General features: G+C 45.1%; 1 protein-coding gene across 2 annotated transcripts; it reads right to left on the bottom strand.

Moving 5' to 3' along the window:
* Window positions 1–14,916: 14,916 nt before the first annotated feature.
* Window positions 14,917–24,292, bottom strand: LOC105046738 (bZIP transcription factor 29). Of its 2 annotated transcripts, none has more exons than XM_010925429.4 (5): window positions 24,131–24,292; window positions 22,704–24,032; window positions 22,472–22,604; window positions 22,296–22,380; window positions 14,917–15,500 (listed from the first exon to the last, which is right to left on the bottom strand). In XM_010925429.4, exons 2-5 carry the CDS (start codon window positions 23,963–23,965, stop codon window positions 15,262–15,264), a joined length of 1,719 nt encoding a protein of 572 aa, XP_010923731.1. In that variant the 5' UTR covers window positions 23,966–24,032; window positions 24,131–24,292; the 3' UTR covers window positions 14,917–15,261. The 2 variants fall into 2 exon arrangements, with proteins under 2 accessions (XP_010923731.1, XP_010923732.1); XM_010925430.4 differs by having other exon boundaries at window positions 22,704–24,029.
* Between the last annotated feature and the right edge of the window lie 47,797 nt (window positions 24,293–72,089).

Genomic DNA, 72,089 nt, shown 5'->3' with positions numbered 1-72,089 from the left:
TTTAGATTAGATCTAATTTATAATCTGATTATTAAATCTAAAATTAAAATTTTAGATCAATCACAAACTGTAAGGTTATCTTGCTGTAAGGTTTACCCCTTACAGTGCAAAGGTTGTCCTAGTTTGTGTAGATCTATCTTTAATCATAAATTTGTTAGATATGATCTAGATTAAATTTATGATTTATTAGATTTAAAATATATTTAAATTTGAAATAAAATCTCTTTGTTAAATAATTTTTGTGCATAGAAATTGTTTAAAGTTGAAACTGTTTCAATTACATGAACCTGTTTAGATTAGATCTAAAGTAGTTTCATGTTTATTTCACTTGTATCTTGATTATGAATCAAACATGCAATATGGTTGGTAGAATCATATTGTAAAATTATTTTACAAATATAAAAATTATTTTTTGAAAAGCCGAACCCAACCCTGAGCCCAAAACTTAATTAAAAATTAAGAAGTTGTTTGATTAGGTTCTAAGATTGTGAATTGAAGAACCTAAGACACAAACCATAACACATTGGGTTAATGGGTTAGCGGAAATTAGGTCCATTAATTGGGTTAGACCTATGGTTAGATTGAAGATGGACTTAATTAGAGAATTGACTAAATCTAATCAATTATTGTCTTAGATTAGGTCAAGGATTCTCTAGATCAATTACAATAGTTGTAGTTGGTCAAGTCCATGTCTTTAACGAGAACCAAATGGACTTGATTTTTGGCTAAGCGGTCTAGCACGAACTGTTAGGTTGATCTAATCGAAACTAATTAAACCAGTTGGTGTCTAAGGTAAACCAGACCGGTGGTTTTTAATTGGGAGCCCGCTTACCTGGCCATTTCTGATGGTGTCTAAGGCAAGCTTTGACAGACCCTCCCACTGATCGAACTTACCTGGCCTCTTGGTAAAATTATATTTTGATCGGATCACTTGACTATTCGAGCTGACCCATGTCAGCTAGGTAAATCAGTGTGACTGATTTAGGTGCTCCTAGACCAGCCCTGGTCTCCCTTAAGCTGACTTGGTGAAGCCAGTGGGAGGATCATGATAAGCTGGTTCATCTGACTTCATCCTCTATATTATTTAAATCTTCTAAAATTATTAGGTCCTTAAAATGATAAAGTTATGGAGATAACTGAGTCATAGCCTCCCATTAAGGTGTTTGATAATGAGTCCATTAACTCAATAATCATTGCAGACCCAAAGGCCTGGTGCTTGTTGACTAATAGAATTATCACTCATCATATGACGACGGAAGTGTCTCTCTAATGGTGGTTAGGTGAGCCAACCAAAGTTGGGCTTAATCATTCGTTGGTTAGATACACCAAGTATGATCATGTTAATGGTTGGACCTAACTGGATCCTTACAGTGGAGGCCAAAGCCTACTGATTAAGTTTCTGGGGCAAAATTAAAATTACTAGAAATTGTTTAGAGAAATAATTGGTTATGAACCTACCCTTAGATGTACATGGGTTGGCCAACCAAAGTTGGGCTTGTGTGCAGTCTAAGTGGATTCTAGTACCCGCTAAGGAATTAGGGTAATTCCTCGAATTGGAGGTAGAGGCTACCAATTCGAATAAAATAGTGGGAGAAACCTTTTGGTTAAAGTCCAAATCTTTAGGTTTAATGAATCAATTACTAATTAGGTTATGGTTCTCCTTTGTGTAAATATGGCCACTTTCCTATCGCTCCGATCATTGTTAGACAATGATAAGTTGGTGGGATCCAACTTCGGTAGCTGGTACTGAAAGTTGAAGATAGTCCTGGAGCATGAATGGATCCTATATGTGATAATAGATCCTGCACCTGAGGAGCCAGCTGCCAAAGCACGTGGAACAGTCAGAGACACTTACCAGAAGTGGCTCAGTGACCGGATCATGGTGCGCTGTATCATGCTGGCTATCATGAGTGACGAGTTCAGTCGCAGATTCGAGACGGCTCAGCCAAAGGACATGCTTCAAGTGTTGGAGGATGCCTTTGGCACACCCGATGACGTAGAGAGGCACAAGATTAGTTATGCCATCTTCAACGCCAAAATGCGGGATGGTGCCTCTGTCACTGATCATGTATTGTACATGATCGAGCTGATGGAACGATTGAGCAAGCTCGACTTTCCCTTGCATGAGCAGCTTGGGAAAGATGCAATACTGAACTCGCTGCCCAAGTCTTATCTCCCATTCCTCACTCATTATAGAATGACAAAGCCTGAAGAGAACTACCACGGATTACTGGGGTTGCTTCAGAACTTTGAGAAGGATCACCAACTTTACAAGGAGTCGGTGAACTTAGTGGGAGGTTCGTCTTCTGGTTCTCGACCTTTTGAGAAAGGGAAGAAGAACAAGAAGAAGAAAGTCAAGAAGGTGCAAGTTCAGGCTGGGACATCAGTGCAAAGCCAGACCAAAAAGATCAAGCTTGATAAGAGTCTATTCTACTGGCAAGCACCCTAGATTAGATAGTGTGTCAAATATCTACTTTTGGCACTGTAGGCTAGGTCATATAAACAAGAACAGAATAAATAGGTTGACTCAAGAGGGAATCCTCGAAGTCAGTGATTGTGAATCACTTCTAACCTGTGAGTCCTGTCTTCTTGATAAAATGACCAAGTCACCTTTTACTGGAAAAGGTGAGAGAGCTACTGAGCTCTTGGGCCTAGTACATACTGATGTATGCGGGCCCATGAGCACCAATGCTAGAGGTGGATATTTCTACTTCATAACTTTCACGGATGACCTATCCCGATATGGATATGTCTATCTGATGAAATATAAGTCAGATTCATTTGAAATGTTCAAACGATTTCAAAGTGAAGTAGAAAAATAAACTGAGAAGAGTATTAAAACTCTTCGATCTGATCGAGGAGGAGAATACCTTTCTAGTGAATTTCTCACATATCTAGGAGAGAATGGGATTCTCTTCCAATGGACTCCTCCAGGAACACCACAGCATAATGGTGTGTCTGAAAGGAGGAATCGGACTCTGTTAGACATGATCCGATCCATGATAGGTTTTGCTAGCTTGCCGATATCCTTCTGGGGATATGCACTCGAATTGGCCTGTTATCTGTTAAATAGGGTTTCAAGTAAGTCTGTAATTAAGACTCCATATGAGATATGGACAGGGTGTAAGCCAGTACTTTCATACCTTAGGGTTTGGGGGTGTCCGGCCTATGTCAAACGATTAGTCACAGACAAACTTGGACCTAGGTCTGACAAATGCTCATTCATAGGGTACCCCAAAGAGACAAAAGGATATTTTTTCTACCATACTGATGAACAAAAGGTGTTCGTCAGCCTTAAGGCAATCTTTTTAGAAAAGGAGTTCCTTGATGAAGGAACCATTGCCTCTAAGGTTGAACTTGATGAAGTTCAACAGGTAGAAGGACCGACACCAATAGCTGAACCTGAGTCGGATATGATTAGATCAGATCCGGAATCCAATGTACCTGCACCATTAAGGCGATCCGATAGAGTACCGCGTCAGCCGGACAAATACTACGATTTCTTAGTCCGGGACAGAGATCCCATCGAACTTGATGAGAATAATGAGGATCCGATCACCTATATGGATGCAATGCAGAGATCTGATTTCAAGAAATGGCTTGAAGCCATGAAATCCGAAATGGAGTCCATGAAGGTCAACGATGTATGGACATTGGTTGACCCACCTGAAGGGGTTAAACCCATTGGGTGTAAATGGGTCTTCAAAAGGAAGAGGGGCGCAGACGGAAAGGTGGAGACCTATAAAGCCCATCTGGTAGCCAAGGGGTATCGTCAATGTTATGGTATTGACTATGACGAGATATTTTCTCCTGTGGCAATGCTCAAATCTATTCGGATAATGCTTGCAATAGCTGCCCATCTAGATTATGAGATCTGGCAGATGGATGTAAAGATAGCTTTTCTGAATGGAGAGCTGACCGAAGAGGTGTATATGATACAACCTGAGGGGTTTACATCCACAGATGAGTCCAAGGTGTGCAAGCTTCAGAGATCCATTTATGGATTAAAGCAAGCTTCTCGGAGTTGGAACATGCGTTTTGATAAGGTGATCAAAACGTATGGCTTCATTAAGAATGGAGAAGAGCCCTGCATCTATAAATGGGCAAATGGTCCAGTTGTGGTATTCTTTATCTTGTACGTGGATGACATTCTCTTAATCGAAAATGACATCCCCGCACTACAGGGAATAAAAGTTTGGTTGTCATCACAGTTCTCCATGAAGGACTTGGGTGAAGCATCCTACATCCTAGGGATGAAGATCTATAGGGATAGATCTAAAAGGATGCTTGGGTTATCCCAGTCCATGTACATAGACACTGTGCTGAAGAGGTTCAGCATGGAGAATTTCAAGAAGGGCTATCTACCGATAGGCCAAGGAATTTCTCTCTCTAAGAAGGATTGTTCGACAACTCCTGAAGAGAGAGAGCGTATGAGTAGAGTCCCATATGCTTCAGCCGTGGGATCTATCATGTACGCCATGACTGTACAAGATCAGATGTGGCATACTCACTAGGAGTAGTGAGTAGATACCAATCTGATCCTGGAGAAAGCCACTGGAAAGTGGTTAAAGCCATCCTTAAGTATTTGAGAAATACTAAGGACCAATGGTTAGTTTATGGCGAGTCAGATCTGAAACTTGTGGGGTTCACAGACTCCAGCTTCCAATCTGACCATGATGACAGCAGGAGTGTGTCGGGTTATATCTTTACTCTGAATGGTGGAGCCATCTGCTGGAAGAGTTCCAAGAAGCATACTGTGGCAGACTCTGTTTGTGAAGCGGAGTACATCGCAGCATCAGATGCTGCGAAGGAAGCTGTGTGGCTGAGAAAATTCGTCAACGAGCTCGGAGTAGCACCCTCCCTCGATGGTCCGATCCTGCTCTACTGCGACAGCACTGGTGCCATAGCTCAGGCGAAGGAACCCAAAGCACATCAGCGGACGAAGCACATCTTGCGCCGCTTCCACCTGGTCTGAGAGATCGTGGATCGAGGTGACGTCGACCTTCAGAAGATCGACGGAAAGGAGAACCTAACCGACCCCTTCACTAAAGCCCTGGCAATAAAGGAGTTCGACAACCACAAGTCGAAGATGGGTATTAGATACTGTGCTGAGTGGCTTTAGGACAAGTGAGAGTTGTTGGGAAATGTGTCCCAAAAAGCCAATCGTCAAGCTGTTGACGGTTGAGCAACCAAGTATTGTAATTGATTTGTTAATAAATAAAATATATTTGGCATCTTCATCATAAGCTTTCATCTTCTAATGAACTCCGTTGTTATGATAAAGTCCTTAGGACTATTTAAGTTCGATAAAGAGAAGATTTATCGATTAGTCTTTAAAATTGTTCACGACCAAATGATAAGCTGTTAATAAGGACGACAGCTTCTATCGAGCATAGGTCGCTGTAGGTCATATGGGTTGGTTGTCCTCTTAACCAAAGAGTGTGGAGACACTGGTATGGCATACAGGTGAGATGTAAGGGTACATCATCATTGAACGTGACCAACTCCAGAGTATTCTGCTGTCGAGAATATCTCTGATGGGATATAGGTATAAGTATCCCTTAGACTTGAGATCGCCTCAGTGACTTGCAAGCAACTCACTGTGCTTTGGTACTGGACTAACTGAATTTCTAATTCAGGGACGGAAGGCTTCTGGGCACAGTCAAGTACTTGCAAAGTTAGAGTGTGATCGAGATGGGATTGACCACTCCACGAGTTGGAGAAGAATGAGTCGCTGTATTTCAATTTAGCAAAACCTTGGCCAGGGTAATCCATCAGATGGATTTGATATTTTGAAATATAATATGGACAACCTGATCAGAGTTGACAGTTAAACTCTGGGGTGTCCTATGATCATTTTGGTCAAGGAGATGAATTATATGAAAACTATATCCGCATGGGTTCTAAGGATGTTGTTCTACACATTCGACCTATCCGGTCGTCAGGTACCATTGCTAGATGATCACTTCGATTGGTATAGAAATTTATTTCTATGCTACCGGCTTAGGTTCGGACCTATGAGGTCACACACATTAGAGTTCATGATCCAATCAGATGGTTGATCAACGATTAAGAATCGTTCTAGGGTTAAATGATCAATACGATTGACATTTAACCCAGTACAAGTGTTGCAGGAGGATCTATTAGCAATTCGATTGCTGATTGGCTTAATTTGATTAAGCCAATGGGCTGAGATTAAGTCTAATTAAATATAATTTAATTAGATTTGGTTTGGGCTTGATTGGATCAAGTCCAATTGGTTTATTGGATAAGCCAAGTGCAAGGAAAAACTAGTCCTAGTTCAACTAGGACTTGGGTCAATCTAATTTCTAATTTGATTAAAAAATTAAATTAGATTTAAATCTAATTTAATCTGATTAAATTAGATTCTTAATTAGGTTAAGACCTATTTTAATTGGGTTAATCTAATTTTGATTTGATTTGGTTTGGAAAACCAAATTAAAACAAGTCATAAGACAGAATCCTAGTAAGACTAGGATTCCACCTTGCGCCACATAAGCCTTCTCCACGCCCTCTCTCTTATTCAATGCCAATCTCCACTTATTTTGTGTAACAAAAGCCCTCTCCCAGTTCTCTCCCATGTTCACAAAAGGTCTCCTCTCTTCTTTCTTACATGGAAGGTGGTTTGGATCAAATCTAAAAGGAATAAGTTTGGATTTCGAATTCTATGAGATAGAGTTTTAGAAATTCAAAACTCTTTCAATTTTGCACCGAATTTATCCAAATTTTTTTTAAAATTTTTGTGGCTTTTAGGGTATACATTGTGCACCCTTTTCTGATGATCCATGTACAAAAATATGAAGGAGGTGCTCAAGAGTTGGGCGTCCCTTAACTTGCCATGTTTGGATAAGCCTTGACTAGGTGTTTGACCTAGACAAGGACTCTATCATATCTCTCTATATAAGATGAGTTTCTTTGTAAAATTTGAAGAAAAGTCATAGATTTGAGAGACCTTTGTGCCATCCAAAAATTAGAGAGAAATACCTTTGGGTCATGGAGATATAAAAGATGCAAGTTTGGGTGTCTAGAGAGAAAAACGTGAAGAAGAAGAGGGTCTTCTTCTAGGGTTTTTGTTTTCATATCTTTCCTCCCTCCATCTTGAGTTTCCTGAGAGCGTCTCAGATCTGAAACTCCTCTTTCTACTTTCCATCTTTGGAAGAGTCCAAATCAAGAAGAAGGAGGCACTTGATCAACCATCAAAGAAGGATCAGCGTAGTACTAGCATACTGTGCTGATTTTCTGAAGCAGGACTTCTGATCGAGATTCGTGGACTCGTGTGGACGACTCCTAGAGGCCGGACGCGTGTGCGACTTGCAACATCATCCTCAAACCTAGATCAACAAGGTTAGAATGTCTAACTTGCAAGGTAATAGATCTGATCTATTGTTTAATACATACATTAGATGTAGTATAGAAATATGTTGATATGATCAACATGTAGTTCATGCTATATTTATATATTTTAATTTTTGATTTAATGCTATGTAATAATCATGTAACAGGATCTTAGATTTAGAAATTTTTTGATTTTAGAAAATAAATTTTGATTTATTTTAGTCTTCCGCTGTATGATCTTGAAAAAGTTTCAAGATCTAACCCTGAAACCCTAGATCTGGTTCCTACAAAACCCTACTGAAAAATTCTTTTCTATTATTTCACTCTGCCATGGCCATGGACTTAAGGACTCGATCTTTCGATCATCATAGGACTACTCCTCTCATCTATCGAGGTTGATAGATCCCATCTTAGTACAATCTGGTTCCTACAATGAATATGCTACAGCCAACATACATCTCAGGGTTTCGAATGGCTAGGAGATCTAGTTATGGTGTAGTCAAACTATAACACACTCAAGGTGAACTATCGATGCACCTCAGGTCAAAGAACTAGACACACAGCTACAGTATCGAGCTAGTCATCGACAAGAAGGTAGACTTCCTTATGACTATTCGAGTTGGTCACACTCAATACTCTCATTCTCAATGAATACCTGTACTCTCACTCTGGTGTCTCTACACCATAGACTCAAGACACATCTACCCTAAGGAAGCGATCGTACACTAACCTTCCGGATCGATCACCATCCTCGTGATGATCCTATGGTCAAGAGCTGTTTATGAGTTAGTTATGTAAATTCATGCCTTAAATTTTTAACTTTTAAAAATATGAATTAATATTTCTACTAACTCAAAGGATGTATCACAGACATAATGTACACAATGTGATAGTAGAATAACCCTTTTATTCATTTATAGTCAAAATTATAAATTTGCCTTTATATTTGTATAGGAATGTGTCAGCCAATCTGGCATCTAGGACACACATCAAACATGTCAGGCTGAGGATTTACTCAAGGAGAGAGCTCATACTCAGCTCCTTCTACTAACTACTCTATGGTTTCTTATATCACCATAATAGTTTCTAGTATGGGTATTAGGCTGGAGCATTTTGAGAGGGAGATAACTCAAATAGTTTCCAATCTTTATACCAGAGTTTCAGACTTAGAGAGAGAGGTCAGGAGCATGTCGCTTCCCACCAGTCGAGATCTTGCATATCCCTTTACATTTCAGATTTTTCTGTTGAGATAGGGAGGCTTCGTGGCTTGCTCAGTTTGGTGCTTGATAGTTTATCTGAGATATCAGTGTTTCATGCTGTGGTATAGCTCCTGGGTTTACCTCTCTTCAGCAGTCCATCGCGAGAGCTCTGAGTCAGCTTGATTCTATCAAACTCATTCTTTTGGCTCAACCCTATCTTCCCTGCCTGTCAAACCTTCTCATGGTCGTGCTAGTTTTTCTCATTCTCCTACTCATGGTCGTGCCAGTTCTACCATTAGGGGTCGAGGCCGATGTGGTCATGCCTCATCTCATCATGGCACATCCTTCTTTCCTCATGATATTTCTGATTCAGATCGTTCCTCAGGAGAGCCTATTTGGTAGATATGTCTCTAGTGATTGATTGTTGGATGATTGTATTGTTTTTATTATGATAACTCTATGTATTTTGGCTGGGTGTATGTGAACTCTATGCCAATTTTGGTTGTGATGATGGCTGACTATATATTATATATAACATGATATATTTTAGTCTAGATCTAAAACCATACATTCTGAATGTGATATAAAATCCGCATGACTTTTATATTTATTGGCACCTTTTTCATTCTGAATGTGATTATCCTTTTATTTTGGATATAGAAATTATATGGTGTTGGGCAGCAGGCTGTTGTGAACAGTAGGCTGTTATAATATTTTTTTAAAAAAATATCTTAACTGGATGCACCTTTATATATCTAGAATGTGCTTTTCTCTTATATTTGTTGTTAGACAGCAGGTTCTTCATTGTATCAAATAGAGGGAGTGAGTTCTTATTAAACAGGTTGGTATCAGATTGGTACATTGGTAGCATACTTGAAATTTTACTGCATGCTGAATTCTGCTGTTGAATAGCAATGTTTCATACTTGAATAGCAATATTTCATACTTGAACAGCAAAGCTTCATACTTGACTAAGAAGTTTTCTATTTGCTGCTGGATTCTGTTGAATTCTGCTGAACTCTGCTGAATTATCTAAATAACAAAGTTTCATTATTTCATAGCAAGTTTCATACTTAAATATTGAAGTTTCATACTTGACAGATCGATTGCATACTTGAAAGATGAGGTTTCATACCTTCACTCGCAAAGATTCATACTTGAATGATAAGAATTCATACCTGCACAACAAAGTTCCATACCAACATAACAACATTTCATACTTGAATAATCCCATTTCATACTTGGGTAACTAAGTTTCATACTTCAACACTTGCTACTTGCTGCTGAATTTTAGTATCAGTAGTTATAAGTTTGCATAATTATAGAATCCTTTTCAGCATCATAAGTTTGCATCAGTTTCCTAATTAGTGATGAATGTTATACTTAAATGCTCTAAGATTCATATTTGTATACATATATTGAATAATAAGTTTCATCCTAAGTGATCTAACATGATGAACATTGGACCTGATATAAAGGTGATGATGTCAAAAAGGGGGAGTAATTACCTATATTGTTCTGGTATAAGGAAAAATTATGGTATAAGCAACAAAAATTAATTTTGTACAAAAATTGATCAATTGATTGTTCAAAAAAAGGGGAGTGTGTACATGCTAGGACCATAGCCCCTAACCTTATAATTTGCATCAATTGGTATATGCTCATTAATTGCCTTTTTTAAAATTCAAAATCCTTAATGGCATTACTCTACTCAAATGATCTAGTTTTTGTCTTATTTTTACTTATACTCAAATATTTTATCATCATCAAAAAAGAAAAGATTATTACTCCAAGAATTGATTTTGATGGCTACAAAATATTTGAGGAGAGTACTAATGAGATTTTATTCTTGAAAGAAGTTTAAATATATATTTCAGGTTATTCAAACTTTTAGAGTTGATAAAGATGCTTGAAGAATATCAAAGTAGCAATTTCATCAAGTTCGAGGTGAAGACAATATTTTTTCGGAAGCCTCAAGAGCATTAGAGAAGTATTCAGAACCTTTGGAGATCTTTTTGAAAAATTTCAGAAGTCCAAAGTAAAAAAATGAGCTAAACGAAAAGGATCAACCCTTTCGATCGACCCCTTTTGAAAGAAATTGAAAAGGGCTGATCGGCATGAGCTTTTTGCATGGCATGCAAAAAAGGTCAACCCATGGGTTGATCTCTTTGCTACAAGTTGGTCTCCATGGGTCGACCTCTGTAGTTTTATCATCCAAAATAGAAATTCAAGTTTCTACCCTGTGCTATGGGTCGACCCCTGCATCAGAAACATCTATACATGGGTCGACCTCTTTGCTAGAGGTCAACCCATGGATCGACCTCTATGATTTTATCATCCAAAATAGAAATCCAAATTTCTATCCTATGCTATGGATCGACCCATAGGTCGATCCCAAAGTCAGAAACGTCCATAACGACTAGTTTTCTAGCTTTTTTTTATTGCATTTAATGCTCCATAAATACTTTCCAATAGCTCCAAATGGCTACTGTTCATTCTCCACCATTGTTTGAAGATATAAAGGCTTTCAAAAAGAGAAAAAATTTTAAAAAAATCAAGAGAAAATTTTGCAAAAAAAAATTCAGCTTTCAAGCCTAGAAGCATTCATTTCAAGCTCAACAAGCTCTCCAAAGCTCATTCAAGTCCTCATATCTTGGGAGAGAGTTTTTAAAGGTTTCTTCTCGTTTAGTAAAGTATATTTATTGCTTTTAATCTGTTCTTTAAGGAGCTATCTTTATGCTTAAAGTGAAAAACATTCTTTTTTTACTTGTTCTATTTTTTTGTTTGGGGGGTTTCCAAAACTTGAAAAGATTGATCCAAACCATTAAATCAGAGTATACTGGGTTGGCTTGTACCCAAAAAATAAGTGTCTAGCTTGGGATAGCTAGGGTCAGTGGTATTCGATGTTGTATTCATTTGCATATGGATTAATGGATTTGAAATTCCTAAGCAGGAGCCTAAGGAGTAGATGTAGGTATGAGGTTGGTACCAAACCACTATAAATCTTCTTATTTGTGGTGTGATTATATTTTTTATTGCTTTATTGCTCTATTCTCTTGCCTAATTGTGAAAGCATTCAACATACCCTAGCTTGTGCCTTTGCATATCTCATAACACACTTAAACCACATATTTGAGACTCACTCTACACTTAAATTTTTTTAATAACCCAATTCACACCCCCCCCTCCCTCTCTTGGGTTGCATAGCTGGGCAACAAACATAAACTTTATAAAATTATTAGTTCCATTATATACTCAAATATTTTGTTATTCATCAAAATTAATCCTTGAGGTCAACGGTAATAAAGATGCAAGACAAGCAAAAGAGAAGCTACATATAAACATCAAAAATTTTATAGTAGTTTGGTGCCGAACTCAGCATTTATGTCCATTTTTTAAATATTCCTTTGAAAATTTCTACTATAATCTACATAGGTTATAGTAAGATTATTTTTCGGACTCATAATCTAAATTCAATTGATTTTCAAACTCACCAACTAAAATCTATCCCCAAAGCTACTCTTAGGTTTCGTCAATCAAATACAATCCAATTTCATGCTTGGATTAGCCTTCCCTCAAATTTCAATCTCAATTAAAAGTTGTTATAACAGAAAATGAGAGATACAAATAAAAACTCACAATGGAGCAAATAGAAGTGGATGAAGCTCCTTCAAGACTTTGTTGAGAAGGCTTTTGAATCAAAACACTAAGGATCTCTTTATTTACTTTAAGGATTTGATTGCTTTCAGCTCTTTTGATTACTTTTTGGCATACTCTTCGCTTTTCTCCTCTTTTTCTATCTCTTAGCACTTTTCTCTTATATATTTTTATTTTAATCAAGTTTCAATGTCATTAAATACTCCAAAAAAGGTAAACTAGCCATTTCTAGCTATAGAAAATCAAAAACTATCCATTTGAAACTTTTGAAAAAAAATTGGATCTTCTATAGAACCAGCCATTATTGCTGTGTGCCACAGTTGAGTCGATTCAAGGCCAAATAGAGGTCGACTCGAGCATTATCCCTTAGAAATACTTTTTTATCTCATTTAAGAAAGCCGGCTCGTACTTAAATAGGAGTCGACTTGAGGTCTAGCACTGAAATATCCACATTCTATCTGATTGAGAGAGACGGCTCGTACTTAAGTAAGGGCCGACTCCAGACCAGTGCCACTTGAAAAATGTATGTTAGAGTTGATTCTTTTAAACTAGGGGTTGCCTTTAAGTTTTTTTTCTTAACTTTTATGATGTAACTTCAACAAATTATCCTTCTTTTCTTTCAAAATTGGTCAATTAATACAAGCTTCTCAAAAATGATTTTAGCTTTTCGAAACCATCTACACAATGACTTCATTAACTTATTAGTATTAAAATAAATATTTAAATATTTTATATTCATCAAAATCAATCCTTGCATCAATAGTAGAAGAGACTGCAACTTTGGTACCTTAGAAGTAAACCTCTATAGGTCATGCGTTGATCCTAAGAAAAATAGTCGACCCCTAAATAGTTATAAGGTGAAGAGGAAAGACTGATTTTCAGCCATTTCAGAAGTTGACCCAACCAAACAAGAGTCGACCTCAGCTTATCAGGAGTCGACCCAAGGTGAATGCGAGTCGACTCTTTTGTGCATGACAACTCGAATGACTAGTTTTCCAATGACCAAAGTCTGTATTTAATGGTTTCCAATGACTAACTTCAACTTTCTAATGGCTAAAAGAGCTTCTACATTAATTCTTGGAGATATAAGTCCTTTAAAATCAAGATGGAAAGGAGAGAAAAGAGGAGAACAAGTCATTCATTCAAGAGCATTAAATACAAAAGCAACCACTCTAGACCATCAACTTGAGCATCCACCAAGAGAAGTGATCATTCAAGATTTCCCTCAAATTTTAAAGTACACCAAAAGTTTTCCATTCACCTAATCCAAAGAGCATTGAGTCTATAAAAGCTTTCTTTTCAATCTTGTTGTATTTATAATTGTCAAGTTTCAAGAAAAAATTGAAACTTAGAATAGGCCAATCTAGGTCTTGAAAAAAAAAAAATGGAGTGTAAACTAGCTTGGGGATAAGCAAGGGATTATTGGTTGATGCGGAACTAACATCAATTTATTTGTTGGATTGAAGAATAGTAGACTGAATTCTCAAGGATGGAGCTTTGAGGAGAAGGGTAGGAGCTGGTTTTGGCTCCAAATCTCTATAAAAAATTATATTTCTTATGCTTGTGTATGTTCTTATTGTTTGCATTCATATATCATTGTTTCACCTACACGCACTTCTTCTATCATCTCACAAACACTTGAGCACATATCGAAAAAATTTTATAGAACCCAATTTACCACTTTTTTGGGTTGTACATTTGAGCTGTACATTTGAGCAACACCTCTTTAACTCTTTCTCCTCCTCTAGGCATGTGCCTTTACAATACCAACCCATGGATACCCCACCCATTTTTTATAGATGAGAGAGGTGCTAGGATTTCCTAATCTACCCCAATCAAGGCAGTCTCAAAGTCCTCGTCAGACTCCACCCGAGAGGATCAGGTGGAGGCCTTACTTGGCCACCTCTCTGGAATCCTTCTTCTACTTCGAGATGGAGAGCTAGGAGGCGCCAACCTCTAACGATGCCACCCCTTTCGTTCTAGAAAGACGTATTCCTAGCACTTTAAGGTAGAGGCGCCAACCTTAGGAGCTGCGCTCTTCTTTCTAGATACGCCTTTGGGCATCAAAATTGGCAGAGGCAACAGCCTCCGTCCTCAGATAGCCACCTCTACTTAGATATATTCCAAGTGGCCTAGAGTTGATCTAGATCTAGTCTTGACCAATCTTACTTGACCAGACCTAGCCTAATCAAGTGTCCAGACTTATTCTAACTCAACGTCTTATCCAATTAAATTCAAATCTTTCTTGATCCGATTTGTAAGAAAATAATCAACTAAAATCTCATTCAACTGAACTGGACATAGACATATTGATAAGATAGATCAACTCAAGTTCCTACTTCTCAAAGACATGTCGCTTCCAATCCACTTAAGCACATATTAACTATAAGATCTATCATAGAGATATAGATCCCATTTCGCAGTATTAAACCTTAGGATGAATGTTAACCGGCTGCTATTTCTTAAACTAAATGTTACCGGCCGCAGTCACTTGAGCTGAATGTCACCAGCTGCAATAACCAACCAGATTACCACATTGTTTAAGCCAACAAAATACAAAAAGAATAGGTATCTCATCAGCATGCATGTTGATGGCAAACAAATTTCCCAAGAGATTAACCCGTGTCATCCATAACATAATAATGATTGCAAAAAACCAGCAAGAATCATAGTTCCTATAAAGCATTCGCATCTGGAAGAAATGTAACCACCACCCGAACAATTAATTGATCCATGATTGAAAGTACTACAACATTACCAAGTGTCATATATAACAGAACATTTCTTACTAATAGTTATTTTGTCCCACAACATTGACGAATAAACTTTTAGTTACAAAACAATTAATTCTCCCATTAAAATAAACCCACTAAAATAAGTCATAACATTTGAATGAATTAAGTAAACTGATGCAGTCAAGTTACTACCCTGCTGGACAATATGCCATACGCATCAAGAAACATGGAGATGTTTCGCTTTCCACGGTTAACTGAAACAAAACAAGACAAAACATAACGAAATGCAATCCCTTGTAATTTGCTCTCTATGATTATTTATTTGATTCAAGTTTTGCAGTAGCATCAGTCTGCTGCTGTGGCTGCAACTGATACAGAGGAATCTGAGTAGATTGCTGATGCTGCTGCTGTTGTGATTGCAGTTGCTGAAGTTGAAACATCTGAGGATTCAGAGACACTTGCTGATTCATGCCCTTCGAAAGGTGAGCTTCCGAAATTTCTCCAGTAGCAAGTTTCAGACGCTGGATCTCAGCAGTTAGTGCTTCATTCAGAGCTGCATGGCAAATGAAATCATCAAGAATGTTAATCAGATATAATATGAAAATCCTTTAGATGGGAGCATCAACAAGATGGAGAAAAGAAAAGCGAAAAATAAAGGAACAAAAATATTCTACAGAAAGGAGTCCAATGGGCAAAATTTTGCACAAATCAACAATGAATCAGAACCTTAAGTCATATTGGATAATAAAATATACAAAATAACAAAATAAATGACATGATTATATCCATAAGACAGAATGTTTCCAAGTAGCCAACAAACAGAGTGTCATAATTATAGAACAGAAAATCTTTTTGTCAGACAAAACAGAAAATATCAACAATAACAAAATCCAAACTGATCAGTTAAGATAAAAATTCAATTGGATTTTCAATTACTATTCTATGTGTTTGTTTCACAATTCCATAAAGGAATGACTAAATTATGCAAGGGAAAACGAACTTGTAAAATTTGGAAGCACCATTAGTTGCACAAAAGCAATGTATAAACATTTGTAGAACATAGATGAGTGTTTGGTCCATATAAAATTAGGTTATGCAAAGAAAAGTATGACAGAGCTGAAAAATAGAGCCCCTGCAGGCTAAAGTGGAGCACAAACCAAGATGGCACATTGTCGTGTACATGAGAATCACAAATAGCCATCGCCAAGAGAATACCAAATGTCAATGTGTGAATTCTTTTAAAACAGTAAAACAAACAACAGAATATGGCTAAAATCACAAGAAATGATTGGAAGAATATTGTACTGGAGTCCATATAACAGAAGTAGCAGTTGAGAAGATGAGAAGAAATGCTTGTTTCTCAAGCCCACCACAGCAGTAAACAATACAAGGTTTCTGAATAGCCTTTGTTATCTCTGAACAAGCTAAATTCCAGCTTGTGCTATTACAGACTAACTTCACATACTGGGAAAAAAGGCAATTCAAGAATTAAAAAGAACAAAAGAGAACTCAAGTTTAAAAAGTCGTTAGAACAACGTGTTCCATCTCAAATGCATATGGACACAAGTGTCAAATACTTAAAAAAGTCTGAGCTAGCTACCATGTTACCAAAGTAAACTATAAACAATGGACCCAAACTGAGTGTCTCTAAAGAGAGGATATGGAACATAGAAGAGCAAGCTAGGCCATGAATGGTTGTTTTATCACGAAATGTCAAAAAAGCTGAAAAAATGTCCCTCTACTTAAAATGCATCAGTATGGCATGCCATCAATATCCCAGCTCAATTAAACAAGTTCTTCAAGACAATATAAGGGGGAAACTTGTGTGTAGATCAAATTACTCAAATTGCTGAGAATACTGATAAGACATTATCGAAGTTAAAAATTTAAGGACATTTGCAGGATATGTTACCAAAACTTCACCTTTCATGTGCCCATAGAAGACTTTTAACCATCTTTGTACAAGTAAACAGATCACCATGAACATGAACCAAAAGAATTACACCCTCAGATGTTTACATGTCTGTTTCTCGCAAATATATCTTAATTGTGTGCGGTAAAACAATTAGAATATAGCTAGGAAAAAAATGATATATGGCCCAATATATTGAAGAACACTAAACTGTACAGTGCATGATACTGAGCAATGCTAATATTATAGAATCACATGCAAACATAGTGGCTATTAAAATGGTCAATATCATGCCAATCAAAAGTTGCATGCATCCATTCCAATATACTACAGAACATCAATAGGGAAATGCTATTCAACATGTAAAAACAATTAGTGATTATTTGATAGCCTTTTCTTCTATATATGCTACATAGCACACAATGAACGACACCATAACACAGAAAACAGAAAGAAAAAAACATGACAATCCCGCAGAAACAATAATGGCCATAAGGATATTGACAAAAAATTATTAACTTTCTGAATGTAATTATCATTTTACTAGGGCAACAAATTAACAACCTGCTTGCTACTAACTACACCAACCATAACATGCTATGCTAACTTTAGCATATGTCACCAAGGTTCACCGTGCCACCCCGAACAGCTCAGTTTGGGGCGTGCCATAGCGTACCAGGTGTGGACTGGCACAATTCCACCCTTTGTTCGAGATACCGGCAAGGTGAAGGAGAGGGTAGAACAAGAGAAAGGAAGGGAGAGAGGGGGAAGGGAGGATGAGAGGGAGAGTGAGGTAGATGGCTGGAGGATGCCAATAGAAGGGCATAGACAGGTGCGAAGGGGCAAAGGGCTCTGCCCTCCAATTCCCTTGTTTTGTAAACAGGGGGTCTTTGAGGGGGTCCCTTTCTGTTGAAGAAATTAGGTGAAGTCGGCAATCCCCTTACTGCTTTACTTAATTTTTTCAAAATAAAAAAAGGCTTTTTCATTTTGAACAAATTAAATAAAGTTGGCAACCTCCTTACCGGCTTCACTTAATTTCTTCAAAATTTAAAAAAAAGAGCCTCCTTCGGGACCCTTGTTTCAAACGAAACAAGAAAACTAGAGGGCAAAGCCCTTCCTCTACCCCTCCCCACCTTCCACCTCTCCTCGGCCCTCTGCCTACCTCCTCTAGCCATCCACCTCCCTCCATCTCTCTCCCTCCCCCCTTCTATCTCTCTTTTCCTCTTCCATTCTCCCTCTTTCCTACCCTCTTTGCTATATCAGCATGGGCTCAACATCACTGAGCAACCAGTACAGGCGGTGATATCAACACAATAATCCTTGCATGATACTCTTATACACCACAACATATATTGAATATACCATGAATCTTGGGGCACAAAGCAAGCTTGACAAGTGTAAAAGCCTGCCATTATCCCTCCACCACCACGAAAAAAAAAAAACTCTTGTATGAAAGACCTATCTTGTTTGTTTAAGGAGCCAATGAGGATGTGGCATCAGATCAAACCATTCACTTGTATAAATAAAGTGAAACTTACACAAAAAAGGTATTTTGGATATGACCAGTGATCAGCCAAAATATGACACGTGCACGATAAATCTTATCAACCAAATTTTTACTTCAGTAAACCAGTGTTAAAGCAAAACATGTAATGAATGAATAGGAGCAATAAGTGTACTACTATTTTTTTTTTCTAAAAACATGAAAAGGTAACCAAAAAAAGTTTACAGGATGTATCAAGGAACCGTTAGCAACACATTGTTTTTTCCATCATTATTAGAATAAAATAAGGAGTTTTTACATAATTTCCAGGGTCTTTCCCCTATGTCAGTTTATATGGAAACCTGATTGAAAACCTTTCCTCAATAAGCTTCCTTTGGAGTAATATAAGACAAACAATGCCCATTAGTTCGAAGTAAGAAGACTAAGAATAAATTACATGGTTTGGTTTGGTCTACATGGACTAAAGTTTAAGTATGCATGGAGCAAAATGCCTTATGGAATTCCACCTAATAAAATCTCCATTATAAAATATCATCTTCATTATAAATCTAAATTTTAGGACAACAAAAGATGGACATAATGATGAGAGAAATCCAAAAGATTGTTCAAGTAAATCCAGTCTGCCACAGTCCCACTGTTCTACATAAATTGATGTTTCTGATGAAATTGTAGCCAAAATACCATCTCTATGTTAATATAAGAATAGTCCCAACCACATGAAGAACCTTCTCACTAAAGCTTACAGCATTGATTTCACAAAACAAAAAGAGTATCCCAGTGCATGAGGCTCCCAAAACTGCAGGTCAGGTGAGGGTCAAATGTATGCAGCCTGATGTGGAGATGCTGTTTCTGTCTTTCGAATCCGTGACACCCAACTCACAGAACAAATAATCAAAATTCAATAGGGGACAGCATTCATAGATGCTTCCAGCAGTTCACAAAAAATTCTGATAGGATTATTATCCATATAACTATAACTGATTAAAAATTTTCAGATAACATGGAATCAGTTGGAGCCTTAGAACAGAATTAATTTATTGTTTCAAACTCAGAAGTCAGCAAGGGTAAAGGCACCGATCATGATACACAAGACAGATAGATTTAATTCTAGGATGGAGAAATAAGGGTAGAAAAAATAGTCAGTCTAGAATTCTGATTACATGACCCACATTTAATTCTTTGTACTCCCTCCAACATGTGATTTCCATTTTCAGATTTTCTTTTTTCTTTTGAATGTGTTCAAGTAGAGCATACTGATTATCCATTCAAAAATGAATGCTGATCTTTTAAATAGATAGCAAACTATTTTTTTAGCTTGATCAGAATACAGAAAGATAAAGTTTGTCAGTGCAAAATTGTAGAGCAAAGGCAAACATAAATGCTCTAGAAGAGCTCAAGAGGTAAACTACAAACACACACAATTAATGTTTGCTATAAAGCCAACAACTTTTAAAAAATATAATTTTGGGGGTTTTGCATATATACCCTCTTAAATATGCAAAATTACATGAATACCCTCAAAAAGTTGCTATTTGCATGTATGCCCTCATACAACACTTATTTTGTATGTACACCCTTCTTTTTCTTCCCCTTTTGCATATATACCATGCAATCTAATGCCATTAAAAAATAAGCAGTTTAAATTAATAAAATACCCTTAACTTGTAGACATACAAAAAAAATTACATGGGTATACACACAAATACAACTTTGCAAGGATATTCATGTAATTTCATATATTTAAGAGGGTATAAACTCATAAAACCCTATAATTTTAGCTATAGACCAATAATAGTTGTCGTCTGGTTCCCCTTGGGGTGACAAGTTTGCAGCTAAGATATTGAGAGACTTTTCTCATATGCTGGTTTCTATAACATCAAGGACATGTTCACGATAAAGAGATTAAGTTCGAAACAACATCTGGACTTGCAGATAAAGGGGAAAAAAGACTGCAATCCACCAAAATTTCATAGAATAATCCTAGAAAATATTAAAAAAAAGCAACCAGAATGCATTAGTAGAGCGAGAGAATTAAACAATGCAAATTAAATACCGAATTATAACTTCATCACAAGGTGGGACATATGGGAAGTGTAATCATACATGAAGGTCAATATAAATAGCATATGATAAGGATATTTACAAGAAAGAAGGGAAGATAACACTTATTTGAAATGTTTTTATGACTCGAAAAGAAGAAATGCTATGACTTCGTATATGTAGCGGCATTTTGCAACAAAGACCTTGACAAATAAAAAAAAAATGAGCTAGCAGCCACGTACATTCTCACTTTATACTTGTGAATCTAAATTAGAGGCCCCAATCACTTAACATAGGCATAACAATAAGTTAAATGATATTACATACCCTTATTAGGATAAGATTATCTGACTGCATTTCAAGTATCCGAGTTGTATTTTTGCTAATATAAATGTTCCAAGATTACCAAATATCAAAGTCTATCACCTTCCCTCTCTGTTTAGGCATAGATCAAAGTATTTTGCCATGCTAGTCTAAGCCACATGTACCACACAAACAAGCTAAGGCCAAAGTAGAATAATCCTGCATCATGTCTATTTGTAGCAGTCCATGCCGGACCAGGTTGCACCAAAAATGGCCAATTTTTTCCTATGACTCCTACAACATGCCTTGGCATGTGGCTATTCCATTAAGAAAACCAGAAAACAGTATGTACCATGTCAAACCCCAAAAAGCATGGGCAAAACAGCTTACACACTTGGGTTTAGAGCATGGAACACTAAACCAATCCGACCCATGGAGTTCAGCCCATACCGAACCGAACCAACACCAACCTAGTATAGTATGGCTGAGCAGGTCATTTTGGGCTAAAAATCATCTCCTTGGATGGAAGAAACCCTTCTCAAAGCTTCGACAATTACTCGCTCTCTTTTGCACTCTTGCTTCCCTCTTGAAAACCTCCTCGTGGTCAAACACCTCAACCTTGGTCTCGCTCTTGAAGCACTCCTCGTGGTCAAACGCCTCAATCTTGGTCTCTCTCTCAGTTGAGTCCAAGGACCTCTCCCTCCCTCCTCTCCTCATCACCCTCTCCCTTCTTCTCTCTTCCTCCCTCTCCTTTTCTGCCTCCCCTTCCCTCTCCACATTTCAACATGCTCCAGAATGGCATAGTACAAACCCATATCATATCAATAGCCGACTGGTGCCTGCCATAGTATTGGACCATAGGAGAGTGAAATCAGACAATGATTGATAAACTAGGTCTAGATTTCCACGTAGGGGTCAGGTAGCAACTATCTGGATCTATTTCAAAATAACTGAATCTATCTAAACATGGGTACAGATTTAACTATCCAATAATATATATATCCATATTTGTTTATGTCAAAGAAAAGTGAACAGGGACATGAATACACAGCTATTCATTCCGAATCTAAATATCCAACTTCATTCACAATCCTACTTAGTTTCATATATCTTTTGACCTCAAAAAGGAAATACTAAAATTTCTTTAATTTGGTTTTACTTTTCGTATAATAATGTCTTTGATTTTATGGCTTATAAAGCTCAACCATCCAATATCTACATTTTTGTCAATCTCCTAATGGTATTTGTAACCATTTAGAATCAAATATAGTTCTAAATTTTAGAATCCAATTAATATCTATATTCATATCCGATTTGTCAAATAAAATAGATAGATATGGATATAATATTAATGCATGGGATTTTTATTGGTTTGTTTTGTTTGTTTTGTGAAATAAAATAGATAGATATGGATATCCATTACAAGCTCTTGTCCCATCTAAAATTGCATGTATTAAGCACAAATTTTTCCAGAGATGAACTTGGGTTAACAGCACATCAATTAATCTGTTTAACCTTTCCATCATATTTGCATGTCATAGATAGACAATAGGTGCAAAGTATGACAGCATTGTAATAAAGCAAGTTACCATCTCTTAGGTGTGCCTGTTGCTCCATTGCTTGCAGTCGGTACTTCAACTCACTGTTCTGGTTAGTAAGACCAGCTGAATCCCTCTGCAGGACAACAAGAAATACAAGAAAGAAGTTAAGCGAGTAAAGCCAAGTAACAGATATAGCAAGCCCTAAATAACTTTAGACAACCCACCTGTAACAAAGTCAATTGTGCTGATAATGTGGTTGCTTCCGTCTGCAAAGTTTGCACCTTTTGCTCCAATTCACTAATATACCGCATCTTCCTTTCCTTAGAACGAGCAGCTGACTGCCTGTTGGCCAAAATCCTAGCATCCAAAAATCATAAGTTAGAAGCTACTAATCTAGATTTTCTCAAATTTCCACACCCACCATATGCCTCCATTAGCAAAACACCAAATCTATACCTCTTTACTCGCTTGGGATCTGTTAGTGCCATCTCAGCAAGTTTCTCGTTCGCCATGATCTTCTTCATCTCAGCAGCACTGAATTCACCATTCCCAAACTCCAAGCTGAACGTGCTAGTTGTCCCATCCATTGAACCACTCCTCGAATGCTGACCTGACTGATTGCCTGGGGAAGGCGGCAACTTCGGTGACTCGTCCCCAAAATGCAGCTTGCCCATGAAACTATCCATGGAGATACTCCTACAGTGGCGTGAGTTTACCGAAGCCGGATCTAGGGGAGCACTCCTCTTAGTCCCTTCCTTCCTCTCCATCAAAGGTGTCCGGAACTGAATGCCACCGCCACTCTCATTAATACTGCTCTCTGCTTCATTCTCACTGCTATCAGCCCCGTTTGTCTTCGTGCCACTGGCCCTGCTATCCAAGTCCTCGCGCTTCTCCTCGGTTCCAGAGGAATTCAACGTATCCAAGCTTTCCAGATTCATGTAAGCATTGATCAGATCATCCCCAGCATCCCCTTCCGACTTCCTCTCTCCTATCCCCTCTGCACTGCTATCACCATCCCGTTGGTCCCACTCGTTCTCCTGCTTCACGAACTGCGGCATCTGCCGGCCAGCCCCGAACCCCTCCCTTGCTGACGCCGACCGCTCGAGGAACCCCTGCGTCCGCTGCGGCGCCGGCGGCGGGATCCCGGCCATGGGGAGACCAGACTGGAAGAACCCGAAGGGGATGTCGCTCTGCGAGCGCCGGTGGGCCTTGCGCGGCGGAAGCCCATCGCCGGAGACCCGACCGGAGGACGTCCTCGCGAGGGGCGCCGCCGGCGGAATCGGCGCCGGGGAGCTGGCCGTCACCCGGTCCTCCATGGAAACGTCGGCGGAGGAGGGCGGCGGACTAAGAGAAGCCAAGGAGTCCAAGTTAAAGAACGCCGGCTGGGAGAGGGAGCGGGAGTGGGAAGGGGCGGCGTGGAAGCCGGGGGCGGAGGGGGAGCGGGCGGCGGCGGAGGGCGGGATCTGGGGGAAGGGGGAGGCGGGTGGGAAGTTGGGGTGGGCCGGGGGAATGCCTGGGCGCTTGCTGGACTCGGGGCTGAAGCTGGGACTCGGTGGCAGCTGGCGGTACGGCCCCCGGGCTTGGGAGCATGAATTGGATGGATTGAAGCTCGAGAGATCTAACCGATTGGGCAACTTCGTTAGAGTAGAAGAACAAGTATTTCCAGACGATTTCAGACGCTGCATTAGATCATTGCGAGGCTCCTCCGTCTCCTCCATCCGTTCTTCCTTTCTTCTCTGTTTCTTCTTGCAATACTAATACTCCCAGCGGTCACGTTGTTTGCTGCTGATATTTTTATGGTGACAGAACTCAAGGCAGGAACAAGATTTCAATCTTATAAGTGAATATAAGGTGATGGATTTTTTTTTCTTTCTTTCTATTACCTGGAGGGGAGAATGCCGGCAGGGTGGTGAGGTATATGGTGCCGATGACAAATGTAGGAGAGACGGCGGGGTAGGGGGTGTTGGCTTGTTATGAGGGCGGAATGGCCGAAGGGGGTGGTCGCACCGCTGCCGCTGCCGCCGGGTCTTTTGTTCTTCTCGCTCTGGAGAGCACTCTCTTGGAAATCCGCGTGAATTTAAGTGAGATTTCATTCCGCGTGAATTTCACCGACATTTCATCTCACGACGCGTCGGAGGACACTGCTTTCCAAAATTTAAATCTCATTACGGCGAATTTCCGTCCCTGTATTTTCCATAAAAGCTTCAGTGTCGTGACTCGCGGTGAGAGTAGAGAAGTTAATTTCCGGTGAGCATCAGACCAGCTCGAACCGGCTTTTAAGAACAAACCAAGTTTTTTCTTTTGATACATGTTTGAGACGCACACACGGCGAGGCGAGTCTTGCCTACCTACCGTTAACTTAAATCTCTCATCAACCAATAATATCTTCTACGGAGACTTAAAACCGTAACTCGCCTTAAAAATAAATTATCCTGACCAGGTCTTATGGTTTTTCAAGTCAACCAGGCAGCAAGGAAAACATCTCAAGCCCAGCTCACGGGCCTCCAAATATCATATTTTAACTAAATATGATGAGAAACGTCAATTTCCTACTCGCTAGCACGTGAAAATGCAATTACATAAATTTTGTTACATCATTCATCCTATGCGCAAGAGGTATCCCCTTCCACCGTCAAGTTCTCGCTTTTTAACAAACATGTTAATATATAGAATAATAATTTAAACATAGCCTAAGGCGTGCGTTGTGGTTGACAAAAATCCAAGTTCACATGTCAAGAATCCGGACAACAAAGTTTCTTTTTCTTTGCTTTTAAAATAACATGAAATTAACCAGAATCCCAGGCCTTTCTGGACTCAAATAGGAAAAAAAAAATCTTTATGCGCGGACAGTGCAGACAATTCAACGTGGAGTACTTTATTTTATACAATGAGTTCAAATAATTATTATTTTTTGATATATATTTAATATTTATAATTTTATTTTTTATTTAAAAATTTTAAATAATAAAAATATTTTTATTTTTTAAAAAAATATAATATTTTATAATATATTATAATTTTTTATATAATATCATAATTTAAAAAATTATGACATCATATATTATATATTATGATATTTTACGTTAAATTATAATTTTTTATATAAAATATCATAATATGCCACAAAATATTATAATATAGAATAAATATTTTTATTCAATTATTTTTCGATATTTAATATCTGTATTTTATTTTTTTATTTAAAAATTTTAAATAATAAAAATATTTTTATTTTTTAAAAAAAATTATAGCTTCACGTAACATATTATAACGTCGTATATTAAAATTATAATTTTTTAGATAAAAATAATAATAATATAAAAATTAAATATTATAATTTTTTAAAAAAATAAAAATATATTTAATATTTAAAATTTTAAAAATAATTATTAATATTAAATATATATTAAAAAATATAGTAATTGCATCGAAAGATGGTGGACCCACTACCTAATTGAGCAGGCCTTGGAGGTCACAATCCTTTGCCCAATTTCCGGATGTATCCTTCCTCAGCTGGAACCGTGACTCACGGAGCGTTCGCTGGGCAAACGGACGGTGATACGGTCTGCATTTCAATTAGGTCCCATCGAGAACCCAACCGTTGCGACGCCGATCAAGCGTCTCTCCATCTCGCTCGCCGTGATGTCCGATACCGATTGGGGAAATCACATCAAATCTAAAGCGCTAATGGCTACCATCTTTGAGATCAAGAGCCCAAACTCATCACCGTCGCTCCTTCCTGTTTTTGACCCTTAATCGTCGGTGAATTTAAACGGAATGGACCGAAATTGACGGCCAAGATTCGATGAACATTTATACTGTAATAAAAAGGAAAGGTCGTACTGCGACCTTTTTCTTTTTACCTTCTACTTTAAAATAAGTAAATAATCAATATTAAAAAGTAAATTTTAGGGGCGTCGGCGCCTCGATTTCCGGGAGGGGATCGTCCAGTGATGTGATGGAATTGACCCGGAGGAGGGGGCCGAAGAAGGGGAGCACGTTCTCGTGCAACGTGGCATTGGAACTGAGAGGGACCTTTTCCTGGGGTTATCTACTAGATTTAATGAAAACGTACAAGGGAGGTGGGTAGGTTGGACCGGCGCTTTGCCTTGTGCAAATTGGGTCCGCCACCAGTACACTTATCAATGGTAATCTTGCAATCAACACGAGAATCTGAGGCGCAAGGTGTTTTTATTTTTTATTTTTTTATTTTGGATCGTCTTTTATTTGCACATAAATTGGAGAAAGTCGTTTTTTTAACTGTCTACGCATAAAACAATAACCACAATTAATTTTGGATAGTATATTATCTTTTTATTTTTATTTATAAAAATCATCAAATTTAATATAAATAACTCTTACTACTATAAATAGCAATGGATAAGATCCGAAAACATAATCCACCATATTTGAAGGTTAAATGCTAAATTTTTAGATAGTGTTTGACAGTGATTTTAGTATTCCTGAAATAAGAATACCAATTTCATAGAATATTTATTCATCATCTCTATTTTAATTTTATATTTGATTGAAAATTTGCGAGGTCTACTAAAATTATACATTATTATTTCTTAAACTAAAATAAAATGAAATTATTTCTCATCATTTTCTTAGAATAAGCTATTCCATGATGAAATATAGAATATCTTAAATCAGATAGAAGGAAATAAAGTGTAATTAATGCACCTTTGATCGAAATTATAAAATCCACGGGCTCCACTGCCATTTCATAGTGTGTTTGAGAGAATAAGGTGGAATAAATCCTTATTTCATCTTATTTTCAGCAATCAAATGCTATTTTAAAGACTTTAACTTACTTATATGGTATCTAACGAAGGTGCCTCTTTTGTAAAAAAAATTGGATAACTTTTCCAGCATTATGATATGATGCCATCCTATAAGGGAACAATATACTTAGTAATCAAAACTAAATTCTGCCATTTAGACCTCGTCAAAGCAAAATATTTTTTTTATGGGAATGAGTTAATAAAGCATATCTCTTAATATGGGAATAATTAGACCAAATGACTGAAGATAAAGTTGCTTAAGAAGAGAACTATCTCCCGTGATTTTAAGATTTTCATGATTATTATTGTGGGGTTGCCCCACCCAAGCTATGAGCCTCGGGATTCATCCTCAGTGCTACCAATAAGACCCTAATGACCGACCCAAAAGCTCGGATGAACCTAATATTGAAAAATATGTCCTAAAGCTAATCATTTGACGATTGTGCTAATTATAAATGTATATGAATTAATAAATAATAAAAATTATTTGATTTTTTTCATCATAAGGTTACATCTTCTAACAAACTTCTATATTATAATGAAGTTCTTAGAACTATTTTGATCGATAAAGGAGGATTTATCGCGTAGTCCTTAAATTGGTTCGCGACCAAATGATACGCTATTACTAAGACGATAGCGATATTAAGTGTAAGTCGTTGTGTGCGATATACGTTGGTTGTCCTCATAACCAAATGATTTGGAGACACTGGTATGGCATGCAGGTAAGATGTAGGAATACATCATCGTTAAATGTGATTAACTGTGGAGCACTCTACTGTCAAGGGTAGTTTGAAGCAAAAATTCAGTGCAGGGGTAAAATGATAATTTTAAATTTTTTTCAAAATCACTATTTTACAGTAAAAATTATTAATTAATCTAATTAATTAATAAAAATTTATCCTACACTAGGATCTAAATATGATATATAGTATGCATGCATTTAAATTTAAAATTCGAATTTGAACAGTAAACACTTTACTGTAATGTGTTCAGAACATAATACCTTTGTGCGGGTAGTAGATCGCCGCAATCTGATCACCGTAGGGAGAGTCTGATCATCATGATGCAGTCACACAGTGTGTCTGACCTCTGTGGATCATCCACATGAAACTTTCGGTCTGATCGACTCCTCACGAGTGCTAGCTCGTTGTAGAACCCTTTCGACGGTCGATGCTGATCGAACTCCTTTGATCGATGTCTGCCGATTCTTCAGATACTTCGGATCATCAGCAGATGTGCTTGAGAGGATGTTGAAGATCTCTCTGAAATTTGGTGGGCTCACAACACTTGTAGCTCACCTTCTCACTTTTCGAACTCCAAGCTGAAACCCTGAAGAACTCACTGAAACCCTGCGTACACTTTTTCTTTCTTTTCTTTCTTTTTCTCTCGAAAGGATATTGACCTTCACCTTGCATACAAGGATTCCTCACGCCCAAATTTTCTCTCAAAATTTTTTTTGCATACGCCCCACTCTTCTCCTCCTTTTAAAACAATCAACCAAGGTCTTATCCACGTGAGAGGATAAAGATGAGTAATTGCACATTTGAATTCAAATCAAATTTTGAATTCAAATAGAAACTAATTTATCCCTATCCACTAAGGGCGTGAGAAGAGGAGGGCGTGGCTTAATTTGTGCATGAGTGATTTTATGAGAAACATTTTCTCGTGTAATAAATAGGGTGTTAAAAGAGGATAAGGTCAAAGCGCTAAGATTGGTTGCTCATTCAAATTCAAACTTTGTTTTGAATTTGAATGGCCAACCAATCATCCTTATCCACTCTGTTGGGTGTAAAACCCTCCCAGCCGAAGTTCGTGTCAGGAGTGACTCCTACGGGAGTCGAACTCCGTCTCCAACTTCGACTGCAGGCAAACTTCGTCCGTACTCCTATGGGAGCCAGACTCCATCTCCAACTTCGACTGCAGGCAAACTTCGTCCGGACTCCTACGGGAGCCGGACTCCGTCTCCAACTTTGACTGCAGGCAAACTTCGTCTGGACTCCTACGGGAGCCGGACTCCGTCTCCAACTTCGACTGCAGGCAAACTTCGTCCGGACTCCTACGGGAGTCGGACCCCGTCTCCAACTTCAACTACAAGGAAACTTCGTCCAGACTCCTACGGGAGCCGGACTCCGTCTCCAACTTCGACTACAGGCAAACTTCGTCCGAACTCCTACGGGAGCCAGACTCCGTCTCCAACTTCGACTGCAGGCAAATTTCGTCCGGACTCCTATAGGAGCCAGACTCCGTCTCCAACTTCAACTGCAGGCAAACTTCGTCCAGACTCCTACGGGAGCCAGACTCCGTCTCCAACTTCGACTGCAGGCAAACTTCATCCGTACTCCTACGGGAGCCGGACTCCATCTCCAACTTCGACTGCAGGCAAACTTCGTCCGGACTCCTACGGGAGCCGGACTCCATCTCCAACTTCGACTGCAGGCAAACTTCGTCCAGACTCCTACGGGAGTCGGACTCCGTCTCCAACTTCAGCTGTAGGTAAACTTCGTCCGGACTCCTACGGGAGCCGGACTCCGTCTCCAACTTCAGCAGCAGGTAAACTTCGTCCGGACTCCTATGGGAGCCGGACTCCGTCTCCAACTTCGACTACAGACAAACTTCGTCCGGACTCCTACAGGAGCCGAACTCCGTCTCCAACTTCAACTGCAGGTAAACTTCGTCCGGACTCCTACGGGAGCTGGACTCCGTCTCCAACTTCAGCTGTAGGTAAACTTCGTTCGGACTCCTATGGGAGCCGGACTCCGTCTCCAACTTCAACTGCAGGTAAACTTCGTCCGGACTCCTACGAGAGCTGGACTCCGTCTCCAACTTTGATTGCAGAAGACTTCATCCGAGCTCCTACGGGAGCCGGATTTCGCCTTCAACTCCAGCTATAGGTGGGATTTGTCCGGGCCCCCACGGGAGCCGGACTTCCGTCCTGAACTCCTGCTGAAGGTCTCGGCCTAGATTCCTCGACAAATGATCCCCATCCGGGCTTCTGCGGAAATCAGACTCCAACCGAACTTCAGCCGACAAGTCTGGACCCCCTGGCAGGCCGCGGTAACGGCCATGACTCTGCTCCACTCCCTACGACGGATCCTACGCGGCTCCATTACTCCCTGGCGGGCCGCAGTAACGGTCACGACTCTGCCCCACTCCCTGCGGTGGATCCTGTGCAATTCCACTACTCCCTGGCGAGTCACGACAACAGACGCCGCTCCGCTCCCCGCAACTGATTCCACGTGGCGAGCCATGATGACAGCCACGACTCCACCCCATTACTCTTCATGATTAATTCCTCCTGGCCCCGTACGGCCCACGACGAGGCGATCATAGACAGTCGCTATCAATCTTCTGCTCCCCCCGTCTATAAAAGGGGATCCCAGATACGTTATTTCTAAACTCTCATTTTTACCTAAAAACTCTGCTAAAATTTTCGTTCGAGCACTCCATTCTTGTTGAGGCAGAAAACTGACTTGAGCATCGGAGGGTCTTGCCGGAGCAACCCCACCTCTGGTTTAGACTTCTTTTGCAGGTCCCGACAGCGACCGCGGCTCCCTCGACTCCAGCTTCTCCGACGCAGGCGGATTTTTGCACCAACAAAATTGGCGCTAGAGGAAGGGGTGTGTCTTCACAGTACCCTTGTTCTTAAAGGAGCGCTCAGTGGGACCGTCTCCGATCATCTTCTCCGACATCCACTACTCCTTCCCCCACTAGATCCTCGCCCGATGCCTTCTCGCGAAGCATCCACACGGCGACCCATGGCCTCCGCGGCCAGATCTCAGGCTCCGGCCTCACCTCCAGTTTTCCAGGTCCCACATCCTCCGATGATGGCTGCTGGCATGGAGCGATCAGACAATCGGCCTCCGACGGATTTCGCCAACATTATCTCGGAAGAATCTCGACGGGGAGCGACTGGCGTATTGGTCGGACCTCCCAAGCGGCAAAAGATCGAGGAATCCATAACTTTCATCGAAGAAGATGCTCAGGGAGTTCAATTTTCTCATAACGATGCGGTCGTAGTTTTCCTGAACATAGCTACTTACGACGTCCGCCGCATTCTTGTCGACAATGAGAGTTCGGCCGACATTTTGTTCTACGATACCTTCTCAAGAATATCCATCCTTGACGGCCATTTGAGGCTGATTAGCTCCCCTCTAGTAGGGTTTACCGACGATGCTGTTCCGGTGGAGGGAGTGATAACTTTGACTGTGGCCGCGGGTCGATATCCAAGGCAATCCCGGGCTCTGGTGAATTTTTTGATGGTGAAGGCACCGTCAGCCTACAATGCGATCCTCGGCCGACCTGGCCTCAATGCTCTCCGAGCCATCATGTCAACCTACCATTTGAAGTTGAAATTCCCTACTGACCAGGAGATCGGAGAGGTCAGGGGAGACCAAGCCCTGGCCAGACACTGCTACAACATAGCCTTGCAAAGAAGTGACCAATCCGACCCCTGTCCAGTTGATGGGCTGGATGCCCGCGACGACCTCACTGAGGAGAGGGGCGGCCCAATCGAAGATCTGGTTTCGATCCCTTTGAACGACAGGAATGTGGAGCATGTGGTGAAGATCGGCTCCAACCTAGGGGAAGAGGTGTGGACGCATCTCATCGACTTTCTACGAAAGAATGCGGACGTTTTCGCTTGGGTTCCAGCAGACATGCCGGGGATTGATACGAAAGTCATGGAGCACCGCCTGGCCATCGATCCCAAGCATCGACCGACGAAAGAGAAAATTCGAGGTCATGCACCAAAGAGGCAAAAAGCGATAGCCAAGGAAGTGGACAAACTCCTGAAAGCTGGATTCATTAGGGAAGTCAGTTATCCTGACTGGATTTCCAACGTTGTCCTAGTCAAAAAGGCAAACGGCAAGTGGAGGATGTGCATAGACTTCAAAAAGCTGAATAAAGCCTGCCCAAAGGACAGCTACCTTCTGTCCAGAATTGATCAACTGGTGGACGCGACCTCGGGCCATGAGCTCCTCACCTTTATGGATGCATTCTTCGGCTATAATCAAATCAGGATGGCGTCGGAAGACGAAGAAAAGACTGCTTTCATTACTAACCGTGGCCTTTACTATTATAGGGTCATACCTTTCGGCCTAAAATATACAGGCGCAACCTACCAACGGCTGGTGAACAAAATCTTCAAGGAGCAGATTGGCCGCAATATGGAGGTCTACATGGATGACATGCTCGTGAAAAGCAAATCTTCCATGAACCACGTCGCTGACCTCGAGGAGGCCTTCGACGCCCTCCGAAAATACAAGATGAAGCTGAACCCGACTAAATGTGCTTTCAGAGTGACCTCAGAGAAGTTCCTAGGCTTTATAGTATCAGGATGCAGAATCGAGGCCAACCTGGAGAAAATTCATGCCATCCAGGAGATGGCCGCCCCGAAGTTGATAAAAGAGGTTCAGCGCCTTACAGAGAGGGTGGCAGTCCTGAATCGCTTCGTCGCGAGGTCGGCCGAATGGTGCTTACCCTTCTTTCAAACCCTCAGGCGGTCGAAGAACTTCTGTTGGACCCCTGAGTGCCAACAGGCGTTCGAAGAACTAAGGAGCTACCTCGGCTCACCTCCGCTGTTGGCAAAGCCAAAGCCTGGAGAAGAACTGTTTTTATACCTGGCGGTCTCTCCCACGGCTCTCGCGGTAGTCCTTATCAAGGAAGAAGCAAAAGTCCAACAGCCGATCTACTACGTCAGTCGCGCATTGAGAGACACCAAGACCAGGTATACTAAATTAGAAAAACTGACTTACACCCTGTTGATTGCAGCCCGGAGGCTCTGACCCTACTTTCAAGGGCACACCGTAACGCTGCTCACCGACCAACCGATCAAGGCGATTCTACACCGGGCAGATGCCTCTGGGAGGATGGCAAAATGGACGATCGAGCTCACAGAATTTGACATCAACTACCGACCCAGGCCAGCAGTGAAGGCCCAGATATTGGCAGATTTCATAGTGGAGTGTACTATCCTAAGGAGGCCGAACCTGAACAAGATGAAATTGACGGCCTGGAGACTCGACCGAACTCCCCCAAAGAAGAAGCAGATCCCTCTGGTTGCTTTTGGGCCCTCTACGTGGACGGGTCTTCCAACATGTCAGGCGCAGGTGCGGGCCTGATCTTGATCAGTCCAGAGGGAATCATCGCAGAGTACGCTCTGCGCTTCGAGTTCCCCGCAACAAATAATGGAGCAAAATATGAAGCTCTGATCGCAGGACTGAAGATCGCCAAAGAACTGGGAGTAGATCGGCTCCAAATCCACAGCGACTCCCAGCTAGTAGTGGGACAAGTCAACGAAAACTACGAAGCACGAGAGGACAGCATGGCTAAGTATCTTGAAAAGGTAAAAGAGCTCATCCCCGCCTTCAGTAGCTTCAACATCAAGCAGATTTCGAGGATGGAAAATATCAGGGCCGACCTTCTCTCCAAGCTGGCAATGCTGGCTCCAGCCGAATTGCCTAAGAATGTTCTTTTTGAAGTTCTAAAGTGCCCGAGTACGGAAGAATCGCGGCCCGTGATAGAAATTGACCATGAGCCCAGCTAGATCGACCCACTGATAACATATCTCAGAGACGGGGTTCTCCCCCAGGATGCAAAAGAAGCTCGAAAGCTTAGAAATCAAGCCTCCCGCTACATCCTTTATGAGGGCAAGTTGTACAAGAGATCATACTCGTTGCCCCTTTTAAAATGTCTCCGGCCTTCGGAAGCTGACTACGCCTTGCGGGAGGTGCATGAAGGAATCTACGGAAGCCATATGGGGGCTAGATCTTTATCTCACAAGTTGCTCCACCAAGGATATTACTGGCCGACGATGCATCATGACTCGTGTTGGGTACAAAATACCCACGGTCGAAGTTCTCGGCAGGATTAGCCCTTGCGAGCTCCGCCCGGACTCCTACGGGAGCCGAGCTCCGTCCTCAACATTAGCTGCCGGTAAGCCTTGTCAGGACTCCTACGAGAGTCGGACTTCGCCTTTAACTTTAATTGCAGGAAGACTCCGCTCGGACTCCTACGGGAGTCGGGCTTCATCCTCGACTCCAACGGCTACAGACAAACTTCGTCCGGACTCCTACGGGAGCCAGACTCCGCCAACAACTTCAACCGCAAGTAGACTCCGCCCGGACTCCTACGGGAGCCGGGCTCCGTCCTCAACATTAGCTGCCGGTAAGCCTTGTCCGGACTCCTACGGGAGCCGGACTTCGCCTTTAACTTTAACTGCAAGTAGACTTCGTCCGGACTCCTACGGAAGCCAGACTCCGTCTTCTATTCCGACTGCGGGAAGACCTCGCCCAAACTCCTACGGACACCGGACCTCGCTACCGACTCCAACCGAACTTCGACCGACAAGTCGGGCCCCCTGGCAGGCCACAGTAACGAACAACACTGCTCCACTCCCTGCGGCGGACCCTACGCAACTCCATTACTCCCTAACAGGCCGTATTAACGGCCACGATTCTGCTCCACTCCCCGCGGCGGATCCTGTGCGATCCCACCACTCCATGACGAGTCACGACAGCGAACGCCGCTCCACTCCCCGTAACTGACTCCACGTGGCACACCCCGATGATAGCCACGGGTTCACTCCACTACTCTTCACAGCAAACTCCGCCTGACTCTGGGCAGCCCACTGCCAGACGATTACAGATGTCGCTGTCAGGCTACTGCCCCCTCCGCCTATAAAAGGGGGCTCCAGATACGTTATTCTATAAGCTCTCATCTTTTATCTAAAAACTCTGCTAAATTCTTCGTTCGAGCACTCCATTCTTGTTGAGGCAGAGAACTGACTTGAGCATCGGAGGGTCTTGCCGGAGCAACCCCACCTCCGGTTTAGACTTCCTTTGCAGGTCCCGGTGGCGACCGCGACTTCCTCGACTCCAGCTTCTCCGGCGCAAGCAGATTTTTGCACCAACAGGATTTGGCACTAGAGGAAGGAGCTGTGTCTTCGCAGTACCCTTGTTCTTAAAGGAGCGCTCAACGGATCCACCTCCGATCATCTTATCCGGCACCCACTCCTCCTTTCCTCATCTGATGCCTTCTTGCGAAGCCTTCGCACAACTACCTCCGACTATGGTCGCCGACAAGGAGTGGCCGGACGATCGGCCTCTATCGGATTCCGTCAACACCATTTCGGGGGGATCCCAGCGGGAGGCAACCAACATACCAGCTGTATCCCCCAAGCAACAAAAAGTTGAAGAACCCATAACCTTTACCGAAGAAGACACCCAGGGAGTCCAATTCCCTCATAACGACGTGGTCGTAGTTTCCTTGAATATAGCAAATTACGACATCCGTCGCATCCTTGTCGACAACGAAAGTTCGACCGACATCTTGTTCTACGATGCCTTTTCAAGGATGTCCGCTCTTGACGATCATCTGAGACTGATTTGCTCCCCCCTGATAGGGTTTACCGATGATGCCGTTCCGATGGAAGGAATGATAGCTTTGATTGTGGCTGCGGGTCAATATCCAAAGCAATCCAGGGCTCTGGTGAATTTCTTGGTGGTGAAGGCGCCATCCGCCTACAATGCAATCCTTGGCCGACCCGACCTCAATGCCCTCCGAGCTATCATTTCGACCTACCATTTGAAGTTGAAGTTCCCCACCAACCAGGGGATCGGAGAGGTCCGGGGAGACCAGGCCCTGGCCAGACACTGCACAACATCGCCTTGCAAAGAAGCGATTAGGCTGACCCCTATCCCGTCGATGGACTCGATGCTAACGATGACCTCACCGAAGAAAGGGGCAGCCCAATCGAAGATCTGGTACCAATCCCTTTGAATGATGGGAACGCGGAGCATGTGGCGTTAATTGGCTCCAACCTGGGGGAGGAGGTGCGGACGCGTCTTATTGATTTCCTCCGAAGGAATGCGGACGTTTTCGCTTGGGTTCCAGCAGACATGCCGGGGATTGACACGGGAATCATGGAGCATCACCTGGCAGTCGATCCGAAGCATCGACCGACAAAAAAAAAATTCAGAGTCATGCCCCGGAGAGGCAGAAGGCGATAGTCGAGGAAGTGGATAAGCTTCTCAAGGCCGGATTCATTAAGAAAGTCAATTATCCTGATTGGATTTTCAATGTTGTTCTGGTCAAAAAAGCAAACGACAAGTGGAGGATGTGCATAGACTTCAAAAAGCTGAATAAGGCTTGTCCAAAGGACAGCTACCCCCTCCCCAGAATCGACCAACTGGTGGATGCGACCTCAGGCCATGAGCTCCTCACCTTTATGGATGCGTTCTCCGGCTATAATCAAATTAGAATGGCGTCTGAAGATGAAGAAAAGACAGCTTTCATCACTAATCGTGGCCTTTACTGTTACAGGGTCATACCTTTCGGCCTCAAGAATGTGGGCGCAACCTACCAACGGTTGGTGAACAAAATCTTCAAAGAACAGATCGGCCGAAACATGGAGGTCTATGTGGACGATATGCTCGTAAAAAGCAAGTCTTCCAGGAATCATGTCACCGACCTCGAAGAGACCTTTGACACCCTCCGAAAGTATAGAATGAAGCTGAACCCAACTAAATGCGCTTTCGGAGTAACCTCAGAAAAGTTCCTGGGCTTCATGGTATCAGGGCACGGGATTGAGGCCAATCCAGAGAAAATTCGCGCCATCCAGGAGATGACCGCCCCAAAGTCGATCAAAGAGGTTCAGCGCCTCACAGGAAGGATAGCGGCTCTTAATCGCTTCGTCGCGAGGTCAGCCGAACGGTGCTTGCCCTTCTTTCAAACCCTCAAGCAGCCAAAGAACTTCTGTTGGACCCCTGAGTGCCAACAGGCGTTCGAGGAGTTAAGAAGCTACCTTAGCTCACCCCCGCTGTTGGCCAAGCCTGAACTTGGGGAGGAACTATTTTTATACCTAGCGGTCTCTCCCATGGCCCTCGCGGCCGTCATTGTCAAAGAAGAAGCGAAAGTCCAGCGACCAGTCTACTACATTAGCCGCGTGCTGAGAGATGCCGAGACCAGGTACATCAAATTAGAAAAACTGACCTACGCCTTGTTGATTGCAGCTCGGAGGCTCCGACCCTACTTTCAAGGGCACACCGTGACGCTACTCACCGATCAACCGATCAAGGCGATTTTACACCGGGCTGACACCTCCGGAAGAATGGCAAAATGGACGATCGAGCTCACGAAATTCGACATCAACTACAGACCTAGACCAGCAGTAAAGGCCCAAATACTGACAGATTTCATAGTAGAGTGCACCATCCCAGAGGAGGTCAAACCTGAGCAAAGCAAAGTTGACGACCTGAAGTCTCAACCGAACTCCCCCAACGAAGAGGCCAATCCCTCCGATCACTTTTGGACCCTCTATGTGGACGGATCTTCCAACATGTCGGGCGCAGGTGCGGGCCTGATCTTGGTCAGTCCAGAGGGAGTCGTAGCGGAGTACGCTCTGCATTTCGAGTTTCCCACAACAAACAATGGAGCGGAATATGAAGCCCTGATCGCAGGACTAAGGATCGCCAGAGAGCTGGGAATAAGTCAGCTCCGGGTGCACAGTGACTCTCAACTGGTGGTGGGGCAAGTCAGCGGGAGTTATGAAGCACGGGAGGACAGTATGTCCCGATACCTTGAGAAGGTAAAGGAGCTCACCCCCGCCTTCAGCAGCTTCAATATTAGACAGATTCCCAGACTGGAGAATACCAGGGCCGATCTTCTCTCCAAGCTGGCGACATCTGCTCCGACCGAATTGCCCAGAGGCATCCTCTTCGAAGTTCTAAAACACCCGAGTATAGAAGAATCGCGGCCCGTAATGGAGATCGACCACGAGCCCAGCTGGGTCGACCCGCTGATAACCTATCTTAAAGATGGGGTTCTCCCCCAGGATGCGAAGGAGGCTCGGAAGCTCCGAAATCAAGCCTCCCGGTACATCCTTTATGAGGGCAAGTTGTACAAAAGATCATACTCCTTGCCCCTCTTGAAATGTCTCCGGCCCTCGGAAGCTGATTACGCCTTGTGGGAAGTACATGAGGAGATTTGCGGAAACCATTTGGGGGCTAGATCTTTATCCCACAAGCTGCTCCGTCAGGGATATTACTGGCCAACGATGCATCGTGATTCGATTGAATATGTCAAAAAGTGTGATCGATGCCAGAGATACGCCAACATCCAGAGACAGCCCACCACCGAACTCACATCCTTGAGTGCCCCATGGCCTTTTGCACAATGGGGGATGGATATCCTTGGCCCTTTTTCCATGGCATATGGGCAAAGGAAGTTCCTCCTTGTAGCGATCGACTACTTCACCAAATGGGTTGAAGCCGAACCACTAACAAAAATCACAGAAGCGAAAGTTCAAGATTTCGTCTGAAAATCAATCGTGTGTAGGTTCGGTCTGCCTAGAACCCTAATCACCGATAACGGACGACAATTTATGGGAGCGAAATTCATCGAATTCTGTGAAGATTTAAACATCTCCCATAATTTCACATCAGTAGCCCATCCCCAGGCGAACGGCGAAGCTGAGGTGACCAACAGAATCCTTTTGTAGGGGATTAAGACAAGGCTCGAAAAAGCGAAGGGAACTTGGGCGGACGAACTTTATCATGTGTTGTGGACGTATCGAACTACTCAGAGGCTACCCACGGGGGAGACCCCTTTCGCTTTAGCCTTCGGTACGGAAGCCGTCATCCCCATCGAGCTCAAACTCCCGCAGCACGAGTCGTGGCGTTTGACGAACATCAAAGTTTGCAAGGTCTTAGAGCCAACCTCGACCTACTGGAAGAAAGACGGAAGATAGCTCAGGTTCGGATGGCAGCCTACAGACAGAAGGTTGCTCGATATTACAACGCCCGAATTAAGAACAAAGCCTTTAAAGCGGGAGATCTAGTGCTTCGACGAGCCACTGTCTCGCAACCTCAGGACCGAGGGAAACTCGCCGCAAACTGGGAGGGACCGTATGAAGTCAAAAAAGTAGTCCGGCCCGAAACTTATTATCTTAAGGAACTCGGAGGAGCCGACCTCCCGCAACCGTGGAGCTCGAAAAACTTGCGGATGTACTACCAGTAATTTCATTAAAAATCACATACCTATATGTCTTTGGACAATGCAAACAAACTGTATCAAAAACGAAAGGGAAACCTCATCCCGACAAGGTCGAAGGTCCGGTTCCATTTAGACCGGATGGGGGAGAGGCCCTACAACACCCATATGCACCCCCACAGCCATGTCAGGAATAGGAGGAGAACCTCGTCCTGACATGAGCAAAGTCGAAGGCCCGGTTCCATTTAGACCGGATGGGGGAGAGGCCCTACAACGCCCATATGCGCCCCCACAGCCATGTCAGGAACAGGAGGAGAACCTCGTCCTGACATGAGCAAAGTCGAAGGCCCAGATCCATTTAGATCGGATGGGGGGAGAGGCCCTACAACGCCCATATGCGCCCCCACAGCCATGTCAGGAACAGGAGGAGAACCTCGTCCTGACATGAGCAAAGTCGAAGGCCCGATTCCATTTAGACCGGATGGGGGGAGAGGCCCTACAACGCCCATATGCGCCCCCACAGCCCTGTTAGGGATAGGAGGGGAACCTCGCCCTAACTTGAGCAAGGTCGAAGGCCCGGTTCCATTTAGATAGGATGGGGGAGAGGCCCTACAACGCCCATATGCGCCCCCACAGCCGTGTCAAAAACAGGAGGAGAACCTCATCCTGACATGAGCAAAGTCAAAGGACTGGTTCTTTTAGACCGGATGGGGGGAAAGGCCTTACAGCGCCCTAACGTGCCCCCACAGCCGGGCCGGGAACGGGAGGAGAACCTCGCCCTGGCTCGAGCAAAGGGGAAGGCCCGGACTCCTACGGGAGCCGGGCTCCATCCACGACGCCAAGGAAGACTCCACCCAGACTCCTACGGGAGCCGAGCTTTATCCATGACACCGTGGAAGACTCCACCCGGACTCCTACGGGAGCCGGGCTTCATCCACGACACCGCGGAAGACTCCACCCGGACTCCTACGGGAGTCGGGCTTCGTCCACGATACCACGGAAGACTCCACCCGGACTCCTACGGGAGCCGGGCTTCATCCACAACACTGCGGAAGACTCCACCCGGACTCCTACGGGAGCCGGGCTTCCTCCACGACACCACGGAAGACTCCACCCGGACTCCTACAGGAGCCGGGCTTCATCTACGACACCGCGGAAGACTCCACTCGGACTCCTACGGGAGCCGGACTCCATCCACGACACCGCGGAAGACTCCACCTGGACTCCTACGGGAGCCGGGCTTCGTCTACGACACCGCGGAAGACTCCACCCGGACTCCTACGGGAGTCGGGCTTCATCCACGACATCGTGGAAAACTCCACCCAGACTCCTACGGGAGCCGGGCTCCATCCACGACGCCAAGGAAGACTCCACCCGGACTCCTACGGGAGCCGGGCTTCGTCCACGACATCGCGGAAGACTCCACCCGGACTCCTACGGGAGCCGGGCTTCATCCACGACACCGCGGAAGACTCCACCCGGACTCCTACGGGAGCCAGGCTTCATCCACGACACCGCGGAAGACTCCACTCGGACTCCTACGGGAGCCGAGCTTCGTCCATGACACCGCGAAAGACTCCACCCGGACTCCTACGGGAGCCAGACTTCATCCACAACACCGTGGAAGACTCCACCCGGACTCTTACGGGAGCTGGGCTTCGTCCACGACACCACGAAAGACTCCACCCAGACTCCTACAGGAGCCGGGCTTCATCCACGACACCGCGAAAGACTCCACCCGAACTCCTACGGGAGCCGAGCTTCATCCACGATACCACGGAAGACTCCACCCGGACTCCTACGGGAGCCGAGCTTCATCCTCGACGCCAAGAAAGATGCCGCCCGGACTCCTACGGGAGTCGGGCTCCACCCACGACCCCAATCACAGGAGGGTTCCGTCCGGACTCCCACGGGAGCCGAACTTCGCCTTGACTTCAGCGGAGAAAGATTTCGAGCGAAAAGGAAAAAGGAAGGCAACGGACCAGGACAGCTACGGTTGGAAAATGGACTGCGATCGAGGTACAAAAAACTCTGTCACCGCAAGGACTGGGGCTCCCATCGGGAGTCCCAGCTCTTGGGGAAGTTTTCGACACAAAATAGGATGACTTACTTAGGGTGGCAGAAGCTCGGATCTCCGAATTCAAGCCCTGGGAGGGACCCTAGGCCCGAATGGCCCCAAGCGAGCCTGCAGCCATTGACGGAATAAAAGAGGTCGTCGATGACCTTAGGACGACACGAAAAAGAAAAGAAGAAAAGGAGGAAGAGAGAAGAAAGAAGAATAAAGAAGTTCGGCGGACGACTATTCGATGCAAGATGCAGGCGAGATAACAAAATCTCCTCTTCATTTTTCAACCAACAAGGTGTACGTTACAAGACCCGATGGGCCAGAGAAAAAAAAATATAAAAAATAAATACATCATCGACGACATCGAGAACACGGTTTGGAAAGGATACGCCAGAAGCCGCTTCAAGCTGCAAACTTCTCTTCCCATTTCGTGTTCAGTGCGTGTGGCGGGCCTATCGGCTTTCATCTCGCCTTGCTTCGCCCCACCTCCGAAGTCCCAACCTCAGGGGGAAAAGGATGGGATAGATTCCTGGGGGCGGTAAGGGCAACGATAGCGGCGACGAAGATCTGTTTCAAGAAGAACCGAAGTCACCCTGGGGGCAACGGTGGCGCCAGAAATATGCGTCATCACCAAATACTCCGTGGTAGCCACCGTCCAGAAAGCTCCGGCAAGGTTGGCATGCGCTACTTCCACCGCCCCCGCAACAAGTTTTACTGCCCCACCGTCGACGTCGACCGCTTCTGGTCCCTCGACCCCGACGGCATCAAGGATCCCGCCACAGCTTGTGAAGACAGCTCTGCCCTCTTAACCGGTATCACTCCGCCTTGCTACTCCAAAATTCTCGGGCAGAATACCTTTACCGGCGGCCCCCGTTATTAAACCCCTGTTGTTGAAGGAATTCTTTCTTGAGCCCCTTTTGAGACAACGGGGATCCTCAGCGGCCACTTGATGACCGGAGATCTCACCGGCCGCTGTTCTCCTCCTCGCCTTCCTCCAAGCCCTAGACATCCCTTCGAGGATGGCCTCCGGGGTGGAGGACATGACGTGGGAACCCCTTAGAAAAGAATCGAGGAGATGAAGACGGCAAGGACTGGTGCAGAGGAAGTGGCTGAGTAGCTAGGCCCTCAGATGGAAGAAAGGTGCCGTCCTCCCGAAGGAAGAGCAGGGGGTTTAAATAGCCAACGGATCTTAGCGCAGTTATGGCGACGGGCGTCCCTAGGCCAACTGGTGCGTGCCACATATCCCGCATGTCCCACTCGCCGCTATCGAGGATTGACTGTTCGTAAATTTTTGTAACACGATGATTGGGATCACGTTTCGACGGGAGTTCCGAAAAGACTCTTCAGGTCGCCTTAACCGAAAAAAGGGCTCTGACGTGCGTACATTAAATGCCAGCATATCCGAGGGCGGTTATGCGTAGGATTCGAGGGGATAACTTCGGCCATCCCTCTGTACTTCCTTCATTCGAACTTCAAACTCGAAAGTAGGGGGACTGGTGTTGGGTACAAAATATCCACGGCCGAAGTTCTTGGCAGGATTAGCCCTTGCGAGCTCCGCCCGGACTCCTACGGGAGCCGGGCTCCATCCTCAACATTAGCTGTCGGTAAGCCTTGTCCGGACTCCTACGGGAGCCGGACTTCGCCTTTAACTTTAATTGCAGGAAGACTCCGCCCGGACTCCTACGGGAGCCGGGCTTCATCCTCGACTCCAACGGCTACAGACAAACTTCGTCCGGACTCCTACGGGAGCCGGACTCCGCCAACAACTTCAACCGCAAGTAGACTCCGCCCGAACTCCTACGGGAGCCGGGCTCCGTCCTCAACATTAGCTGCCGGTAAGCCTTGTCCGGACTCCTACGGGAGCCGGACTTTGCCTTTAACTTTAACTGCAAGTAGACTTCGTCCGGACTCCTACGGAAGCCAGACTCCGTCTTCTATTCCGACTGCGGGAAGACCTCGCCCAAACTGGGAAGGCCCGTATGAAGTCAAAGAAGTGGTCTGGTCTGGAACCTATTACCTCAAGGAGCTCGGGGGAGCAGACCTCCCGCGACCATGGAGCTCGAAAAACTTATGAATGTATTACCGATAACTTTATTTTAAATAAAAGTTGCATATCTACATGTCTCTCCTCTTGGCACTAGCTTATATCGACAGGACAGTCGAAACCAACCGTGTCGGAAGCGGGAGGGGAACTTCTTCTCGACAAAGTTGAAGGCCCGATTCTCTTTAGATCGGATGGGGGGAGAGGTCCTGCAACGCCCATATGTGCCCCCACAGTCCTGTTAGGGACAGGAGAAAAACCTCGCCCTAACTTGAGCAAAGTCGAAGGCCCGGTTCTCTTTAGACCGGATGGGGGGAGAGGCCCTGCAACGCCCATATGTGCCTCCACAGCCCTGTTAGGGACAGGAGGAAAACCTCATCCTAACTTGAGCAAAGTCGAAGGCCCGGTTCTCTTTAGACCGGATGGGGAGAGAGGCTCTACAACGCCCATATGTGCCCCCACAGTCCTGTTAGGGACAGGAAAAAAACCTCGCCCTAACTTGAGCAAAGTCGAAGGCCTGGTTCTCTTTAGACTGGATGGGGGGAGAGGCCCTGCAATGCCCATATGTGCCCCCACAGCCATGTTAGGAACATGAAGAGAATCTCGTCCTAACATGAGCAAAGTCGAAGGCCCGATTACACCTAGACCGGATGGAGAGGAAGGGCCCAGCAGCGCCCCTATGTGTCCCTACAGCCGCATTAGAGATAGGAGGAGAACCTCGTCCTAACCAGAGCTGAAACCTGTTACGACAGAAATAGGGGAAGAACCTCGCCCCGACACCAATTAAGGTCTGATCATTCAAGACCAGATGAGAAAAAGGGGGACCTTCCCAGCGGCCCCTTCGCAATAAGACTCTGTCTGGACTTTTACGAGAGCCGGACTTCGCCCTCGACTTTGATCGCAGGCAGACTTCGCCCGGACTCCTACGGGAGCCAGGCTCCATCCCCGACTTCAACCGCAAGCAGACTCCGTCCGGATTCCTGCGGGAGCCAGATCTCGTCTTTGACTCCGGCTACGGAAAGACTCCGTCCGGACTCCTACGGGAGCCGAGCTTCGTCCCCGACCTCGACCGCTGGTAAGCTTCATCCAGACTCCTATGGGAGCCAGACTTCGTCCCTGACTTCGATTGCAGGTAGGCTCCGTCCGGACTCCTACGGGAGCCGAACTTTGCTCCGACTTCGCCTACAGGAGCCAGACTCCCGCAACCCCACCAAGAGCAGAGGGAAAAATTTTACTCGAAAAAGAAAAAGGGGAAAGCGGAGAGGAGTTAAAGAGGAAAGCGATGAAAAAAAAAAGCGATGGACTTCGTCGGCGATGAATGGAAAATAAACAGCATCAAATATGTAGAGAACCTCACCTCAGCAAGGGTTGGGGTTCTTATCAAGAAGCCCAACTTTCAAGAAAGCTCTTAACGCAAGCTCGAGACAAGACGACTTCCTTAGGGTGACGAGAAGCTCAGACCTCTGAGCTCGAGCCCTAATAGGGGGCACTAAGCCCGAGTGGCCCCAGACAAATCTGCGGCCTCGAACGAAAGGATGGGTCGATGCGATGGCAATCGGATACCTCCGAACGACACAAAGGCCGAAAGAAGCACGGCAGGCGACAATTCAACACATGGGTAAAAGAGGTAGCAGAAAATTCCCTTCTTATATTATTTATTAAATACGTATTATAGAGCCATTAAGGCTGAAGAAGAAGGATGACTGGAAAGGTGAGCTGACGTGGCCACAACCAGTAACCTCCAGACGACCTCAAAAAAAAAAAAATGAAGAAGAAGAAAGAGAGAGAAGGGAATACAACAATAACAACGATAAAGGAAAGAAGTTCAGCAGGCAGCAATTCGACGCAAAGTGCGGACGAAGTAACAAAATCTTCTTCTCATTTTTTGATTAACAAGATGTACGTTACAAGACCCAGAGGGCCAGAAAAAGGAAACAAATGGATACACCGGAGACCACTTCAAGCTGTCGACTTTTCTTCCCGATTCCGTCCTTCTCAGCAGTATTTTCCAGTACGTGTGATAAGTCTCTCAGCTCTCGCCCCCCGCCTCGTTCTGCTCCATCGTCGAAACCCCAACCCTAGGGGGAAAAGGATGGGATAGAATTCAGGGGGCAATGAAGGCAACAGCAACGGCGATGATGACCTGCTTCAAGAAGAACTGGAGGTATCCCAGAGGCCGCGATGGCACCGGAGGCATGCGCCACCACCGTGAGCTCCATGACAACCACCGTTCTAGGTACTCCGACAAGGTCGGCATGTGCTACTTCCACCATCCCCGCAACAAGTTCTACTGCCCCACCATCGGTGCCGACCGCTTCTGGTCCCTCAGCCCCGATGACGTCAAGAATCCCACCACAGCTTGTGATGACAACTCTACCCCCTTGACCGATGTCGCCCCGTTCGGCTACTCCAAAACTCTCAGGCGGAATGCCCTCGCCGGTGGACCCCGTCATTAAACCCCTGTTGTTGAAGGAATTCTCTCTCGAGCCCCCTTTAAGGCGAAGGGAACCCTCGGTGACAGTTTGATAGCCAGAGAACTCACAGGCCACTATTTTCCTCCTCACACTCCTCTTGGTCCGTGGCATCCCCTCGAGGTTGGCCTCCGGGGTGGGGGCCCCGACGGGAGAACTCCTCAGAGAGGCGAGGGGATTGAAGGCGGCGGAGAGCCGGCGGGGATGGCGAAGACTGGTGCGAAGGGTGCTCAGAGTCGAAAAGGGCACTGATGGAGTGGCTGAGTGGCTAAACTCTCAGGCGGAAGAAAGGTGTCGACCCTCAGGCGAAGTGAAGCCCCTGGAGTAAAAGCGGGGGCTTAAATAAGCAACGGAGCCTGGTGCAGTTATGGTGGCAGATATCCCTAGGCCTACCAATACCCGCCACGTGTCCCACTCACCGCGACATAGGGTTGACCGTTCGCGGACTGCTATGGCGTGACGCTTAGGATTACTCCCTGGTGGGAGTTTCGAAAGGACTTTTTGGATCGCCCTAATCAAAAAAAGGCTCCAGCACGCACGCATTAAATGTCAAGATTTTCAAGGGCGGTCGTGTGCAGAATTCGAGGAAATGACTTCGACTGTGAAAACTTTCTGTACTTTCTTCGCTCGAAGTACGAACTCGAAAGTAGGAGGACTGGTGTTGGGTGTAAAACCCCCCCAGTCGAAGTTCGTGTCAGGAGTGACTCCTACGGGAGCCGGACTCTGTCTCCAACTTCGACTGCAGGCAAACTTCGTCCATACTCCTACGGGAGCCAGACTCCGTCTCCAACTTCGACTGCAGGCAAACTTCGTCCGGACTCTTATGGGAGTCGGACTCCATCTCCAACTTCGACTGCAGGCAAACTTCGTCCGGACTCCTACGGGAGCCGGACTTCGTCTCCAACTTCGACTACAGGTAAACTTCGTCCAGACTCCTACGGGAGCCGGACTCCATCTCCAACTTCGACTGCAGGCAAACTTCGTCCGGACTCCTACGGGAGCCGGACTCCGTCTCCAACTTCGACTGTAGGCAAACTTCATCCGGACTCCTACGGGAGCCGGACTCTGTCTCCAACTTCGACTGCAGGCAAACTTTGTCCAGACTCCTACGGGAGCCGGACTCCGTCTCCAACTTCGACTGCAGGCAAACTTCGTCCGTACTCCTACGAGAGTCGGACTCCGTCTCCAACTTCGACTGCAGGCAAACTTCGTCCGGACTCCTACGGGAGCCGGACTCCGTCTCCAACTTCGACTGCAGGCAAACTTCGTCCAGACTCCTACGGGAGCCGGACTCCGTCTCCAACTTTAGCTGTAGGAAAACTTTGTCCGGACTCCTACGGGAGCCGGACTCCGTCTCCAACTTCAGCTGCAGGTAAACTTCGTCCGGACTCCTACGGGAGCCGGACTCCGTCTCCAACTTCGACTGCAAGCAAACTTCGTCTGGACTCCTACGGGAGCCGGACTCTGTCTCCAACTTCAGCTGCAGGTAAACTTCATCCAGACTCCTACGGGAGCCGGACTCCATCTCCAACTTCAGCTATAGGTAAACTTCATCCGGACTCCTATGGGAGCCGGACTCCGTCTCCAACTTCAACTGCAGGTAAACTTCGTCCGGACTCCTACGGGAGCCGGACTCCGTCTCCAACTTCGATTGCAGAAAGACTTCGTCCGAGCTCCTACGGGAGCTGGATTTTGCCTCTGACTCCAGTTACAGGTGGGATTTGTCCGGGCCCCCACGGGAGCCGGACTTCCATCCTGAACTCCTGCTGAAGGTCTCGGCCTAGATTTCTTGACAAATGATCCCCATCCGGGCTTCTATGAAAATCAAACTCCAACCAAACTTCAGCCGACAAGTCTGGACCCCCTGGCAGGCCGTAGTAACGGCCACGACTCTGATCCACTCCCTGCGGTGGATCCTACGCGGCTCCATTACTCCCTGGCGGGCCGCAGTAACGGCCATGACTCTGCCCACTCCCTGCGGCGGATCCTGTGTAGTTTCACTACTCCCTGGCGAGTCACGACAACGGACGCCATTCCGCTCTCCGCAACTGATTCCACGTGGCGAGCCATGATGACAGCCACGACTCCACCCCATTACTCTTCATGATTAATTTCTCCTGGCCCCGTACGGCCCACGATGAGGCAATCATAGACAGTCGCTATCAATCCTCTGCTCCCCCCGTCTATAAAAGGGGACCCCAGATACGTTATTCTCTAAGCTCTCATTTTTACTTAGAAACTCTGCTAAAATTTCTGTTCGAGTACTCCATTCTTGTTGAGACAGAGAACTGACTTGAGCATCGGAGGGTCTTGCCGGAGCAACCCCACCTCCGATTTAGACTTCTTTTGCAGGTCCCGACGGCGACCGCGGCTCCCTCGACTCCAGCTTCTCCGACGTAGGTGGATTTTTGCACCAACACACTCATTTGACACATTAAAAGAGGATAAGGTCAAGGTGCTAAGATTGGTTGCTCATTCAAATTCAAACTTTGTTTTGAATTTGAATGGCCAACCAATCATCCTTATCTACTCATTTGGTGCATTAAAATAGGGTGTAAGGAGGGCTTTGTGTGAGAAAAAATTCATGAGAACTTCCTTCTCGTGAATTCAAATGGGCGCAGTGGAAGTGAGGTGGCGCAGGGAGAATGGGTCAAGGTGGTTTCATTATTTAAACCAACCTAATTGAACCAAATAAGTTAGGCTCAATTAGACTAATTTAAATCCAACTAAATTAAGCTTAATTAGGCTTAATAAAATCTTAATCAAATCAGGAATTGATTAAGCCCAACCCCTGATCAAATCAAGGACCAAACCATCTCGACGATTAGGTCAACTCTTAACCTAATCGAGTCAAATCCAACTGAATCTAATTCAATTGGACTTGATCCAAAAATAATTACTCAATTAAATTGAGTTAATTAATGATCAAATTACTAATTAAATCTCTCATAAATATTGAGTCTAAATCTGATGGGTAATCGGGTATCAGAATTCATCGATATGTAACCCTGATCGAAGAGTCTCAAATCAGTGGGACTCTTGACCCCGGTACACAAAATATGTGGGACTCGTGATCAGAGAATCCTTTTTTTCGATCATAGAGTTTCAGACACATAGGACTCATAGTCCATGAGCATTAAGACTCTTCATCAGCCATTAGATCAGATAGGAACCTCTAATGTGTGTGACCCCGCAGGTTCGAACCTAAGTCGGTAGCACAGGAACCAATTCCTGTACTAATCGAAGTGACCATCTAGCAACGGTACCCGATGATCGGATAGGTCGAATAGTCACAATCGCAACACTCAGAACCTATGTAAATATGGTTACTGTATAATTCATCCTTTTGACCTCTGTGTTTAGGATGACTCAGAGTTAAACTGTCAACCCTGATTAGATCATCCGAATCGTGCTCAACTCAAACAGTCCTGTGACTCCTCATAAAGACTACCCTGATCAAGGTTTTGCTAAATTAAAATATGTCTGTACATAGCTCCTAAACTGGAGTAGTCAATCCCATCTTGACATATGCACCGACAAGTCAAGTACTTGACTACACCCAGCAGCCTTCCGTCACTGAATTAGAAATTCAGGTAGTCCAGTGCCTAAGTGCAGTGAGTTGCTTGCAAGTCACCATGGCGGTCTCAGATCAGAGGGACATTTATACCCATATTCCATCGAAATAAATCTTGACAGCAGAAATAGCTCCAGAGTCGGTCACGTTCAGTGCAGATGTACCCTTATATCTCACCTGTATGTCATACCAATGTCTCCACACTCATTGGTTAAGAGGACAACCAACCTATATGGCACACAATGACCTATGCTTGATAAACGTTGTCATCCTTAGTAACAACATATCATTTGATCGCGAACAGATTTAAGGACTAAACGACAAATCCTCCTTTGTCGAGTCTAAATAGTCCTAAGGACTTCACCACAACATAGGAGTTCATTAGAAGATGAAATATTTTGTGATGAAAAATACCAAAATAATTTTTTATTAATTCATAATTTATGTACATATACAAAAATGAGCACAATCATCAACAGACTGACGATTGGCTTTGGGATACTATTCCCAACAACTCCTACTTGGTCTAAAGCCAATCGGTGCAGTATCTAATACCCATCTTCGACTTGTAGTTGTCGAACTCCTTCACCGTAATAGCTTTAGTGAATGGGTCGGCTAGGTTCTCCTTTTCATCGATCTTCTGAAGGTCGACGTCATCTCGATCCATAATTTCTTGGATGAGACGGTAGCGGTGCAGAATATGCTTCGTCTGCTGGTGTGCCTTGGGTTCCTTCACCTGAGCAATGGCTCCAGAGCTGTCACAGTAGAGCAGAACTGGACCAACAAGGGAGGGTGCTACTCTGAGCTCGGTGATGAATTTTTTTAGCCACACCGCTTCTTTGGCAGCATCTGATGCAGCGGCATACTCTGCCTCATAAACTGAATTAGCCACTGTGTGTTGCTTGGAACTCTTCCAGCAGATAGCCCCACCATTAAGGGTAAAAATAAATTCCGACACACTCTTGCTGTCATCGTGATCAGACTGGAAACTAGAGTCTATAAACTCTATAAGTCTCAAGTCCGATTCACCATAAACAAGCCACTGATTCTTAGTATTTCTTAAATATTTCAGGATGGTTTTAACAACCTTCCAGTGATTCTCTCCTGGATCAGATTGGTATCTACTCACTACCCCTAGTGAGTATGCCACATCTAGTCGTATACATATCATGGCGTACATGATAGATCCCACTGTCGAAGCATATGGAATCCTACCCATACGCTCTCTCTCTTAAGATGTTGTCGGACAATCTTTCTTCAAGAGAGAAATTCCATGGCCTATCAGTAGATAGCCTTTCTTGGAATTCTCCATGCTGAACCTCTTCAGCATAGTATCTATGTACGTAGACTGAGATAAATCAAGCAACCTTTTAGATCTATCCCTATAGATCCTCATCCCTAGAATGTAGGAAGCTTCTCCCAAATCCTTCATGGAGAACTGTGACGACAACCAAATCTTTATTTCCTGTAATGCAGGGATATCATTCCCGATTAAGAGAATATCATCCACACACAATACAAGAAATATCACTACTGGACCATTTGCCCACTTATAAATGCAGGACTCTTCTCCGTTCTTAAAGAAGCCATATGTCTTGATCGTCCTATCAAAATGTATGTTCCAACTCTGGGATGCCTGCTTAAGTCCATAAATGGACCTCTGTAGTCTGCACACCTTAGACTCATCAGTGGATGTGAATCCTTCAGGTTGTATCATATACACCTCTTCATCCAGCTCTTCGTTTAGGAAAGCTGTCTTCACATCCATCTGTCAGATTTCATAGTCCAGATGGATAGCTATCGCAAGCATAATCTGAATGGATTTGAGCATTGCCACAGGAGAAAATATCTCCTCATAGTCTATACCATAACATTGATGATATCCCTTGACAACAAGACGGGCTTTATAGGTTTCCACCTTTCCATCTGCACCCCTCTTCCTCTTGAAGACCCACTTACACCCTATGGATTTTACTCCTTCGGGTGGGTCAATCAATGTCCACACATCGTTGACCTTCATGGACTCCATTTTGAATTTCATGGCCTCTAGCCATTTTTCAGAGTCGGGTCTCTGCATTGCATCTATGTAGGTGATCGGATCCTCATCATTTTCATCAAGTTTGATAGGATCGTCATTTCGGACCAAGAAACCATAGTATCTGTCCGGTTGACGTGGTACTCTACCAGATCGCCTTAAGGGTGCTTGATCAATGGGCTCCGGATCTGATCTAATCAAATCCGGTTCAGCAACTTGCGTCGAATTTTCCACCTATCGAATTTCGTCAAGTTCGACCTTAGAGGCAACAGTCCCTTCACCAAAGAACTCCCTTTCCAAAAAGATTGTCTTAAGGCTGACAAACACTTTTTGCTCATCAGTTAGGTAGAAGTAATACCCTTTGGTCTCTTTTGGATATCCTATAAAATTACACTTGTCAGATTTAGGTCCTAGCTTGTTCGTAATTAAACGTTTAACATAAACCGGACACCCCCAAACCTTAAGGTGCGAGAGTACTGGCTTACGTCCTATCCATATCTCATATGGCATTTTGGTTACAGACTTACTCGGAACCCTATTTAGAAGGTAACAAGCCGATTCGAGTGCATATCCCCAAAGGAAGATCGACAGACCAGCAAACCCCATCATGGATCGAACCATATCCAACAAGGTCCAATTCCTCCTTTCAAACACACCATTATGCTGTGGTGTTCCAGGAGGTGTCCACTGAGAGAGAATCTCATTCTCCCCAAGATATGTCAGAAAATCATTGGAAAGGTATTCACCTCCTTGATCAGATCGAAGAGTTTTAATACACTTTTCAGTTTATTTTTCTACCTTATTTCAGAATAGTTTAAACATTTCAAACGACTCCGACTTATGCTTCATTAAATAGACATACCCATACCTCGATAGGTTGTCTGTGAAGGTTATGAAGTAGAAATATCCACCTCTTGCACTTGAGCTCATAGGTCCATATACATCAGAATGTACGAGAGCCAAGAGTTCACTGGCTCGCTCACCTTTTCCAGTAAAAGGTGACTTGGTCATTTTACCAAGAAGACAGGACTCACAGGTTGGAAGTGATTCACAATCACCTACTTCAAGAATTCCTTCTTGAGCTAACCTGTTTATCTTGTTCTTATTGATATGACCTAGCCTACAGTACCAAAGGTAGACTTCTGACACATTATCTATTCTAGGGCGTTTACCGGAGGTTTGAACCACATTAACAGGTTGTGATAGAAAGTAAATTTCATTATTAAGTTGTCCAACAAACATTGTAACACCATTCAAAATGATATTGTAAATATTTCTTTTTATTAAAAATTGATAACCGTTCATGGTCAAAAGGCCTACAGAAATAATATTTAATAAAAAGCTTGGACAATAGTGACATTTACTCAGAATTATATTTCGAGAATTGATTACAAGGTTCATGATTCCTAATACTAGAACTGGAACTTTGCTTCCACCTCCAACGTTCAGGAATCTCTCGCCTTCATCAAATCTCCTACTGACCTGCAGACCCTGCATCGAATTGCAAATATGATAAGGGCTTCCGGTATCCAATATCCAGACAGTAGTATCACAAATGAAAAAGTGCAAGGTGTTATCATATAAGTACTGTTGGGTATAAAATACCCACAGCCGGAACCCACGGCGGAACCGCCATCAGCAAGCGCGACTCCGCCCGGACTCCTACGGGAGCCGGGCTCCACCGACAATATCAGCACAGCTCCGCCCGGACTCCTACGGGAGCCAGGCTCCACCGCCATCAGCAAGCGCTGCTCCGCCCGGACTCCTACGGGAGCCGGGCTCCACCGCCGACATCAAAACAGCTCCGTCCGGACTCCTACGGGAGCCGGGCTCCGCTCTCAATATCAATTGCTGGTAAGCTCAGTCCGGACTCCTACGGGAGCCAGGCTCCGCTCTCAATATCAATTGCTGGTAAGCTCAGTCCGGACTCCTACGAGAGCCGGACTTCACCCTTGACTTTGTTTGCAGTGCAGCTCCGCCCGGACTCCTACGGGAGCCGGGCTCCACCGCCATCAGCAAGCGCTGCTCCACCCGGACTCCTACGGGAGCCGGGCTCCGCCGCCGACATCAAAATAGCTCCGCCCGGACTCCTACGGGAGCCGGGCTCCGCTCTCAATATCAATTGCTGGTAAGCTCAGTCCGGACTCCTACGGGAGCCGGGCTCCGCTCTCAATATCAATTGCTGGTAAGCTCAATCCGGACTCCTACGAGAGCCGGACTTCACCCTTGACTTTGTTTGCAGCGCAGCTCCGCCCGGACTCCTACGGGAGCCGGGCTCCACCACCATCAGCAAGCGCTGCTCCGCCCGGACTCCTACGGGAGCCGGGCTCCGCCGTCGACATCAAAACAGCTCCGCCCGGACTCCTACGGGAGCCGGGCTCCGCTCTCAATATCAATTGCTGGTAAGCTCAGTCCGGACTCCTACGGGAGCCAGGCTCCGCTCTCAATATCAATCGCTGGTAAGCTCAATCCGGACTCCTATCAGAGCCGGACTTTACCCTTGACTTTGTTTGCAGCGCAGCTCCGCCCGGACTCCTGCGGGAGCCGGGCTCTGCCGCCATCATCACAGCTCCGCCCGGACTCCTACGGGAGCCGGACTCCGCCGCCGACATCAGAATAGCTCCGCCCGGACTCCTACAGGAGCCGGGCTCCGCTCACGATGGCTCTGACCATTGCCGAGCTTCAATCGACAGATCCGCACCCCCTGACAGGCCCTCAAAACGGCCGCGACCCTGCTCCACCTCCTGTGGCGGACTCCACACAGCATCATCATTCCCTGACAAGCCGCAGCAGCCATAGTCGCCCTGCTCCACTTCCTGTGGCGGACTCCGCACAGCTCCATTATCCCCCTGGCAGGCCACAGTAACGGCCACGAACCTGCTCCACCTCCTGCGACGGATACCATGCGATTCTCCTGACGACGGACGCTGCTCCACCCCTCATAACGGATTCCACGTGGCAAGTCGAGGTGATACCCACGTGTCTGCTCCATTATCTTTCGCAATCAATTCCCCTGGCCATGGGCGGCCCACTACCAGGCAATTACACACGTCGCCATCAGTCCGTTGCCTCCCCCCGCCTATAAAAGGGGGGACTCAGATACGTTATTTTTTAAGCTCATTTTTCTTATCTCAAAATTCTGCTAAATTCTCCGTCCGAGCACTCCATTCTTGTTGAGGCAGAGAACTGACTTGAGCGTCGGAGGGTCTTGCCGGAGCAACCCCACCTCCGGTTTAGACTTCCCTTGCAGGTCCCGGCGGCGACCGCGGCTTCCTCAACTCCAGCTTCTCCGGCGCAGGCGGATTTTTGCACCAATAGGATTGGCGCTAGAGGAAGGGGCCCTGTGTCTTCGCAGCACCCTTGTTCTTGAAGGAGCGCTCAATGGAGCCACCTCCGGCCATCTCTCCATCATCTACTCCTAATCCTCCCCCGCAAGATCGACACCCGATGCCTCCGTGCAGGGCATCCACCCGACGGTCCACGGCCTCCACGGCTAGGTCTCAGGCTCCGGCCTCCCCTCCCGTTTCTCAGCCAGCTCCTCCTCCCCCTCCGGCGACGACGGTCGGTGCGAAGCAGTTTGACTTGCTGGCGCAGCAGGTCAAGGGCCTCGTCGAGGCCGTGCAGGCGATGCAGCAGCAGCCGCCGCAGGCGTCAGCGCATCTGGAAGGGGCATCTCCGAAATGCCAGAACTCGACGGTGGGGCGGGCCACCTGGGCTAGCCGCCCCATCCTTCCCGAGAAGGCGAATCCAAGGGTGGAGAGCCCTCAGTCGGACCATGACTCCACCCCTGGGAGGTCCCTGCCCCCGTTCTGCCAAAGGACCCTCGAGACTCGAAGTCGAGAAGATTTCCTGGACCGGAGGCTCCAGGAGATGAACCGGCGGATCGAAGAACTCCGCCATGCACCTCCCGCTTACGGTGAGGATATCTGCACTGACCCTCCCTTCTCCCAAATGATTATGCAGGAACCGATCCCGCCGAATTTCAAGCTTCCCCAGTTTGAAAGCTACGACGGGACGTCGGACCCGGTGGACCACCTGGAGGCCTTCCGAACGATGATGTTGCTTCATGGTGCCCCCGACGCCATCTTGTGCCGGGCTTTCCCGTCTACGTTGAAGGGAGCAGCAAGGAACTGGTACTCGGCTCTGAAGTCGGGTACCATATTTTCCTTCGATCAAATGAGCCACCAATTTGTGGCCCATTTCGTCAGCAGCCGGCATCCCCGGAAGGGTTCGGAGTCCCTCATCAACATCAAGCAGAGGGAGGGGGAGTCCCTCCGGGCCTACATCAACCGCTTCAACATCGCGGCGTTGGAGGTCCGGAATTTGGACCAGTCGATTGCCATGGCCGCCCTGAAAGGCGGCCTTCAGAAGAATGACCTTCTGTACTCCCTGGAGAAGAAGTACCCCAGGGATTTCGCTGATCTGCTGGCTCGGGCTGAAGGATACGCCCGAGCGGAAGAGGCCTTCAGAATGAAGGATGAAGAGACTGCAAGGGAGCGTCAGGTGGGAGATTCTGGCAAGCCCGCAGTTGAGAAGAGGCCAAGGGAAGCCCGGCCTCGCTCCCGATCCCCTCCTGGGCACAAGCGTGCCCATACTCCACCCCGGGCACGCAGACAGAGAAGCCCGGACAACAGGTTTCGGCGGGGTTCCCCGTCAGAGAAGTTCCGCAGCTACGCCCCCCTCAACGCCTCGAAGGCCCAGGTACTGATGGAGGTCAGGGAGCTGATCCCTAGGCCGGAGAGGATGCGCACGCACCCCGGGAAGCGCAACCCCAACAAGTTCTGCCTCTACCATCGCGACCACGGCCACGACACCGAAGAGTGCATCCAGCTCCAGGACGAGATCGAGGAGCTCATCCGGCGAGGTCGGCTCGACAGATTCATCCGCCGCAGGCCTGAGGGTAGAGGAGACCGGCCAAGAGCCCTCCCACCGCCCGAATCGCAGAAGAGGGAGGAGCAGCTCGGGGACCGGCCTCCTATTGGGACCATCGACTCCATCGCCGGAGGGCCTCAAGGAGGAGCGGGAGAACTGTAAATGTATTGCTTACTGTTTCGTTTTGAATCTACTTTTCTTTTTAGCTAACGCACTCCTCCTGCTTAACACGGATGTACTATGACTGGATATGACCTCTCCAAAAAATAACGGCCATGTCAGGAACAGGAGGAGAACCTCGTCCTGACATGAGCAAAGTCAAAGGCCCGATTCTTTTAGACCGGATGGGGGGAGAGGCCTTACAACGCCCTAAAGTGCCCCCACAGCCCTGTTAGGGACAGGAGGAAAACCTCGCCCTAACTTGAGCAAAGTCAAAGGCCCGGTTCTTTTAGACCGGATGGGGGGAGAGGCCTTACAACGCCCTAATGTGCCCCCACAGCCCTGTTAGGGACAGGAGGAGAACCTCGCCCTAACTTGAGCAAAGTCGAAGGCCCGGTTCCTTTAGACCGGATGGGGGGAGAGGCCTTGCAACGCCCTAATGTGCCCCCATAGCCATGCCAGGAACAGGAGGAGAACCTCGTCCTGACATGAGCAAAGTTGAAGGCCCGGTTCTTTTAGACCGGAGGGGGGAGAGGCCTTACAGCGCCCTAACGCACCCCCACAAGCCAGGCTGATGACGAGAACCTCGCCACCGGCTCAAGCAAAATGGGAGACCCGGACTCCTACGGGAGCCGGGTTCCGCCGCAAAGGTAGGCTTCACCCGGACTCCTACGGGAGCCGGGTTCCGCCGCCAAGGTAAAGCTTCACCCGGACTCCTACGGGAGCCGAGTTCCACCGCCAAGGTAAAGCTTCACCCGGACTCCTACGGGAGCCGGGTTCCGCCGCCAAGGTAAAGCTTCACCCGGACTCCTACGGGAGCCGGGTTCCGCCGCCAAGGTAGAGCTTCACCCGGACTCCTACGGGAGCCGGGTTTCGCCGCCAGGTAAAGCTTCACCCGGACTCCTACGGGAGCCGGGTTCCACCGCCAAGGTAAAGCTTCACCCGGACTCCTACGGGAGCCGGGTTCCACCGCCAAGGTAAAGCTTCACCCGGACTCCTACGGGAGCCGGATTCCACCGCCAAGGTAAAGCTTCACCCGGACTCCTACGGGAGCCGGGTTCCGCCGTCAAGGTAAAGCTTCACCCGGACTCCTACGGGAGCCGGGTTCCACCGCCAAGGTGAAGCTTCACCCGGACTCCTACGGGAGCCGGGTTCCGCCGCCAAGGTAAAGCTTTGCCCGGACTCCTACGGGAGCCGGGTTCCGCCCCAAGAAAGACTTCGCCCGGGCTCCTAAGAAAGTCGGGCCCCATCCGCCACTTCGCCAGCAAGGGTTAAAAACGGTGGCGAGGCTCGTCCACATGACGAGATCGGATGGAAGGGAAGAGCCCTTTCCCACGACGACCTCTAAGCCAAATAAGCCAGACAACGAGAAAGGGTCGACGAACGACAACATTGATGCTACGCACGGACAAGGTAACACAAAATACCTTTTTTCTCATTTCCGATATATGTACTACAGGGCCAGGACGGCCAGAAAAAGAGAGACAAAACGACAAGAAAAGAAATGGGGGGCAGCTACAAAAAGGGGGTGACTACAAAAGAACTCTAAGGAGGTCCTGCTCCCTCTAACATAGGGTGATCACCTCCATCCCCCGACCAGGACTGCCTCAGGGTCTCCACCATTTCCTCTAGTTCCTCCTTCTTTTGCAGCATATCCTGGAGCGCCTGACGAAGTCGCCGGCTCTCAGCCTCCGCTTCCCGATGCCACTTCCGCAAAACTTCGGACTCTGCCTCTGCGTCCGCGACGGCCTTCCGCTCAAGCCCCAGCTAGATTTTTACTTGTTGAAGCTCAGCTGTCTTCTCCCCAAGGGAGACGGAAATCCCTTCGATAGTGCCTCTCAGGGCCCGGAGCTCTTCGTTATCTTGGGCGTTAGCAAGCTGCGCCCTAGTAACCAACTGCCTCTGGAGGCGAACCACCTCATCCGCCGATCGATGGAATCTCCCCTTGAACTCCTCTACCTGTCGGCGCCAGCTGGCCCGCTGCACATCGTGGCTCATCTCGGCATCTTGAAGCTGCTTCTGGAGGTCGAAAACTTTTTGTGACCATATCTGCTCATCCCGCGCTATGAGTCGGGGTGAGTTCCCTTCCAGCTGGCCGATCCTCCTCTTGGCAGCCGACAGCTCCACTTTAAGGGCGCTGATCCTGGCCCCTTGAGCCCAAGTTCGGTCGCTAGCGCTCTTCGTGCATTCTTCGAGCTCCTTCGCAAAGTTCGCCTTCCTCCGGCTGTAGTCCATGATCGCCTTCACTTGAATACTTCTGAAGTGGGCGGCCTCGGCAGCGGTCTCGGAGTAGCATTTTTTCGCCTGACGGAGCTCGCCTTCCGACTTCTTCAGCTTCCTCGTCAAGTGGAGGACCTCCTTTTTCAACCGTCGGATAGTGGACTTCAGCGGGACCCCCAGGGGCAAGGGGAGTGCTTCAGCGAGGCACTGCCATCGGAAGAGGCAAGCGTCAAAGACCGAATCGTTACAAGAAGAAAGGTCGGAAGGAAGGAGCAGAGGGAGGAAAAAATCATCCACAAAAAGAAATTTGGCTTTATTAAGTGATCTTGAAGACAAATGAAAAGGAAGCATGACAACAAAAGAAAGATACAAGGTCGGAGGTCTCAGACCTCGGGAGCGGGGGGTGGAGAGTTCGGCGCGAGGGGTGCAACTGCTGTGGCGGCGGGCGAAGGGCCGGCCTCGTCGTCGGACTCCTCCAAGAATTCGAGGCCAAGATCGGGATATCTGCTGGCCACCTTCTCCCGGCAAAGCTCAAACCCTTTGGTAAATGCCTCCAGGCTGAACTAGACGTTCAGCTCCCTCATCTCCGCGGAGGCCTTGAACTCCTCCACCGCAAGGGTCCTGGCCTCCGAGACCAGAACCGGAGTTTGCTCGGCCAGCTGGGCGACCTCGGCCTCCGCCTTCCTCACCGACTCCTCCAGGCTCCGTCTCTCCGCCTCCCGGGCTTGTCTCTCCTCCTCCCGGGCTTGTCTTTCCTCTTCCCGGTCCTGTCTCTCTCTCTCCAGGGCCTCCCGAAGGGCGGCCACCTCGGCCGTCTTCGCTTGAAGACGAACAACCTCGTCTTGGCAACGCTCCTCCGCCCGGAGGAGATCCCTTCTCATGCAGCCCGACGCCTCGACATAGGCGAAGAGCTGGTGCCCGATCTGCAAAGACAGATGGAGAATTACAACAAAGACCGAGGCAACTGTGCAAATAAAAATCCGCTTATCTCAAGAAAGGACCCCAAGGTGTCCCAGGCCTGCTTCTCGGGATCGGCGCGGTCGATCCTCTCCACGACATCGGACAGGATGCAACCATCGAGCAGCCGACGGATTAGAGCCTTGTCGTTGAAGGGATTCTCCGATCCCCCCTCGGAGGAGATGGACTCATCTGCAGCGGCTCGGTGGCTGCTCGGCCTGCGGGCCACCGATTTTCTCCTCCTCCCCGCGGCAGGCGCCTCCGCGGGGCGAACCTCCGAAATTGGGACCCCAGTCGGTAGGCTCCCTGGGGGAGCCCGGGGGGCCGCTGGCTCGGTATCCGAAGGAATGTCGATCGCCGGGGTCGCCTGGACGGGCGCGGCCAGGCTCGTCTCCTCCACCCTGGCCCTCTTCGCCGAGCCGGAAGTCGTCGCGCCCTTCCTTTTCTGGGCTCTCATGGCCTTGGCGAGCATCCGTATGGCTTCGGCGTCCATTGCTAAAAAAAAAAAAAAAAAAAAAAAAAAAGAAAAGAAGAGGGGAAAAAGAAAGAAGAAGGAAAAAGCAGCACCAATCAGTCCAAAAAAAAAAAAAAAAAAAAGAGAAAAAAAGAAGAAAGAAAGAAAAGAAAGAAGAAAAAGAGGAAAGTGGAAAAAGGAAGAGAGGGAAGAAGAAGACAAGAAAAGGAAAGATGTATACTTGCTGGATCTTGAGGGCTCAGGCCGATGTTGAAGAGAAGCGGCTCCCTCAGTAGGTTTGGAAGGGAAGGAGCGGGATAACTCAGGAGCTTCTGGGCGGCCTGAAGGTCGTCCTCTCCCAGGCCAGGAGCCCGGCGGACGGAATCCCTCAGAGACCCCCAAGGGGGTAGGCCCAATTCCAGGGTCGGGCAGTAAACAAAGAGGAATTTCCCCTTTCAGTTGTGAATCGAAGAAGGGGCGCCCTTCAGCAACCCCTTCTTGCCGAACTGAGGGGAGAAGTACCACCAGTCCTTCGCTGAAGGATGGCGTTTGAAGGTGTAGAAATGTCTGAATAAGGAGAGGGATGGCTGGACCTCGGCTATATGGCAGAGAGAGAGAAACCCTATCAAAAACCTAAAGGAATTCGGGGCAACAGAAGCAAGTGAAATATCTAAAAAGCGAAAGAAGGCGGCGACGAAGTTTGGGAGCGGAAGCCGAAGCCCGACACGAAAGGCCTCCTGGTACAGGCAAAAGCGGCCGGGAGGGGGAGCGCTGGCCCTATCAGAGGGGCCAGGAAGCTCCAGGTCATACTCCGCAGGGACCCCGTATCGAGCCCTTATCAGGAGAAGTTCGTCCGGGGTCGACGAACACGAAATGGCGCCCGGCGCGAAAACCGGGCGAGGCCCTGCCCCGAGCGCGGGTTCATCCACAGAAACGGGGGCCTGGGGGTTCGAAGCAGAAGAACTCCCAGAACTTACGGAGACAGAAGATTCAGAAGACATTTTTTCTCGGGGAAAAATCTAAAGGACCCTAGAAAGGCAAATCGAGAGGGGAACGAAACGCCAAAGGTCAACCCGGAGGAAGACACGAAGAGAATGAAAAGATGAAAGATCCCTAGGCGGTGAAAAGAAGGTGGGCACTAACCTATCTTGCTCTGAGATGGAAGGCGCCTACGGCTCGAAAGGGCATTCGCGAGAGCAGACTCTCGGGGAGATGACAGACGCCAGCGAAAATCAAAAATGGAGTAGGACGCCTGAAGGGGGGAGGACGGGTTTAAATAGACCCTGGGATCCGATGCCATAATGATCTCGAATCCCCCCAGGCCAGTCCGCGCTCGACACGTGTCCCACTCCCCGTGGCAGACGGCTGAAGGCGGCTGGCGGTTGGCAGGGCCATAATTGCGCCGTACCTAGGCCAGCATACCTGCGGGGTCTTCGAAGCATCCCCTCGTTTCGCCCCAATTCGAAAAGACTCCGGCACGCGCTCATTTAATGCCAAAATATCTGGGAGCGACAGGGCGCGGGATTCGAAGGGATGGTTCCGGCTGTACTTCTGTGTACTTCCTTCGTTTGAAATTCAAAACTCGGATGTAGGGGGACTGGTGTTGGGTATAAAATACCCACAGCCGGAACCCACGGCGGAACCGCCATCAGCAAGCGCGACTCCGCCCGGACTCCTACGGGAGCCGGGCTCCACCGACGATATCAGCACAGCTCCGCCCGGACTCCTACGGGAGCCGGGCTCCACCGCCATTAGCAAGCGCTGCTCCGTCCGGACTCCTACGGGAGCCGGGCTCCGCCGCCGACATCAAAACAGCTCCGCCCGGACTCCTACGGGAGCCGGGCTCCGCTCTCAATATCAATTGCTGGTAAGCTCAGTCCGGACTCCTACGGGAGCCGGGCTCCGCTCTCAATATCAATTGCTGGTAAGCTCAGTCCGGACTCCTACGAGAGCCGGACTTCACCCTTGACTTTGTTTGCAGCGCAGCTCCGCCCGGACTCCTACGGGAGCCGGGCTCCGCCGCTGACATCAAAACAGCTCCGCCCGGACTCCTACGGGAGCCGGGCTCCGCTCTCAATATCAATTGCTGGTAAGCTCAGTCCGGACTCCTACGGGAGCCGGGCTCCGCTCTCAATATCAATTGCTGGTAAGCTCAGTCCGGACTCCTACGAGAGCCAGACTTCACCCTTGACTTTGTTTGCAGCGCAGCTCCGCCCGGACTCCTACGGGAGCCGGGCTCCACCGCCATCAGCAAGCGCTGCTCCACCCGGACTCCTACGGGAGCCGGGCTCCACCGCCGACATCAAAACAGCTCCGCCCGGACTCCTACGGGAGCCGGGCTCCGCTCTCAATATCAATTGCTGGTAAGCTCAGTCCGGACTCCTACGGGAGCCGGGCTCCGCTCTCAATATCAATCGCTGGTAAGCTCAATCCGGACTCCTATCAGAGCCAGACTTCACCCTTGACTTTGTTTGCAGCGCAGCTCCGCCCGGACTCCTGCGGGAGCCGGGCTCTGCCGCCATCATCACAGCTCCGCTCGGACTCCTACGGGAGCCGGACTCCGTCGCCGACATCAGAACAGCTCCACCCGGACTCCTACGGGAGCCGGGCTCCGCTCACAGATGGCTCCGACCATTGCCGAGCTTCAATCGACAGATCCGCGCCCTGCTCCACCTCCTGTGGCGGACTCCACGCAGCATCATCATTCCCTGACAAGCCGCAGCAGCCATAGCCGCCCTGCTCCACTTCCTGTGGCGGACTCCGCACAGCTCCATTATCCCCCTGGCAGGCCACAGTAACAGCCACGAACCTGCTCCACCTCCTGCGACGGATACCATGCGATTCTCCTGACGACGGACGCTGCTCCACCCCTCATAACGGATTCCACGTGGCAAGTCGAGGTGATACCCACGTGTCTGCTCCATTATCTTTCGCAATCAATTCCCCTGGCCATGGGCGGCCCACTACCAGGCAGTTACACACGTCGCCATCAGTCCGTTGCCTCCCCCGCCTATAAAAGGGGGGACTCAGATACGTTATTTTTTAAGCTCATTTTTCTTATCTCAAAACTCTGCTAAATTCTCCGTCCGAGCACTCCATTCTTGTTGAGGCAGAGAACTGACTTGAGCGTCGGAGGGTCTTGCCGGAGCAACCCCACCTCCGGTTTAGACTTCCCTTGCAGGTCCCGGCGGCGACCGCGGCTTCCTCAACTCCAGCTTCTCCGGCGCAGGCGGATTTTTGCACCAACAAGTACCTTGCTTCTTCTTCGGCCTGTTCGGATCCAGTGAGGCAATGTATAGAGGACAGTTCCTCTTCCAGTGCCCCTGCTTCTTGCAAAAGAAGCACTCCGCCTGGCTCTGGTCGGGCTTGTGCTTCTTGGTCTGACCCTGTGCAGACATCCCAGCATGCGACTGCACCTTCTTATTCTTCTTCTTCTTGTTCTTCTTCCCTTTCTTAAAGGGTCGACGACCAGAAGAAGACCCTTCCACAACATTTATCGACTCCTTATGGAGCTGGTGGTCTTTCTCAAAGTTCTGCAGCAACCCCAACAAGCCGTGGTAGTTCACTGCAGGCTTTATCATTCGAAAATGAGTAAGGAAGGGAAGGTAGGACTTGGGCAGAGAATCAAAGATCGCATCCTTACCGAGCTGTTCATGCAGGAGAAAACCCAGTTTACTTAGGCGCTCAATCATTTCGATCATGTACAGTGCATGACCAGTGACTGAGGCTCCATCCCTCATCTGAGCATTGAAAATGGCACAACTAGTTTTGTGCCTTTCAACGTCATCAGGCATGCCAAAGGAGTAGTTCAACATTTGAAGCATCTCCTGTGGTTGGGCATTCTCGAACCTGCGGCTAAACTCATCATTCATTGTCGCCAACATAATGCATCGAACGGTGGTGCGGTCGTTGAGCCACTTCTAGTAAGTATCTCGGACCACCCCTCTAGCATTCGGGATTGGCTCCTCAGGTGCTGGATCCGTTACTACATAAAGGATCCGCTCATGCTTAAGGATGATTTTTAATTTTTGATACCAGCTATCGAAATTAGGTCTTATGAGCTTGTCATTATCTAATAATGACCGGAGCGACAGGGTAGTGGCCATAGCTGCATAAAAGAAAACTAGACCTATATTAGTACATAAATTATTAATACTAAAGACTTGGATTTTAGTCTAAAGTTTCTCTCAGTATTTTTACGAATTGATAGCCTCAACCTCCAATTCGAGGAATTACTTTAATACATTAGTGGGTACTAAAATCCACATAGATTACATACGAGCCCAACTTTGGTTGGTCAACCCATGTGCATCTATGGGTAGGTTCATAACCAGTTGTTTCTCTAAACAACTTCTAGTAATTAATTTTACCTCAGAACCTAATCAGTAGGCTTTGGCCTCCACTGAAAAGATCTGGTTAGGTCCAACCATTAACATGACTTGATTTGGTGAATCGGATCAATAAATGATCAGGCCCGACTTTGGCCGGCCAACTTGACTATCATTAGAAAGACTCAAACCAAATTATCATACTATGAATGATAATTTAATTAATCAATAAGTACCAGGCCTTTGGGCCTCCAATGATTATTAAACTAATGGACTCATTATCACTCACTTAATAGGAGGCTATGACTTAGTTATCACTATAACTTAATCATTTTAGGGACCTAATAATTTTAAAGATTTTATTAAAGAATAGATGAGAAAAAAATATCCAGCCAATTTCAATCCTCCCACTGACTTCATCAAGTCAGATTAAAAAGGATTTACTTAAAACTGGCATTAGGAGCACCTAAATCAGTCAAACTGATTTACCTAATGACATGGGTGAGCCTTAATCACCAAGTGATCTAATCAAAACCTAATTCACCAGGTTGGCCAGGTAAGTGAGATCAGTGGTGGGGATAAACTATTAACTCGTCAGAGATCGAATCACTGCGAGTAGCTCCCGCTTAAAAATCATTGGTCAAACTGCCAAACTTACCTTAGACACCAACCAGTTCATTAGTTTTAATTTGATCAACTTAGTAAATAGGGTTCCACCACGTAGCCATGAATTAAGTCCATCTTGATCTAGTTAAAGACATGGACCCATTCAACTACAACTATTGGAGTTGAGTCTAGAGTATCCTTGACCTAATTTAATTCAACTTTTGATTAGATTTGATCAATTACTCTAATTTAGTCCATTTCTTTAAGCTAACCTTAGGTCTAACCCAATTATGGACCTAATCCATCTAACCCATTGACCCACAAGTTTATGCAATTATCTTAGGTCTTAATTCACAATTCTAGACCTAGTAGACAACACTTAATTCTTTTAATTAAATTTTGGACTGATGGGTTAGGGTTTGGCATTTTGAAAATAATTTTTAAATTTGAAAGGTTTTATTTTTTGTTCACCAAATATGTTGACTCATTTCATAAATATATCAGCATATTTCATAAATAGCAATCCTATTGCTAATTACATAATAGAAAATAACTCAATCAAAATAAATCATGAATATTCCTTTCGCTGCTTCATCTGCATGAGATATAATCACATCGGTACACCTACCATTATAGGAGACCCCATCGAATGGGAAGAGAGGGCCTTTAAACCCTACTTTTCTCCTATGACCAGACGGCCATGGCAACAACCCAATTCGATTACTTGCTACTTGGATCAAGTATATCTAAATATACCAATTTCAAAATTTAAAGTTCAAATTTCAAATTTTAAATTTTGAATTTCAAATTTCAAATAAATTTCAAATTTTGAATTTTAAATTTTGAATTTTAAATTTTGAATTTTAAATTTAAAATTTCAACCAAATTTCAAATTTTAAATTTCAAATTTTGAATTTCAAAGTTTTGAATTTTGAATTTCGAATTTCAAATTTGAAATTTCAACCAAATTTTAAATTTTAAATTTTGAATTTTAAATTTTGAATTTTAAATTTTTAAATTTTGAATTTCGAATTTTAAATTTTAAAATTCAAATTTCAAATTTTGAATTTCAAATTTTTGAATTTTAAATTTTGAACAACTTTTAAAATTCAAATTTTAAACTTTAAACTTTTAGATTACAACTTAATCTATGCATGCAAATATATATATATCATATCTAAGAACCTCGCTCTGATACCATTTGAAGCAAAAATTCAGTGTAGGGGTAGAATGGTAATTTTAAAACTTTTTTAAAATTACTATTTTATAGTAAAAATTATTAATTAATCTAATTAATTAATAAAAATTTATCCTACACTAGGATCTAAATATGATATGTAGCATGCATGTATTTAAATTTGAAATTCGAATTTGAACAGTAATTACTTTACTGTAATGTGTTCAGAACACAATACCTTTATGCGGGTAGTAGATCGCCGCAATCTGATCACCGTCGAGAGAGTCTGATCATCACGATGTAGCCATACAGTATGTCTGACCTCTACGGATCATCTACATGAAGCTCCCGGTCTGATCGACTCCTTACGAGTGCTAGCTCGTTGTAGAACCCTTTCGACGGTCGATGCTGATCGAACTCCTTCGATCGATGTCTGCCAATTCTTTGGATACTCCAGATCATCAGCAGATGTGCTTGAGAGGATGTTGAAGATCTTTCTAAAATTTGGTGGGCTCACGACACTCGTAGCTCACCTTCTCACTTTTCGAACTTCAGGCTGAAACCCTAAAGAACTCACTGAAACCCTGCGCACACATTTTCTTTCTTTTTCTCTCGGAAGGATATTGACCTTCACCTTGCACACAAGGATTCCTCACACCCAAATTTTCTCTCCAAAATTTTTCTTGCACACGCGCCACTCTTCTCCTCCTTTTAAAACAATCAACCAAGGTCTTATCCATGTGAGAGGATAAAGATGAGTAATTACACATTTGAATTCAAATCAAATTTTGAATTCAAATAGAAACTAATTTATCCCTGTCCACTAAGGGCATGAGAAGAGGAGGGCGTGGCTTAATTTGTGCATGAGTGATTTCATGAGAAACATTTTCTCGTGTAATAAATAGGGTGTTAAAAGAGGATAAGGTCAAGGTGCTAAGATTGGTTGCTCATTCAAATTCAAACTTTGTTTTGAATTTGAATGGCCAACCAATCATCCTTATCTACTCATTTGGTGCATTAAAGTAGGGCATGAGGAGGGCTATGCATGAGAAAAAATTCATGAGAACTTCCTTCTCGTGAATTCAAATGGGCACAGTGGAAGTGAGATGGCGCAGGGAGAATGGGTCAAGGTGGTTTCATTATTTAAACCAACCTAATTGAACCAAATAAGTTAGGCCCAATTAGACTAATTTAAATCCAACTAAATTAGGCTTAATTAAACTCAATAAAATCCTAATCAAATCAAAAATTGATTAAGTCCAACCCCTGATCAAATCAGAGACCAAACCATCTCAACAATTAGGTCAACTCTTAACCTAATCGGGTCAAACCCAACTGAATCCAATTCAATTGGACTTGATTCAAAAATAATTACTCAATAAAATTGAGTTAATTACTGATCAAATTATTAATTAAACCTCTCATAAATATTGAGTCCAAATCCGATGGATAATCGGGCATCAGAATTCATTGATATATAACCCTAATCGAAGAGTCCCAAACCAGTGGGACTCTTGACCCCGATATCCAAAATGTGTGGGACTCATGATTAGAGAATCCTGATTCTCGATCATAGAGTCTCAGACATGTAGGACTCATAGTCCATGAGCATTAGGACTCTTCATCAGCCATCAGATCAGATAGGAACCTCTAATGTGTGTGACCCCGCAGGTTCGAACCTAAGCTGGTTGCACAGGAACTAATTCCTGTACTAATCGAAGTGACCATCTAGCAATGGTACCCGATGATCGAATAGGTCGAATAGTCACAATCACAATACTCAGAACCTACGTGAATATGGTTACTGTATAATTCATCCTTTTGACCTCTGTGTTTAGGATGACTCAGGGTTAAACTGTCAACCCTGATTAGATCATCCGAATCATGCTCAACTCAAACATCCTGTGACTCCTCACAAAGACTACCCTGGCTAAGATTTTGCTAAATTAAAATATGACTATACACAGCTCTTAAATTGGAGTGGTCAATCCCATCTTGACACACGTACCGACAAGTCAAGTACTTGACTACACCCAGCAGCCTTCCGTCACTGAATTAGAAATTTAGGTAGTCCAGTACCTAAGTACAGTGAGTTGCTTGCAAGTCACCGTGGTGGTCTCAGATCAGAGGAATATTTATATCCATATTCCATCGAAGCAAATCTTGACAGCAGAAATAGCTCCGGAGTCAGTCACGTTCAGTGCAGATGTACCCTTATATCTCACCTGTATGCCATACTAGTGTCTCCACACTCATTGGTTAAGAGGACAACCAACTTATATGGTACGCAACGAGCTATGCTTGATAAACATTATCGTCCTTGGTAACAACGTATCATTTGATCGCGAACAGATTTAAGGACTAAACGACAAATCCTCCTTTGTCGAGTCTGAATAGTCCTAAGGACTTCACCACAACATAGGAGTTCATTAGAAGATGAAATATTTTATGATAAAAAATATCAAAATAATTTTTTATTAATTCATAATTCATGTACATATATAAAAATGAGCACAACCATCAACAGGCTGATGATTGGCTTTGGGACACTATTTCCAACAAGCTCACGAAGGGTATAGGTATAAGTATCTCTCCGATCTGAGATCACCACGGTGACTTGCAAGTAACTCACTATACTTTACTGTCAGACTAACTGAGTTTTTAATTTAATGGTGAAAGATTTCTGGATGCAGTCAAGTATTTTTCAAGTCGGTGCATGAGTCAAGATGAGATTGATTCCTCCGAATTAGTAGGAGTTAATGTATCAATATATTTTAATTTAGCAAAATCTAGGCTCGAATAATTCATATGATGGATTTGAAAGATTAAAATATGATATGGATGACTTATCTAAAATTGACAGTTAAATTTTAAGTCTCTTTGAGCATTAGGATTAAAGGGATGAATTATATGGTAACCATATACCAATAGGTTCTTGAATATTATTTCACCTTCATTCGACCTATCCGGACAGGGGTCACCATTGCCAGATGGATACATCGATCGATTTAAAAATTTATTCCTATGCTACTGGCTTAGGTTTAAATCTATGGGTCACACTCAAAAGAAAATTTTGACTGATCATGTAGCTGATCAATGATTAAGAATCGTTCAAGGACTTAATCGTTAATTTGATTGATGATTAACTTTATGCAAAAGTTATAATAAAGTAATTCACCAAGTGTTAGTGAATTAATAAAATATTAATTAGTAATTAGAATACTAATTAGCTTAATTTAATTGAGTAAAGAAGATTAAATAAAATCTAATTGAATTAGATTCAATTAGATTTGACCCGATTAGATTATGAGATGATCTAATCACTAAGAGAGAATTGTCTCTGATTTGATCAGGATTTTAATTTAATCAATTTTTAATTTGATTAAAATTTAATTAAAAATTTATGAATCTAAATAGATTAGATTTTATCTATTTTATTTAGACTAAATCAGATGTGATTTGGTTTGGATTCAAATAAGGAAACCTAGAGTCCATATAGGATTGGACTCTTCCTCCCCATGCGCCACACTTTTTGACGCCATCTTTCTCCACACACAAATAGGTTTTGTATGAGATTTTTTCACACCAAAGAGGTCTTCTCCCTTCCTTTCTCACATCCAAATTTGATTTGATTTTGATAAAAAAAAAGTTTTGAACTTGGATTTCAAAACATTTCTTATTAAGAGAATTTGCTCTTATCCAAATCACTCCACATGCCAACTTATTTTTTTTCTCCTTATGAGTGTGACATTTTGAGAAAATTTTTTATGAGAAATTTGTTGGAAAATTGCTTTATTATGAAAAAATATGGGAAGGGATGTCCCATATTTTTTTGGGTATGTTTTGGCATGGAATTGGGAGAGGATGAGACATCTCTTAGAAGAGTCCAAGATCTCTTAGACTCTTCACCCAACTTATTACATGCCTATAAAGAGGGGTTTGTTTCTCTTTTGTGCATGTAAGAGGTCAGAGAAAAGGGCTTTCACAATGAGAAGTCCTTGGGCATGGGTTCATGGCATGAAAAGAGAAGGAGAGTCCTTTATCTTAGGGGTGTGCGTAAAATCTATTTTTCTAGGGTTTGTTTCTCAAAGTTTGGAAAGAGAAAAAAAATAAAAAAAAATTATTTTCTTCTCTATTTTTTTTTACATGCTCATCTCCTCTAGAAGTCTATCTTCAATCTCTGAAAGATTCCAAAGATTTGAAGAAAGAGATCCAGATCAGTCAAGAAGAAGGTCTCTATAAGCTAGCACTCCCAAGGAGATCGATCAGATCGGAGCTTCGAGTAGATTTTTCATAGAGATCGAATACATGTGTGACTGCAAGTAACCAGTAAGGATCCTCTCTACCATATTTTCAGCAGTGACGATCATCGATCCGCACTCAGATATCGAGTTCTGAACTCAGATTAGAAGTAGATATGATCTACTACTTACATCTATGCATGTAGATTTTATCATGTGATTATTTCAGATTTTATATGCAACATATCATATCATAAATGTTGAAATTTCATGATTTCATATATATAAAAAATTTTAAAATAAGTACGTAGCAAAAATTTTAAAATTCAGATTAAATCTAATTTAATCTAAGCATGCATAAGATCAAATCTTAAAATCATAAATATAATCTACAGATGTTAGATAGAATTCAGATATAGAAATCAAATAGAGAAAAATAAATAATCTTCATACCTTGATGTGGGTCAATCTACACCATGAATTGATGATCGTGGATATCTTCTGAAGGTCTCTTGAAATTATAAAATATCCGACTTCTACGGGTATCCGTACGAGACTTCAATCTGATCAGAAGCTTCTTGATCTCATCGGAGTACTATTTTTCTTACCGAGATCACATCTTGATGATTGAAAAATCTTTTTTTCTCTCAAGACACTCTTAGAGAAGAAGAAGAAAATAGGAGGATAATGATCTCTATGCTAGAGATCATGAGAAGAACTCTTTCTTCTCTTTTCTTTCTAAAACTCATGCATCAAATCTCTATGCTAGAGATGTAGGAATTTTTGTCCAACTCTTGGACAAAGAGGAGAGAAAAACCCATGTCTATGAAGGAAATATGCGGTAGAGCAGTACCTGTAATTTAAAATTTTTTGTGCAGTGGAAACAAAGGATTAAATGATTTAATCCTAATCACATGCATAAGATCCTATCTTAGACTGCCACATCATGATCTTTGATATAAAAATATACACTTTAGATCTGAACATAAAAATCATATTGATCTCATCGATGCTGAAATTCTAAATCTAACTATTAGATCTACCATAAGAATCAAAACAAGTAAGAGATCATTACTAAACAAATTTGAGCTTGATCTCCTCTAGTCCAACAGTTTGAGAAGATGTTCCTCAGATTACTTGCAGCTGCATGGAGTTATCTGACCTTTACAAGAAGATCCATGTGAAGATAGGCACAGATCAGAGATTTGGAGGTGCTAGCCTGTAAGCAACTTCAACAGCTGATTTGTTCATCCTTCTTCAAGTACTTTGGACACTCCAAAGCACTCCAAAGCAAGAGAAGATCAAGAAAAGGAATAGAAGAGGAGGAGAAGAGGCTCTAAAAATAAAAACCAACAAGGGATTGATCATGGGACGTCTAAGAGAGAGGACACCTTTTTATAGACTAGAAATTAGGATTTTCCAAGGAAGAGCACCAAGAGTTAACGCCAAAAACTCTTTTTGGCATCCCAAAAAATTTTAAAAAAATCATTAAGATGTGGAGAAGGATTTTGGAGCCTCACATGCCAAAGAATTCTTCAAGAAAAATAAGAAAAATTAATATGGTGCCAACAATATTTCATATACAAAATTTTTTTTTCCTAATTTACCTCCTATCTCTAATTCGGATCGCATTCGAATTAGGCAAGAGATAATATTATGACTCATCAGCTATTGCCATCTACTCTTATTAGATCCTCTATCATGGTGCCAAAAATCACAATCCAAATTCAATTAGGCATGGAAAAATTGGCATAGGTTTAGGAGTGGCGCAGGAGAAAAGGATAGTGTCCTAGTTTGACTTGGACTCTTTATTTCTAATTCAATTCTAATCCAAATCAAATTTGGATTGAACACACTAATAGAAATA

The sequence above is a fragment of the Elaeis guineensis genome, chromosome 12, assembly GCF_000442705.2.
Source record: "Elaeis guineensis isolate ETL-2024a chromosome 12, EG11, whole genome shotgun sequence".
NCBI lineage: Eukaryota > Viridiplantae > Streptophyta > Magnoliopsida > Arecales > Arecaceae > Elaeis > Elaeis guineensis.
The sequence above is the reverse complement of the archived record's forward strand: the minus strand, read 5'-3'. Positions and strand labels throughout refer to the sequence as shown.

What these genes read in the sequence shown, in the direction of transcription:
- LOC105046738 (XM_010925429.4), bottom strand. Translation starts at nt 23,965, where the DNA reads ATGGAGGAGACGGAGGAGCCTCGCAATGATCTAATGCAGCGTCTGAAA. An exon ending in GATCCCAAGCGAGTAAAGAG is followed by an intron (nt 22,605 to 22,703) that starts GTATAGATTTGG and finishes TTTGGATGCTAG; the next exon opens with GATTTTGGCCAACAGGCAGT. An exon ending in CACAATTGACTTTGTTACAG is followed by an intron (nt 22,381 to 22,471) that starts GTGGGTTGTCTA and finishes GTTGTCCTGCAG; the next exon opens with AGGGATTCAGCTGGTCTTAC.